At 48.7% G+C, this 72,089-nt stretch overlaps 1 protein-coding gene across 1 annotated transcript; it reads left to right on the top strand.

The window, feature by feature from the left end:
* Positions 1-21,573: 21,573 nt before the first annotated feature.
* Positions 21,574-44,360, top strand: CRLF2 (cytokine receptor like factor 2). Its single transcript, XM_036119259.2, has 8 exons — positions 21,574-21,689; positions 31,401-31,503; positions 33,089-33,252; positions 34,689-34,822; positions 37,383-37,545; positions 38,720-38,825; positions 41,118-41,202; positions 43,282-44,360. The coding sequence occupies exons 1-8, from the start codon at positions 21,608-21,610 to the stop codon at positions 43,555-43,557; spliced, it is 1,113 nt and encodes a 370-aa protein (XP_035975152.2). The 5' UTR covers positions 21,574-21,607; the 3' UTR covers positions 43,558-44,360.
* The last annotated feature ends 27,729 nt before the right edge of the window (positions 44,361-72,089 follow it).

The raw sequence follows: 72,089 nt of genomic DNA on the forward strand, positions 1-72,089 counted from the left end.
ATATATTTATTTAAAATGTCATATATACTTCTGTATATTATATTTTATATATTACATATATGTATATATAATATATGTAATACATATTACATTTTATATATTATATACATATATATTCACATATGTTTATGTAATAGAAAATACACTTCAATATTCATTGTATATAATATATATTTTATATATCACATATATTATGTATTACATATTATGTGTATGTTATATAAATATATACTTTTAAACAATATATAACCAATTATGCATTTATATATTTATTTAATCAATCATATATACTTTTATATACTATATTTCATGTAGTACATATATGTATATATTTTATGTAATATGTAGTATATTATATTTTATATTTAAAACCCCAAACTTAAGTATAATTAGACTCAGATCTTAGTGACTTTGGTCAGTTGAATCCTTTAAGGAATCACTGCACATCAAGTCTCTATTTTAGACCCTCCCAGGTACACAAATGGCAGTTTTTTTTTTAAGATTTTATTTATTTATTTGACAGAGAGAGAGAGAGCACAAGCAGGGGGAGCGGCAGAGGGAGAAGCAGGCTTCCTGCTGAGCAGGGAGCCCGATGCGGGGCTCGATCCCAGGACCCTGGGATCATGACCTGAGCCGAAGGCAGACGCTTAACCGACTGAGCCACCCAGATGCCCCACAAATGACAGTTTTAGCGACCAATTAATCATGGAGCCCATGATTAATTGATTGAATCTGCTTGGATAAAATGCTTCCACATGTGTTTGGTTTTTTTTAACTTTTTTTTGCCATGAAATTTGTCACTCCAACGAGGGCAGGGCTCGAACGTTTCACAAGAGTTTATCTTGAGCAGCTGTGCCTCAGTTCCTGCCCTGGATGTGATTTTGACACCCTTGTTACTCAGAAGAAGACACTCTGGCTTCTAAGTCATCATCCATTGCTCATGGGGCTTCTTCTGACGTACCCCCGTGGGCGGAGGAAGATAAGTCCTCGGGCAGATTGCACTTTGATTTCTCAGCACCTCTCCTTTGGCTGAGCCGGGTCTCAGACTTAGGCGGTGCGCACAGAGGGGTCTTGCAGGAAGGCTCCCAAGGCTCTCAGCAGCCATCTGAAACCCTTCCTTGCTTCTGTGGTTTCTAGCCCGTCAGCCTTGGAGAGTCTGCACCGACTTTGATGCTTCCAGCAGTTTCATCTCCTGCACCTGTGCCCTCGGGGTCTCTCCACCTAGTACCCCTTCCCTCTTCAGTGTCTTTGTCTGTTGATCTGGAAAGGACAGTCCTGCAAAGTGTTTTCTGGACCTGAGGAGAGCCACGTGGCCCCTGGTGCATTTACCACCCAGAGAACCCCATTCTTTCCTTAGACATCCCTTTTCCCACTAGCCTGGGGGATCCTGGCAAGCTGGGTCTCCATTGCCTTTGTATCCACAGAGCCCAGCAAACGGCCCAAGGTGATGCTCCATGCTTCTGGAGAGCCCAGCAAGTGTCCCAAGGTGATGCTCCATGCTTCTGGAGAGCCCAGCAAGTGTCCCAAGGTGATGCTCCATGCTTCTGGAGAGCCCAGCAAGTGTCCCAAGGTGATGCTCCATGCTTCTGAAGGGCCCAGCAAGTGTCCCAAGGTGATGCTCCATGTTTCTGGAGAGCCCAGGAAATGGCCCAAGGTGATGCTCCATGCTTCTAGAGAGGGACAGGGAGAGAACAGACAGAAAACTGTAAAGGGTGCAGCAGGGTAGGGGCCCTTGGGGTCCTTGGGGTCCACTTCCAGGCCACGCCTTTAGCCCACATGAGTGAATCTTTAATAACAAACCACCTGGCACTCTGACATGCAGGTGAGGCCAAGCCGGTGTGGTTTCAATGGGTTGGGAGAGTCTTCAGAATCTGGTGTGTACCCGCAGGCACAAGGAAGAACATACGCTACGGAGCATCTCGAAACAGAATCTGGGAGAAGCCCTCTCTCTGTCTACTGAAAACCACCAGATTGTAACATTACCTGGGTCAAGTGGTTTTAACACATATCTTCTGCGTAGCCATGGACGCAGGCACCCAGCTCCTGGGCTGGGTCAGCACCAGCTACTGAGCCAAAGGAAGGAAGTCGCTGGGGTGTCCTGGTTAAAGACAAAGCAGGTTCCCTGGAGGGGGTTGAAGAGTATCCCCCCAAATTCATGTCCACCTGGCACCTCAGAATGGGACCTTATTTGGAAATAGGGTCTTTGCAGATGTGATGAAGTGAAGGCTCTGAGATGAGCTCATCCTGGATCAGGTGGCCCTAAATCCAAGGACAGGTGTCCTTGTAAGAGACAGAAGAGGAGTCACGGACACAGAGTAGAAACCACATGAAGATGGAGGAAGGAATGGGAGGGACGTGGCCACAAGCCCAGGGACGCCTGGAGCCCCAGAAGCTGGAAGAGGCAGGAAGGACCCTCCTCTGGAGCCTCTGGAGGGAGCAAAGCCCTGCCCTGCCTGGATCTCAGCGGTCCTGCCCTGCCTAGATCTCAGCAGTGTTGTGCATCTTGGGCAGATGTCCCAGCCTGGGGAGGAAACCCTCTCTTCCATCCGCATCCAGGGAGAGACAGATGAAGCGGCATCCTGGACAAGAGATGAATAGGTGTGGGAGATGCAGGTGAAGTCCTGAGGCCCTGAGACACCAGGCCTTCCTGCGTAGCCTCCTTTGTCCCTGCTGATCCAGGCTGGGGGGCAAAGTGCCTGAATCGCCTTAGTCATCGTCACCAACGCATCTGGCATCCACAAAGCCAAGTAGATTGTGGAGACCACGCTTATCCCTTCAATGTGCACGTCTCCCCAGGGACACATCCTGCCCCTCAATTTCTTCTCCTGTAGTTTCACCTTCCAGGTGGGATTGAGGTTTTGCGGGGAGAGAAGTGACGTCTCCGGCATGTTTCTAAAGCCGGGTTCATGACGAGCACACAGCAGGGAAATCGGTGGCCCGTTCCTTCTCTACATTCTCGGAACTTCAGTGGATTTAATGATTGTTCTCCCATAATAATGGTAAATAATAAAAAATTAGAAAAACCATTAAGGTCGGTGGATGTAAGTAGGATCTGTTCTGGAAAAAGCAAGTCCCTTCCTTCTCTTCTGCCATATTTTAGAAAGGAACCGAAAAGTCTAAGCGCAAGCAAGAAGAGTAAGGAAATAAATCCACAAATGGGGAAATCCAGTTAAAATGATGTCGAAAGTAGTTTGGAACGAAGAAAGATGGGTGGCAGAGCACACATTCCCTGCCCAGTGCAGGGATGAGGACAGGTCAGAAAACTGAAACAGAACCAAATTCTGTCATTCACAGTCCATGGCGACACTTAACGGAGAAGGTGATATCATTCCTTCCAGCTGAAGGTTAAAGCAGGACCCAGGTGACATTGATGCTTCTTGAGGGTTTTCTCCCGCTGTCCATTTCCTGCAAGATGGAAAAGCACATCGCAGCCTGTCCCATCATCCCATGGACCCTAAGGGTGGCTCTCCAGGAGGGACGGCCCTGGGAACCCAGCTCAGCCTGTCCCGTCCCCTGGACCTTCCATGTGGTCCTCCAGGAGGGACGGCCCTGGGCCCCCAGCTCAGCCTGTCCTCTCCCCTGGGCCCTCCCTGTGGTCCTGCAGGAGTGATGGCTCTAGGGACCGAGCTCAGCCTGTCCTCTCCCCGGGACCCTCCCTGTGGTCCTGCAGGAGCGATGGTCCTAGGGACCCAACTCAGCCTGTCCTCTACCCTGGACCCTCCCTGTGGTCCTGCAGGAGCGATGGCCCTGGGAACCCAGCTCAGCCTGTCCCGTCCCCTGGACTCTCCCTGTGGTCCTCCAGGAGCGATGGCCCTAGGGACCCAACTCAGCCTGTCCTCTCCCCTGGACCCTCCCTGTGGTCCTGCAGGAGCGATGGCCCTGGGAACCCAGCTCAGCCTGTCCCGTCCCCTGGACCTTCCATGTGGTCCTCCAGGAGGGACGGCCCTGGGGACCCAGCTCAGCCTGTCCTGTCCCCTGGACCTTCCATGTGGTCCTCCAGGAGGGACGGCCCTGGGGACCCAGCTCAGCCTGTCCTCTCCCCTGGACCCTCCCTGTGGTCCTCCAGGAACGATGGCCTTAGGGACCCACCTCCGCCTGTCCCATCCCCTGGACCCTCCCTGTGGTCCTCCAGGAAGGATGGCCCTGGGAATCCAGCTCAGCCTGTCCCATCCCCTGGACCCTCCCTGTGGTCCTCCAGGAGCGATGGCCCTGGGGACCCAGCTCAGCCTGTCCCGTCACTCTAGACCGCAGATCTCCCCATAACCCTCCTGGGGGACAGCTGGGACAGTGCACAGGTGCCCCCGTCCACCCCTGAGGCTCATCATAAGCTCCTGCGTCCCTGTCCCTCAGCTTCTACTGGCCTCTGGTCAGCTCCTCCACCTGCTCACTTGCAGAACTCCTGACCCCCTCCTCACCGTGGGGTCTCCGGGATGTAGGGACAGGCCTGCCACACTCACTCTTTCTCCCCCCTCACCCTCCTCCGATTTAAGCTTTCAATTTTTGTTTTGAATCCCAGCTGAGCTGCCCCAGATTTTCAGAGGCAGCTACTGACCCCTAGTGACCAAAAGTTCCCATCAAAGGCAAAGGCAGGGTGGCGGGTCTTGCTCGGCGGTTTCCTGAGCTCCCTGTCCAGGATGACAAGGGTCTTTTCTGCCCCTGAGGACACAGAATCAGCAGGTGGACGACACTCTAGGGTCCTTCGGTGGCTGGACACGGATAGTAACCCCGCCAAAATTCGTATCGAAATCCTAAGCCCTGGTACCTGAGAAGCGTGACCCTATTTGGAAATAGGGTTTTTGCCGATGTCATTAGGGAAGAGGACATCATCAGGGTGGCCCTTCATCCAGTTGGACGGGGTTCCTTATAAGAAGACAGAATTTCAGGCACACACTGCATCTGTCAGGCTGTGTCTTCAGAATATCACGGAGAACCCAAACATCTCCTGATCCACCAAAAAAACCCACACACGCGCAAAAAACCCCGAGGTTCCCTCTGCACCCCTCAAATCAAAGGTGGGCAGCTCAGACCCCAGGGCGACCTCCCTGATTTCTCCCCTCCAAACTTTCCTTTTGCTGCCCTCCCGAATTGGAAAGTTTCCCCTCATTTGGGGAGCAGTGTTTTGCATCTTTCGGAATATTTCTGTCTCACTGTTGAGAGCCTCATTCCACATTTAGGGTGTTCTGTGCCCCCGAGAGGCAGTAAACGCTGGAAAGAAACAAATGTGAAAAGGTTGAGATGACTGAATGCTGGATCCCTAAGTTTGTGGGGGAGAAGTTGAACACCACCAAGCCCTCCCCAAAATTTTTTGGGTTCAGGTTCTGGGAGATGAGAACTCTCCCCGGAGTCTTAGGAAATCTTCCTGAGACTCTTTGTTTGAAGTGCCCGCGGGTGAAAGACGAGCGGGTACTCGTCCGTTTCTTTATTTAACCTAAATAGCTGGATTTAAGGCAAAATGCCATCAGGACAAACTTTTTTTTTTTTTTTTCCCAGGGAACTCTGCTGCCACCTGATGGCCATACTTTGTGTTCACGGACAAGGGGCGTCAGGAAGCTGAGACGTTGACGCGTCAGTTTGGGGATTTTAGTACTTTTCAGGTAATAACAAATGACCCCAGATTGGGGGCTTAAAGAGGCTGGAACTCATCCTTTTCCAGCTCTGGATCTGAGTATTAGATCCAGGTGGGGCAGGACCACGGAGATCCAGGCGGGGCAGGGTCGTGCTCCTTCCCGAGGCTCCAGGGGAGGGTCCTTCCTGCCTCTTCCAGCTTCTGGGGCTCCAGGCGTCCCTGGGCTCATGGCCACGTCCCTCCCGTCTCTTCCTGCATCCTCACGTGGCTTGTCCTCTGGTCTGCGTCTCCTCTTCTGTCTCTTGTAAAGATACCTGTCATTGGATTTAGGGCCACCCGATGACCTCATCTTAACTCGATCACATCTCCAAATAAGAGCGCATTCCCAGGTATCCAGGGCTCGAATTTCGGCACTTCATTTTGGGGGACAGGACCTACGTGCTTCTTCTCCCTGCTGCCTGGGCATGTCCTGAGTTCCAGACCCTTTGCCGTCGGGTACTGGACAAGACTCAGGAGGACCTGTCCGTGCAGAGAGCTCGCTAACCTGCCGCCAGGGACCGGGGCCGTCCACCTTGTCTTCAGGGCGTTGCTTCGGTTTGGAACTTTTGGTCACTAGGGGTCAGTAGCTCTCTCTCTCTCTCTCTCTTTCTCTCTCTCTGAAAACCTGGTCAGTCCAGGCGAGCTGGGCTCGTCGGACGCGGTCGTGGTGGACGGGGCATCTTGCCCGCAACAGTTGTGACGTCCTGTGACTCAGGGACCCGTCCTTGGGAAAGGACGGCACAGGTGCCCCATCAGGAGGGCCAGGGATGGAACCAGCCTGCCGGGATTTGGAGATCTGGGATGCCTCCCCCTGCGCCAGCCCGAGCGACCCCTGGGACGGCACGTGTCCCGCCGGACCGGGAGGGTTTCTGAGGACGCTCGCGGTGCCCAGGGGATGTCCTGTGAGGCGAGCCCACAGAGACACGGTGTGTGGCCCTTCTCTGTCCTCGGGGTCCGACCTTCAGCCCGAGGCCTCCCGGCTCACGAGGCTGGGGTGTTTGTCACCACCCGAGGACCCGAGACCAAATGCACATAAAGCTGTTTTTCTTCCCCACCCCTAGTACTTGCAGAGCTGGTTCTGCAAGCCTTTTTTTTTCTCCTAATAAATCGGAGATTAGCATCCTTATCTCCCTGGGTTATCTCCCAGCGGAAATCACCCCTAAGCCCTACGCCTTTGCTGTGCTCTTGTTCCTAAAAAATCTTCACGAGCAGAGATTAGCGGGATGCACTGAGGTGCCCTTTGAGAAAACAGCCCGGCTTCGAGCCCCGGGCTGGGGTCCACGCCCCGCCGTCTGCACGTACCCCAGCCCTGTCTGGGGGGAGTTTCCTCACCCAGGGTTTCGCGGGGCGGGGGCCCTCAGGCCACATTCGCACACCCATTGGCGAGGGCGATCACCCCCCTTTCCTGCGGTGTGGGCTGTGTTCCCACCCTTTTACTGTTTTTCAAATTTGCCACAGCAGGAGGAACCCTGAAAACTACCATTTTTGTCACATCAACCTTTGTATGGAGGACGTTTTGTTTTCCAGGATTCTCGCACGTGGCTGCCCGCCCCGCACCGCCGGGTCTCTCACAAAGCTGCTTGCGAGTTACCCCATATGCCTGAGGGTCCCCAGGCGCATCCCAGATTTCCATCATTCACCCTGAGATCCCCCACCCCAAATGTCCATCACTTTCCCCCAAGAACCCCACTTATTCCGAATTTGCACCATTCACCTGAGACCCCTTAGAATCACCTCAAACTTCCATAACTCACCCCAGAGACCCACAGGTTCACCTCAAATGTCCATCACTCACCCTGAGGCCCCCAAATCATCCCAAATTTCCATCACTCATCCTGAGACCCCCAGCATCACCCTAAAGTTCCATAACTCACCCCAGAGACCCACAGGTTCACCCCAAATGTCCATCACTCACCCTGAGGCCCCCCAAATCACCCCAAATTTCCAGGACTCATCTGGAGACCCCCAGAATCACCCTAAAGTTCCATAACTCACCCCAGAGACCCACAGGTTCACCCCAAATGTCCATCACTCACCCTGAGGCCCCCCAAATCACCCCAAATTTCCAGGACTCATCTGGAGACCCCCAGAATCACCCTAAACTTCCATAACTCACCCCAGAGACCCACGGGTTCACCCCAAATGTCCATCACTCACCCTGAGGCCCCCCAAATCATCCCAAATTTCCATCGCTCACTCCCAAAGCCTCCCATTCACCCCAAATTTCTGCTGGGGATGAAAAATGTTCTTCTATCCAATGTTTTTCTAGCTGAAGAATCAAATAGGACACAGATCAGCGGAAAAATTCGAACAGAAGTTTAATAATGTGGGCCTATGGGAGAGACCCCGGAAGACAGACCCGCGTGAGCCCCCCCTCCCCCCCAAGTGGCCGCGGCCACCACGCTGGGTGTCACCTCCAGCTGAGGACAAAGGCGGATGGTGGGGGGTGTTGGGGAAGCTTGGTGTGGGGCGAGGTCCTCCTGCAGAGGTGAGTCCTGGCCGCCCTCCAGGAGGAGAAGTTCTTGGGTTTACACCCCTCCCCCACTTCCTCCTCCCCAGAGGGAGACCCCCTCACAAATGCAGATTTCCTTATCAATGCAAATTAAAAATCAGGACTCCGGATCATCGATGTGACAAAGATGCAGATCTCAGGGAGGTAAAACTGGTTCCCCTGCATTTCCATTACTCATTACCCTCAGCCCACTTCAGAAACCTCCAGACTCACCCCGAATTTCCATCACTCTCCCCACACATCCCGGAGACCCCAGACCCACCCCAAATTTCCATCCCTCACCCCTGAGACTCCCAGGCTCACCTCGAATTTCTATCACTTCCCCCAGAGACCCAGGAGACCCCAGACTCACCCCAAATTTCCATCCCCCACCTCAGACAACCCCGAGATCCCAGGCTCATCCTGAATTTCCATCACTCACCTTAGAGACCTGAGACTCACCCTGAATTTCCATCCCTCGCCCCAGAGACTCCCAGGCTCACCTCAAATTTCATCACTCACCCCAGAGACCCCAGACCCATGTTGAATTTCCATCACTCACCCCAGAGACCCCAGGCTCACCCTAAATCTTTCTCCCTTGCCCCAGAAAGCTCTAACTCACCACAAATTTCCATCACTCACTCCAGAGATCCCAGAGTCACCCAGAATTCCATTACTCACCTCCAGAGATGCCCACACTCACCCCAAATCTCCTTCCCCACAGAGCCCAGAAACCTCTAACTCACCCCGAATTTCTATCATTCACCCCAGAGATCCCAGACCCACCCTGAATTCCACCACTCACCCAAGAGACCCCCAGGCTCACCCCAAATCTGTTTCTCACCCCAGAAAGCTCTAACTCACCCCAAATTTACATCACTCACCCCAGAGACCCTCCAGACTCACCCAAAATTTCCATCTCTCACTGCAGAAAATTCCAAACCTGAATTTCCATCCCTCACCTCAGACACCCCAGGCTCACCCCAAATTTCTATCACTCACCCCAGAGATGCCCACTCACCCCAAATCTCCTTCCCCACAGAGCCCAGAAACCTCTAAGTCACCCCAAATTTCCACCCCTCACCCCAGAGCTGTCCAGACTCACCCCAGATCGCCTTCCCTCATGCAGACTCCACGTGATATTGCAAAATTCTCCTAAAGCCACAGACATGGAGTTAGGGGTGCTGCAGGGAATGACTGCTAGTGGAAAAACAAAACCATATTCTCTGCAAGCTGCTGTTGTCAAAACTGAAGTCAGAGACCACCACCGAAGACCCCGAATATCTGGGAAGAAGGGGACATGTGCTCAGCGGTTTCCCCATCCATCTCAGAACCCTATAGGCCCTCACTTTTCCAAAGGGGGTCCTTGGACCAGCAGCGTCAACATCGCCTGGGGGCAGGTGAAAGGCAGAGCCCACCGGGGTCCGCGTCCCGGAACCCACATTTTACCCAGAGCCTCCCGACCACCTGATTCACATGCACATCAGAGCCCGAGTAGATCTGCGGGATCCGTCTTCACCCCAAATCAGGTTCCAGTGGAGAAGTCCCTTCTTGCCATGCCCTGCTCGGAGTTCCTTGGAAAGCATCTTTTTGTTCCTATCTGCTTTGAAACCAGCGCACAGAGCAGATTCCCGAGTCCTACACACGGTTGTTGACACGGGCTGGCGGATTATGAATACGGGGTTGCGTCCGTCTGGGGCTGCTCTGTGGGATTTTGCCATCCTGCCCCGGGGGGCGCAGTGAAATCCCACAGAGTGGCTCTACCAAACCTTGGAGAATGTCCAATACTGCTTTGCCTCGCACATTAAAAATAATAAGAACAGGCGTTGTCCGAGTTAAGGAATCTGGGAATAACTTTGCCCTCAGGTAATTTTTACAACCTTCCTAGATAGTTAACCTCGCCGAATAATGGGAGCTTCGGGATTCCCGGCTCTGCTCGGCGCCTGAGTGCACCTGGGCTGGTGGCTGGGAGGAGATTGCAAGAGGCTTGCAGGGGCCTGGGGTTTGCAAACACGCTCAGGACCAAGTCCAGGAGGGCCGAGCTCGGGAGGAGAAGGGACAACCACCCAGGGATTCCAAGCCAGGAGAGCAAAAACTTCACAAAATCCTTTTCCGAGCCGGTAGATTAAGCTCCGGTGTTGTTCTCAGGGTGAAGAAGCCGGTTCTAATAAGCCAACCTTGGGGCGGAGTGGGGTGGACTGGTGGTGGTGGTGGGGGGGAGTTTTCTTGGGTAAAAAATACAAAAGCAAATATTTACTTGGAATGGGGGGGGGGGGGAAAGCAAGAATGGGACATTTAGAGAAGCTGACAGATGTCACAAAACAACCCAGCATCCAGGAAAGGGGTTTGAGACTTTGGGGGATTTGCTGCTTGGCACGGCTCCATTATGCCTTTCCATAGACTGGCCTCTGGTTGCGTTGTCCCCATCTGCACACACTCTTCCGGAACCTGTGCCCCAAGACACGTACACTGTGGGATGTCACCCCTGGACTCTGGCCTTTCCGTCGTGTCCCAGACTCAGGACCGTGACTAATGGGGACACTCATGCCATCCACGTGGCCGGTGACCTTTGAGCTCCATGTAGGCTTGATATGTCCCCAAAAGACTGCACCCAATGCATCCCCAGCCCAGATCGCCTGAAAGCCCATCCCAAAGGGCCCTTGGCCACACCAGACACACAAGGAGAAGTTGGGCAGAGGGCATGTGGCAGTGAAAACACATCATGGCGAAATGGGGTGGAATGTCTTATTTTGGCCAATTTTACTAAAAGTAGGACCATGTGAAGTCACTGCCAGGCCCATCCCAAGAGGCCACGATGCATATGCTTCCAGGCAAATGCACCTACCTCTCTCCTCGGGAGTGACTTTAAGAAGGTGTAGTGGGTCTTCCCATTGCCGGTGGCTCTCCTTCCAATGTTTGGTCCTCCGCCCAAAAGAAAACCCTCTTCCCATTTTGGGGGAAGAACATGTATGTTAGAAATTCATTCATTTTCAGTTGTGATAAAATACATAGCATACAATTTACCATGTTCACCATTTTTAGTTGCACAGCTCAGTGGCATCAGACACATTCACACTTTTGTGCAGCCATTTCCACCATCCACCTCCAGAACTTTTCATCTTCCCAAATTGAAGCTCTGTCCCCATGAAACTCTATCTCTCCATCTCCAGCCCCAGCCCCTGGCCCCACCATCTACTCTCTGTCTCTGTGGAAGGAACTCCTCTGGGGATCCCGTGTATGTGGAATCACACAGGATTTGTCCTTCTGTGTCTGGCTCATGTCCTCAAGCTCCATCCACGTCATAGCAGGTGCAGAACGTCCTTCCTTTTCAAGGCTGCGTCATATTCCACTGTGTGCTTGGACCACGTTCTGTTTATCCATGAATCCGTGAATGAACATTTATGTTGCTTTGTGGATAGTGCTGCCATGAACACGGGCTGCAAATATCTCTCAGAGTCCCCAGTTTCAATTTTGGGGAGGTCCACAGCTAGACACGGTCTTACTGGATCTTCTCATGAAAGAGAACTCGCCTTTGACTCAATGGGCTATTTTAAACCTCATCGGAGGTCAACTCTCTCCTGTCCACATGCTAAGAGGGGTGTGCAGATCCCAACCCAGGTGGCGCAGCATGGGTCATGTGCACCGCGTCCTGCATGTATTTTGCTGATGGCACCTCCGTGATTCTCCTGCATGAGTGAATCATGTTGGCCAACATCTTCAGTTGGCTAATTTGGGGCATCAATCTCTCCATCCCATGAGGGCACGTTGCCCGCTGGTAAGACATCCTTAGGCGGTCAGCCCTGCTTTCCCCAAGCTGCTTGTCACCCCGGCGTGGGTGAGCATCTTTAGATTTTGTGACATTGCTGGATTTGTTGAACCAATAGCTTCCACGTGATGGATGGTTTCGTTCCCCAAAGAGTAGTCATGAAACACCTAAAACTCCCCCAAGGAAGGAAGTCATTGGTTTCTCTCATCTTCCTCTAGAACGTTTCCATGGCAAATCCCATGGTTGAAAATTCATTTGCTAATGAGCATCTCCACTTTAAGGTGAAGATTTTCTGAAAACTCCACCCAAGACGGCTTAACCCGCCATGGCCTTTGAAGTTCTCTAGAAGGAGGAAGGACAAGGAAAACAACAGCTAGGACCCGATAAGACATCTCCATGTGCTTGAAGCTAAGTGCTAACATTCCTGGGATGTCGATACCCTGTCACCTCCACTGTTATGTGAGAGGAAACTGAGGCAGATACAGACAAAGTGGTTTGATCTGTGTCACTCAGACACCATGAGGAAAGCAGGAGTTCAGAAAATCAACTGTGTGTATATACATACATATATACATGTGTATATATGTGTGTGTGTATATATATATATATATTTAAGGAATTGGTTCATGCGGTTGTGGGTCTGGCAAGTCCGAAATCTCTAGGGTAATCTGGCAGGCTGGAAACTCAGGCAGGATTTCTGTTTGGCAGCCTTGAGGCAGCATTAATTTCTGTATCTAGAAACCTCCATTTTTACAACTGAGACCTTCACCTGATTGGATGGAGGCCCACCCACTATATAGAAGGTGATCCACCTAAATTCTACTGGTAGTAGATGTCAGCCATACCTATGATCAATATGCTCCTACAACCACTGGCCCCTGACCCCACTCTGTGTGTCCTGCCCTGTGCCCATGTAGGCCAGCATCTGCCCCTCACATCAGGGGACACTTGGCAAAGTCTGGGACACTTTTAGTTGTCACAACTGTGGGGCGCTATTGGCATGTGGTGGGTGAAGACCAGAGATGCTGCTCAGCATCCTACAGTGCACAGAATGCCCCATATCAGAGACATCCAGCCACAGATGTTGGTCGTGCTGAGGCTGAGAAGTCCTGGCTTAGCATGAGAGATTCTGTCTGCCTGTCTATCTATCTATCTATCTATCTACCTATCTATCATCCATCCATCCAACCATCAATCGACCCATCCATCCATCTGTCCATCCATCCATCCAACCATCTATCCATCCATCCATCCATCCATGCATGCATGCATCCATCCATCCATGTACCCATCTATTCATCCATCCATCATATCTATCTATCCATCCATTATCTATCATCCATCCACCCATCCATCCATCCACCTACCCATGTATCCATCCATTCATCATATCCATCCATTATATCTATCTATTATCTATCTATTTATCCATTCATCCATCCATCCACCTACCCATGTATCCATCCATTCATCATATCCATCCATTATATCTATTATCTGTCTATTTATCCATTCATCCATCCATCATATCTATTATTTATCTATCTATCATCTATCTATCTATATTTTCCTTTTTAATATATTTTTTAATGTATTTTCTATCTACAGATGTTTATAGCAGCTTTATTCATAATTGCCAAGACTTGGAAGCAACCACGGTGTCCTTCAGCAGGTGGATGGATAAACAAACTGTGGCCTATCCAAACAATGGAATATTATTCCGCGCTAAAGAGAAATGAGCTTTCAAGCCATGAAAAGACATGGAGGAACTTTAAATGCACATCACTAAGTGAAAGAAGCCAATCTGTAAAGTCTCCATCCTGTATGATTCCAACTCCAGGGCATTCTGGAAAAGACAAAACCATGGAGACAGTAAAAAGATCAGTGGTCACCAGGAGTTTGGTGGGGGGAGAGATGAGCGGGTGGAGCACAGAGGGTTTTTAGGGCAGTGAAGACATACTATATGATACTATAATGAAGGATCCATGTCATTGCACATTTGTCAAAACCCAAAGAATGGGCACTGCCAAGAGAGAACCCTAATATAAACTATTAACTGTTCAGTTAATAATAATGACTCAATGTATTAATCACATCACATTAACAGTTCATTGATAAAAGTCAATGTATTAATGATAATGTATCACTTATCGGCTCATCCACTCTAATAAATGTAGCATACGAATGTAAGATCTTAACAATAGGGGAAATATGTGTGTGAGCATATGGAAACTCCCTGTACTTTCCACTCGAATTTGCCATAAACCTAAAACCACTCTAAAAATAATTTTTTGAAAAGCCACCTCTGCAGGGTCCCTCCCCACGCCTTCCTCTTGTCCTCATGAATCTTCTGGACTTGTGACCACAGTGTCTGCATATCACCCGTAGGAGTTTCTCCTGCGACTTACAACATAGGGAACAGATTCTATCTGGAGAGCATGAGAGCATGTGACCAGGGAACAAGGAACAACATCGACCTAAGTATTTCCTTATTATGATTCTGAACTATGTCTGTTGAGGGGTTTCACAGTTTTGTCTGGGACTTGACCTTTTGAAAAAGATCATGGGGTCAGCACCCGCCCAATTGGGTGTTGGGATGAAATAGGGGAGGGGGCCGGGCACTGGGGAGCTGGCCAGAGTGTGGTTCTTGACTTGGGTTCTGCTTGCCGTGGTATTCTCCATCTGCAAAGGTCCATCCAGCTGTTCCCTTAGGATATGGGTGTTTTTTTTGTAGGCATTTGATACTTGAGTACAACTTTATCTTTTTCTTTTTTAATGATGGATATGAAATTCTCATCTCAAAAGAAAAGTGCCATTTTACTTTATTTATTTATTTTTTACATATATTTTTTAATTTTTATTTTAAGTAGGTTCCACATCCAACATGGGGCTTGAACTCATGACCCTGAGATCAACAGTCACATGCTCTATTGACTGAGCCAGCCAGGTGCCCTCAAACATGCACCATTTTAAGGTGTATGATCCAGTGGATTTTAGTGCATTCCCGATGTCCAACCACTACTTGTCCCTAAACATGTTCATCTTCGGGCTCCAGGGTGGCTCAGTTGGGTGTCTGTCTTCGGCTCAGGTCATGATCTTGGCGTTCCAGGGTCAAGTGCCACATCAGACTCCTTGCTCAGCTGGGAGTCTGCTTCTCCCTCGCCTTTCCCCCTGCTCATGCTCTCTCTCTCTCTCTCTCTCTCAAATAAATAAAATCTTAAAAAAATAAACATGTTCATCTTCCCAAGAGGAGAACCTTTCCCCATCAGCTGTCACTCCCCATCTACCTCCCCACTGGTACACCCACTGGTTACCAACTTCCACCCCATTCATCTACTTTCTGTCTCTGTGGATTTGCCTGTTCTGGGCATTGCATATCAATGGGATCACACACGATGTGACTTTCTGTGTGTGGCTTCTCTCCCTGAGCATGTTTTTAAGGTTCATCCACATGGTACCAGGCGTTAGAGCTTCATTCCTTTCTATGACAAAGTTACCATTTTGTAGAGAACTCCATTCTTGACAAATTGGGGATCTCTTCCCAAGACACCAGACTGGGTCCAGGTCCCCTCAGACTGTCTCATTCATCCTATGTCCCACCATAAACAACCCATTCCTTAGGGAATACACAAAATGTCTTACAAGGATGGAGTGTGGAGCCAACCAGCAATGCCTGGGATGTGAGATGCTGGCCTAGCCCCATCTTTGGCATGGTTCTGTCAATGCAGGAATATTTGGTGCCCTGGGAAGAGCATGGACCAAGCAAGTACCATCAGGGACTCTTGAGACCAGGCCTGGCCCTGACGACCCTTTGTTGTATGACTGTTCAGCCATATGAATGAAGTCTACAGGAGCTGGGCCGCCATCTTGAATTTGAGGGCACATTGACAAGAGGGAGACCAGGCTGCTGGAGGATCTGGGAGCTCATGAAAGAATGAAACTTCTTTAGCCTGGAAAGCAGGATTGTATTTTCATCCCCAGTTGTCTGAGAACGGGGGGAAGCAGGTGCCTTTTCTGTCCATTGCAGCCATTCAGAAATGGAATGAGCTGTTCTGCCCATAACAAGCTTGTCGGCCTGTTGAAGTCTTAGGATGATGCCTGTGTGAGTTTCCTGGGGATGCCGTAACAAAGTAAGTGCACAGGTGGCTTACAAGAACAGAAATGTACTGCATCGCAGTTCTTTTTTTTTTTTTTTTTTTAAGATTTTATTCATTTATTTGTCAGAGAGAGAGAAAGAGAGAGAGAGCACAAGCAGGTTGAGTGGCAGGCAGGGGGAGAAGCAGATTCTCTGCTGAGCAGGGAGCCCGATGCGGAACTCGATCCCAGGACCCTGAGATCATGACCTGAGCCGAAGGCAGACACTTAAGCGACCGAGCCACCCAGGTGTCCCTGCATTACAGTTCTTGAGGCCGTAAGTCCAACATCAGTGTGTTGGCAGGGTGGGTTCTTTCTGAGGGCTGTGAGGGCAAATCACTTCCGTGCGCTCCCTTCTAGTTCTGGGATGCTCAGCTGTTCCATAGCTTGCAGACAGCTGCCTTCTCCCTCTGTCTTCTCATGGTCTTCCTCTGGACATGTCTGTCTGTGTTTCCAAGTTCCCCTTTTTATGAGGACACAAGTCATATTGGATTAGAGCCCACTCAAATTCTCTCATCTAACTCAATTAACTGAAAAGACACTACTTCCAATTAAGGTCATAGTCATAGGTACTTGGGGTTAGGATTTCAACATCTTTTTTGAGGAGGAAAGTCAACCCATTTCAACATCTTTCAGGCATCTTCCAAAACCAGGAGTGGATGATTCTTTCATGATTTCACCCACCCACCCAACCATGCATCCATGGATTTATTCATTCACTTATCCATCATCCATCAATCTATCCATCCATCTATCCACCCATTATCCATGCATCCATTATCCATCCCTCCACCCATTCACCCTTCCATTCATCCTTTTATTCATCCATCCATCCATCTATCCGTTTGTCCATCCATCCATCCATCCATCCATCCACTCATCCATCCATTCATCTGTCTACTCATCCATCCATCCATTCATCCTTTTATTCATCCATCCATCCATCTATCCGTTTGTCCATCCATCCATCCATCCATCCACTCATCCATCCATTAATCTGTCTACTCATCCATCCATCCATTCATCCACCCATATACTGATTCATGCATCCATTTATTCCCTCTATCAACTTTTAGGGTCATATACTTTCTGTGTATTGGACACAGGGTAGACACCATGTTCCCGGGAGGTGTAGACCCAGAGTGACAGAGCCCTACCATGTTAAGTCGTCATCACATCCTTTATTTATTTAGGCCTCCACTTAGCTAGTGTCTCACTTGTAATTTTGTTTATGAGACTTTATCACATCACAAATGAAAAAGTTTTCCTTAGTCCAACTGTATTTCCTTCATCTAGGAAAGGTCTGGAGAACTGGTTTAGTTCTCCCACAATTGCCCAGGATGTTGATCGGCAACTTGACCCCGTCCTGGTACTTCTGTGAGAAGCAAGGCTGGGTTGGGTTGGGGGTGAGTGGGGTGGAGCTGGGGAAGACAGGATATTGGGATGGAGGACAAAAGCAACAGCTCTTGTTCAACTTTTCATTTTGAGGACTCTCTTGTGTTTTTAGAGAATGTTATTCAGCAGAGGCACAATATTGTAATTATGTGGCCCAGAAAAACCATGCAGTTAAGGAGTTTCGTTTTCTTTGTCTTGTGATGTCAGCATTGTATGCAGGTCCATGCTCCATGCTGATAGCCTGTGCTGGCCAGTCCTCGGAGAAGAGAGGGGAAAAGACATAACTGTAACATAAGCACATGTGGACAAGGCTCCCTTCTTCCAGGTCAAGACGTATGCAGGCCCGTGTCCATGCATGCACCCTCCGAAGCCAACACCCCCTCCACTCTAGAAGGTTCTGGATTGAACCCTGTGCCCATGCTCATCTTCCAATCTCTACCAAAACAAATTCAATAATGAAAGGGGCTTTTCACATCGTCCTGTAGTATAAAAACCCTGCTGTCCTATATGCCTCCCTCCTAGTGCAGTCCCCTCTTGCTGGGGTGGGGAAATGCTTCTCTTATGTAATGTTACGTAAACTTGGGCGGGCTTTTGCTCAGAGATGAATCTGATAGCTTAACCGCGTTGATCACGACTTTCAGCTGCACCTAGGCCTTTTCACGATTACATCTAGCGTGTTGGGCAGATTAGAAATAAAGCCAGCCAGAGTCAAGATAAGAGATCATCTCACCATGTACATTCTGACACAGTTAAATACAGCAGGAGCTTGACATGAAAAGCTAGTGGAGGCTTAACCATTTCTAGAGCAAATTGTCATTTCCATGAATACTTCTTATCTTGAGTTGATGTAAGAATTAAATGTCTCTTTTAGAAATAACACTAAAGCTTATTAAAAACATGACCATAGAACAATCAAAATGAGTGTGAATTCTTCACAGCAACTCTCAAAGAGAGGTGAAATCCTGTCTCTCTCCTCTTGAATCTGGGCTGGCCCCTCACTTGCTTTGGCCAATGGAAGGTGGTGGAAATGACAGGTGTGCCATCCAGAACATTCCATCCAATCAAGTCTTCTAGTTGGTGAAGGTCAAGCTCTTGGCTGATAGTCAGCTCAGCTGCCAGGGGTATGAATGGGCCATCTAGAATATTCCATCCTATCAAGTCTTCCAGTTGGAAGGTCCCACTCAAGCTCTTGGCTGATAGCTCAGCTGCCAGGGGTATGAATGGGCCATCTAGAACATTCTATCCTCTCTAGAGCTCCAGCCAACACCAAGTAGAGCAGTTGAGTCCTGTCAACCCTCAGAATCAGGAGACATAACAACAGCTTGATGTTCATTTAGGCTACTACATTTTAGCATGATTTGTTCCCTTATAGATAACCAAAATAGATGAGCAAAATAACACCTATAGGCAGGATAAGTAGAAATGAATACATGAAAGAAATAAGAGAAACATTCTTCATAGAGAAGCAGTGACATTTTTAGCTACATTCAAACCAATGGCTTACAACCCCATCTGTTTTTTTTTTTTTTCTTGGTTCCTGACTCATCGCACATGTCTGGCATTGTGAAATACGAACAACACAATATCGGTTTATGGTTTTGAGCAGAGATGATGAACAAAGGTTGTAGAAGGCATGGTTATGTGTCATCTTCGTGAGAGATGATGATAGCTTTCACAACTCACATGGAATGTGCTTCCACATCCAAAAGGGAGTACAGTGCTTGCTGCCCATTTTCTCCTGAATTCCCCTACTTATTTTCTTCCCAAGTGAAAGGGCAGGGCCAGAGAATGTCAGAGATTCAGTGGCAGTTCATCAAGATGGTCCAACTCCAGTGATAATGCTTTTTCCACCCGTCAGCCTTCTTGGAGCCGTAATATTCAGTGTGTGCAGCAGTAAGATATGGCAGGGACTGTCTCATGGTTTATGAGGAAGTATTGGAGAACATCATGTATTCCACATTTCTCCTAGTGCTTCTAGGTACATCCAAAGGACAAACACTCTTTTTCATGTCATAGACTCCATTAGCTGTGATAATCCATTTTTGGGAACTACACGTTTCTCTTTCCATAAAGTTCGAATCTCACCAAATCACCATTCCTAAGTCACAGAAGAGCCAAAGCAACGCTTGGCCGTTTTCTCAAATTGGCCTGCCCCGTGATTTCTTTTCAAGTTATCTGCCTGCATTTCTCCCTTTTATATGTGAACATCCTGAAATGAAGTTTCCAGAGGGCAAGACCCCCTCGGAAAAGAGGTAGAAAGTCCAGCTTCCCTAGGGCAGCAGGGAGGTTGGGTGGATGGGAGTTAAGGAGATGATACTCACCCTCCAAGGGGGCACTTGTCTGGAGACATTTGGGTGTCATGACTTGGGGATGCTATTCTCATCTGGTGGGTGGAGACCAGGGATGCTGCTCAACACCCTACATTGCAGATTATCTATCTATCTATCTATCTATCTATCTATCTATCTATCTATCTATCATCTATCTATCTATCATCTATCTATCATCATCTATGTATCGATCATCTATGTATGTATGTTTGTATGTATCTATCCATCCATCCATCCATCTATCCATCCATCCATCTTATCTATCTATCTATCTATCATCTATCAATCTATCTATCAATCATCTATCATCATCATCTATGTGTCAATCATCTATATATGTATGTTTGTATGTATCTATCCATCATCCATCATCCATCCATCCGTCCATCCATCTTATCTATCTACCTATCTATCAATCAATCATTTATCTATCTATCTATCTATCTATCTATCTATCTATCATCTATCAGCTATCACACCAAGGTATCCACATCCTAATCCCCATGTGGTAAACAGAACAATGTCCCCCAAAAACGTCCACATTCAAATCCCTCGAATCTATGAATATGCTACCTTACAAGGCAAAAGTGCTTTTGCAGATGTGATTAAGAATCCGGAGATGCAGAGGATCCAACTGGATTACCCAGGTGGGCACAGGGCCCTCATTTATATGAGAGAGGCAGAAGGGTCAGTGTCAGAGAAGGAGCTGTGACCTTGGACACAGAAGTTGGAGGGATGTGGGTCTAGGAGTCAAGGAATGTAGGCAGCTTCTAGCAGCTGGGAGGTAAAGAAATCCGACTCTTCTCTAGAAATCCCAGCAGGAATGCTGGCCTGTCACCACCATGATTTTAGCCCAGGGAGACCTGTTTGGACTTCTGGTCTTCAGGATGCTCAGGGTAGAAGGATTGCTGGTCAGGGGCCAGGAAGACCTGAGTCAGCCTGCATTTAATAAGTGATTGGAAGCCACTCAGCTCATGCTCAGCTTCCCAGAAACACAGTTTTCATTCTAAAACGAAGTTATTCCTGTTTTTTTTTGTTGTGGTTGCTGTTTTTTTTTGCCTATGTCCTTTTGCTCACAGATTCCGTGAGTGTCTGTAAAAGTGCTTTGTACCTATGGACTGTTTTTACCAGTACAGTAATCACTGTTCGTATTATTTTTAAAAGATTTTTTTTAATTTAAAAAATTTAAAATTTAAATTAAAAAAATTAAGAAAAAAATTTTTAAGTAATCTCTACTCCCAAACGTGGGGCTGGAACTCATGACCCTGAGACCAAGAGTCACATGCTTCACGGACTGAGCCAGCCAAGCATTCCTCTCTGATTTTTTTTTTTTATTGAGAGCCCTGGGCACCCACTCCCGGGAGTGCATTTGAAGGCAGAAGCAGCGGACAGAAATTGGCCACAGGTGGTCAGTCCGAGCTTTGCACTCTCGAGCAACACGCACTGACCAGTCTCCTCATTAACATCCTGAAAACAATGATTCTTCATTTGAATTCTGGAAGTCACCAGTGTGAACCTTATGGACCCCATAAGGCTGCAGATAGGAGAGGGTGTCCAATGTCCTTGCCTCTGGATGACCTGCCACGCTGGCCGTCCACAGAGTGCCTGCAGGACCTCACTCTCCCCACGAGCCTCCTGACCAGCCAGAACGCTTTCCAGCCCAGCTCCTCGTCAGCAGCGTGTAGGCAATAGTGATCTTGCTTTTTTGTCGTGGTTTTTTTTTTTTCTCTCTTTTAAACAAGAGTCATCGTTTTAAGTAAAGATTGACTCTGTTTCCCGTTGTCATTTCCTTGTTTCTGTTCCACTCTTTAAAAACAGGGTAACCACTGTAGATCAGGCATGAAAGCACAGACCTTCTGCTCACCCCATCGTGTCTCTCTGCAAGCATGAAGACAGCGTTTCTGCCCTGGGCATCTGCAGCGCTCTTCCTGCTGGCCGTCGTGAGCATTTCAGGGCACTCGGCACCGGGTAAGTGATGCTTGCAGATGTAGGGACTTGTGTGCATAAAATGTCCTTTATTTTTTCCTTCCTTCCTTCTTTCCTTCCTTCCTTCCTTCATCTTCGTGTGTTTCTCTTTTTTCTCTTTTGCAACTGTAGTTATTTTTTGTTTCCTTTTGGTTGTTGTTGTTGTTGTTGTTTTTTTGTAACAGTAACAAGGAGCGCACACAGATTCCCGAGTCTCTGCAAACCCGAGTTTGCCTCTTTGCAGAAGGCTCGTGATGGATTGCGTTTGAATGCGTTCTGTTCGAATGCACAAAAAATAAATAAGTAAATAAAAGAGCTCAATGTCTGCTGCGTTGAGATTCTGGGTGGCTTCCCCGTCCTTTCCACCTTCCAAGAGCTCGAAGGCGTTTTGTTTAAGTGAATATGGATCTGTTGGTGATGAGCTCGTGTTACCTCCGGGAAAGGTGAGGGCGTCCCTCCACCCGCGCCATGGGCTTCAGAGCCGTCCATCTGTGGGGTCATCCTTGAAACCCATGGTGGTGCCTCCTGAGAGGGATCTCAGCTCTCACCTCGCTGTGTGGTCTCGGGGCCTGTTCCTGGGCTTTTTTCCAAACACGACCGCCCGGCTGCGTGCTCCTGGGATATGTTTGCTAACACGGTGCTAGCTGGCGAGAGAAGGCAGATGGGACGGTGGGAGAGATCCAGCTGCAGTGGGCATGGTGGGGCACGTCTTGCGCCCGACACGAGGTGCGATTGGATTTTCTGGCGTGGGGGTGGCTCAGACGGGAGCAGGGGATGGCAGTTTAGGGACCTGTAGTCTGTGAAGTGTCTCCTTGCATCACTGCATGTTCATCCTAGTGTTTCTGAGCTGGCTTCTTGCCTCCTGGGTTTGCAAGGCTCCGTAGACACCCCACCCCACCCCCCATTGACCATAGTGTCGTGATGGCACATTGGGGTTCCAGCGGACACCGCAAAGGCGTCCGAGGGAGCCTGCGTGGGGGCCTCCCCAGGCTGGGGCTGCATTGGCTCTAACCCGATTCCCAAACTCTGTGCCACACCCATTGGTCCATTGTCACATGCTCAGATCAGACCCTCCACGCGCCAGACATCGAAGCAGACCCATGACACCTTGCACCGGCATTTTACCTCCCGTGGACCCGCAACGGCTCCCAGGTGGCTTCCGGACATCGGGGTCGCCCTCCCTGACACCCCAGACTCGGACTTACATTCAGAAAAGGACAGTGTAGGCCAGTTCTGGGTTCTGACCTGCGAGCAGGTGCGTGTAAGCACCGTCCGTAGACAGAGGTGCCCAACACACTCCCAGACCCTTTCTCGTCACTTTTATTTTATTTCACTTTATTTATTTTTTTATCTATTTAAATTCGATTAGCCAACGTACAGCTTTCTAGTAACTTTTTAGAAAACACCGGAGCTTGTTTGGTTTGTGAACAGTGTTTGTGGTTTGCTTGCTTTTCTTTTCAATCGAGTTGCCTTCCCCCCGCCCGAGTCATTATAGGGCATAAAAGCCTTGGAAACTGAGTAGAGGAAACCGGGTCCCACAGGGGCACAGCCTTAGGAAAGCTCCCCCCACTGGTCCTGTGCCCCCCCCGGGCGTCCCCATCGAACCCACTGGGACGTCCCGTTCCCATGGGTCATAGCCGCCCATGGCAGGAGTCGGGATCCCACAGACGTGGAGGGAGGCTGCTCTGAAGCTGAACGTTTGAGACATATAGACTCACTGTGGCTTTGAGATCGCATTTCTATCAGAGGCAGATTTAGCTTTCCGACCGGGTGTCAGGAGGATGCACGTTAGCCCAGAAGGCGCCCATGAACTCACAGAGGGCCCGTGCAGATTTGGGAACGGTGAGGTGTCTGCAGTTAAGTACAGGTGCTCACCCCACATGCAGCAGAGCCTCGGGCGTGGGTTAGGGTGGGAGGCGTGAGAGGAGTGGAAGGCGAGCGCTGTCTGACCATTTCTGGTGCCCCTGATGGTGTTGCTGGGGGGCACGTCTCCAGGTCTGGGGGTCCGGGGTTGTCTGGACGGTGCAGTGTGAGTAGACAAGGAACCGCCTTGCAGGTGGGCAACGTCGAGGTGGGACACAGACTGGGCATCGGGCTGCCTCTGCACCAGGGAAGTGGGGGGAGCCTGGCTCTCATCCCCTCTCCGTGCTGCTGATGCGGCATGAGCCTTGCGGGGAGTCCCGAGGTCAAGTCTTCCCATGAATACAAGGGGGCCGAGACACTTCAGATACGGCTATTAACACACATCTACCTGCCTTTTCACACCAAGCATGGTGTATTTTAAGAGCATAGATGCTTACAATTACTGTCCTTATATCCATGTATGCAATGTGCCCTCCCGTTGTGGGTTCAGCTGGGACCCCTCCAATCTTCAAGTCCTAACCCCCGGAACCTCCCCACGGGACCTTATTTGGAAATGGGGTCTTGGTGGATGTAGGGGCAGCCAGCTGTTAGCAGCGTCCCCGTCACGGGCGGGAGAGATCTATAAGCGGGGAGATGTGCATGCATAATGCAGACCTGTGTGCCCGGGTCACAGCCAGTGTGGACGACCAGAGGAACAAGGGGAGCCCGAGGCGGGTCGGGTGGATGGGAAGGACGTGGCCGACAGGCATGAGCTGGATTCCCCAGGGGGTCCAGGTGGGGATGGGCCTGGAGGATGGCACCCCCATGTAGCTGGCTTTGCATTTGACTTGACTAACTGTCGCCAGCAGGTCAGCTGCACCGTAAATGAAGAAGGAGGGAGGGAGAAAGAGAGAGAAAGAGAGTCCAAAGCAAACAATTAATAATGCTCACCTTACCAGAATTACTGCAGAGTTTAACCGGACGTCACTCTGATATCACGGAGACCCGGCCGGCACCGGGCAGGGCTGGGCGGTGCTGTGTTTTCGGCCAACCTCCTTCCAGCCGACGAACCCCCGGGGGGCACGGACGTGGGGCTTCCCATCCTTTCAAGGACCTGCCTGTATTTGGGGATCTTACTTCGCCGCTTCTCGAGCTCTGTGTCCTCGCATTTAGGACAGATAGGAACGATTCAGACTCTCCCACCTGACTAATGCCGTGGGTCCCTGTCGTCTTTGTACTTGTCTTTGTGTTTGCTACCTCGAGGCAGGAAGCAACCCCCAGGGAAAGGGGACGTGACTGAGGATTTTACAGGACGTTGTCTAGCTTGGGCATTCCGTGGCTTCCCTCCCAACACAATCCACTGCTTTGATCGGGCCTCGCATACTAACCCCAGAAATACCCAACACTATTTAGGCGCAGAGTCCCTTGGTGACAGCCAAACACCCCCTAGCAAATTCGTGTGGTTCACGAATCATCTTTTCTGTCTCTCTCTCTCTGTATAGTTAGCTGAGACCCGGATACTACACCTGGGAGGGAGATTGTCAGTGTTTCAGCGATGCACCTGCAGGAGGCAGACCCACCATTTGCAAATGCACTGGGCTCCAGATCTCCTGCAGCTCTGGGAAGGTTATGGGATCAGAGGCAACTTTGCGAAAGATCTGTTGGGTCCTTGACATGGGGGAGCTGTTGGCAATAGCAGGTTCCAATTGCCAGACCTTTGTGTGTGGGGGGGACCCTGCTCATCAGTGTTGGTGGAAAAGGTCTCCATCAAGGGAAAAATCCACGGGAGCTGGGGTGGGGCGACATGTTTTTTTGTTGTTGTTTTTTTTGTTTTTTGTTTTGTAAGCAGCTCTTCTAGGATATAATTTGTCCATTTAAAGCGTACAATTCAACGCTTTTTAGTAGATTCATAGATATATGCAATGAGTTTTAGAACATTTCCATCATCCCAAAAGGAAACTCTATACCCGTGAATCCATCCCTCCCCCATCCCGATCCCATTCCCAGCCCCCTGACAACCGCTAACCTGCTTTCTGTGTCCGTGGATTTCCCTCTTCCGGACATTCCATATCCATGGTGTCATCACAATATGGGACCATTTTTTTCTGTGGCGTCTGTCACTCAGCCGCGTGTTTTCATACTTCAGCTGTGTTCTAGGGCAAGTGGATTCTTTATTCCTTCTGATGGCTGAATGATACCCCGTCCTATGGATGGACCACAGTGTGTTTGTCCAAACACACGACTTTTATAATTTGCCCCAGGGGCGCTTGGGTGGCTCATCCCGTTGAGTATCCCACTCTCCGTGACCACTCAGGTCGTGATCTCAGGGTTGTGAGATCGAGCCCCGGGTCGGGCTTTGTGCCCGGCGCAGAGTCTTCTTGAAGACTCTCTCTCCTTCTGCTCCTCCTCTGTGCATGCTCACGCTCTCACTCTTCAAAATAAATAAATACATCTTAAAAAAAAAAAAAGGAAGAAAGAATTTTGCCCAGCGAGCCCCAGACTGGAATGCCTGTGTGATCGGCATCAACACAAAGCAGTGAAATTCATTTGAACCATCCCTTGGGGCAGATGTTCCCAAGTCTAGAGCATAAGCAATGACTTTAAGAAGTATGGTAAAATTATGTGGTTTGATATAATTTTTTACAAAATTATGTTGCTTATTCTTTTTAAAAAAGTCATGGTAAACTATATATAGAATGTTCCCTCTTAATCTTTCTTAAATGTACAGGTCAGTGACATTAACTACATTCACAGTGTTGTGTAACCAACTCCACCACGCATTTCTAGAACTTTCTCATCTTCCAAAACTGAAACTCTGTCCCCATGAAACACTGACTCCCATGCCCTCCCCATCCCTTGGCTCCACCATCTAGTGCATGTGGGGCTCTCCACAAAAGTGGGGATTTTGAAAAGAAGTGAACTATTGATGAAGTCTGGCAATCAGTGTCCTAAGGCTCTTTCTCTTCCTCCTTCTCTTTCCGTACAGACAGCTTCTATTACTAGGACTTCCTTTGTTACAGGTTCTCTGGTACAATTTGCAGTTTTAAACCTTTGCCTCTCAATACAACCAAATAAATTCATCATATCTAGTAAAATCGACATGTGCTTTCAAGCAACAGCTGTAGGAAAAAAGCACAGTTCTGGTGTCCCCGTGTTCCTTTTTGTTGAGGAGCGTATATTCAAAGATGGGGGCCCTGAGATCCCACGAGTAAGATGCCATCACTCAGTGGAAATGGTGCCACCAGCATTGCTAATAACGGATAGACCCGTGGCCCAGGAGCGTGGCTAGTTCCTAGAGAGATGGGGGTGCTCCTGACTCTGCTGTGGAAATTTAACAAGAAACAAAATTGCTTGCCAACCCAGAAGCCTCATCCACAAAGGTGGCAGAGAGAGAAAAACCACTTTATTATTAAATAAGCATTTAACCAGAATGCAATACGCATCACACAAAATGCGCTAAAGAGATCTACAAAGACAAGGGATCTGCAAACACAGAAACTCTTTTTTAGAGCTCGTAGGCACCACCCATGACGCACATATTCTGCGGATAAACAGTAACTAGTCTTTGAGTGGGAGACCCCTCAGCACCCTTTGTCACACAAAGTTCTCCCTAATTTCACCTGTAATTGGAGGGACCGTCTGTTAGCTAATTGGTTTTATTGAATGGAAAAATAAACTCCTATCTTTACAATAAGATGTCTGTTATAACTTGGAGCCAGACTTACCATCACACAGAAATTGGGAGATGGAGCATCACATTCCTTGGTATTTGCATTTCAAAGAGTTGGTTTTTCAGGCCCTTGAGAAAGATATCCCTGAGTCCTAAATCTGGCAACAAGTGTATTAACTTTTAAAAAGATTTGCATGTATGTCAAAGAGATGGTGGGGCTCCTGGATGGCTCAGTTGGTTAAGCAACTGCCTTTGGCTCAGGTCATGATCCTGGAGTCCCAGGATCAAGTCCCATATCGGGCTCCCTGCTCAGCAGGGAGTCTGCTTCTCCCTCTGACCCTCCTCCCTCTCATGCTCTCTCTCTATCTCATTCTCTCTCAAATAAATAAATAAAATCTTTGAAAAAAAAAAGATGGAGAAAGATCTTATAAGTTTCCTAAAGTAAATTCTCCAAGAAAGGGAGGGGAAGCATGTCTTCCTTTTTAATTTTATTTTATTTTATTTATTTATTTTTTTAAGATTTACTTATTTATTTTAGAGAGAGAGAGCACGAGCTGGAGGGGCAGAGGGGGAGGGAGAGAGAATCTCAGGCAGACTCCATGCTGAGGTGTAGAGCTTGACATGGGGCTCCATCGCATGACCCTGAGATCATGACCTGAGTCAAAATCAAGAGTCAGACACTTAACCGAGCGCACCACCTAGGCGCCCCTTATTTTATTCTTTAAAAAGATTATTTATTTTTTTAAGTAATCTGAAGACCCAGGGTGGGGTCGAACTCCCAACCCCAAGATCAAGAGTCGCACGTCCTACCGACCGAGTCAGCCAGGCGCCCCTTTTATTTTTAACAGGAAGAATTAAGTCTTTTATTTGTTTTATTTTTTAAAAAGATTATTTATTTATTTATTTGAAAAAGAGAAGGGGAGAGAGAGAGAGAGCACGTGTGAGGGGGGGAGGGGCAGAGGGAGAAGCAGACTCCCCGCTGAGCAGGGAGCCCGACACAGGTTTCAATCCCAAGACCCTGAGATCACGACCTGTGCCGAAGGCAAATGCTTAACCTACTAAGCCACCTAGGTGCCCCAAATGTTTTATTTTTAAACTTGATTTGCCCGCCCCGCATCGGGCTCCCTGCTCCGCGGGAAGCCTGCTTCTCCCTCTCCCACTCCCCCTGCTTGTATTCCCTCTCTCGCTGTGTCTCTCTCTGTCAAATAAATAAATAAAATCTTTAAAAAAAAAAAAAATAAAAAAAAAAAAATAAACTTGATTTGCCCTTACAAGGTACAGGGCAGAGCAGGGGTGAGGACCAAATGTGGAAGCAAAAGTTCCCTTTCTATTTTGCAAACCACACCCAAGCCCTTACAAATGGATTAACATCTTAGACCTGCTTTCATGCCCGACTGAAGAATCCACTTCAAGAGTGACACGGTGCTACATGAAAACGTTTTGTAGGATCAGCGGGATGCCTTCCATGCTTTCCTCCTCCTCCTCAGAGAAGTCTTGCCCACGCCCCAGGGGTGAAAACCCCAGTCACGTCCCTCACCTAGACTCGCCAGGGATGTCTGAATCCATTCTGGGCAGTTAGTAAAGAAGCACCAGAGACACGGTGACTTCCCTTTCTCTCCCCTTTTCAAGTCTGACCAAGCTGCGTCCTGTCCCTGCAGCTGACTCATCATGTGGGGGAGATAGTGAACCACAAGAACATTTCTTCTTTCCTGCAGGTGCCCTGGGGCATCTGGCTTTATCCATTAGGTATTTTCCACAGACAGAGGTCCAAAGATCTGTCATAATGTTTGCCGAGGACAGGGGTGTACACTCCCCTCCCTTTCAGAGGCTGGAAGGCGTTCACCATAAGAGATGGACACAAGCTCTGCTTCTGAAGGTCAGGGATTTCCAGAAGCTAGGATGTCCTTCCTGACGTCTCTTCTCTCTATTTCTGGAACCAGTGGATCAAGGTTGAGATCATCTATTTTGTGATCAGTTACGTCAAGAACAATGGTCAGCATAGAACAGAAGTATTCTGTACACCTCGGGCATTAGAAAGTCTCCCTTAAAAACTCAAAGAACACTTACATCCTTCATTCTACCTTTGATTTTCAGAAGTTGGGATAGACCCAGAGTCTCATAATGTTGGTTTTTTTTTAAGATTTTATTTATTTATTTGAGATTGAGAGTGAGGAGAGGAGCAGAGGGAGAGGAAGAAGGAGACTCCATGCTGAGCACAGAGCCTGACACAGGGCTCGATCTCACCACCCCAAGATCACAACCTGAGCCAAAACCAAGAGCTGGTTGCTCAACTGACAGAGCCATCCAGGCGCCCTACCAGAGTCCCATAATGGGATTTTTCACAGAGAGTTCAACTTCTTTATTTGCTGCCAATTCAGCACATCTTTCCTGAACATTTTCTATGTGTTGAGCACAGGGCTGGGCATGGTAGGTGACATGGGAGTGTCAACCAGATTGGAAAAAGGATATGAGACTAAACATGGTTGAGAACAGCACCGAGAGGACTCGTTGGGGTCTCAACGAATTGCAGTCAGATTGCCAAAATACAGGAAACTGAGAGACAAAATATACAGATGGACAATGGCCAAACAATCTAGGAAAACAGAACTCTGATTCACAGCCTATGGTAACATGCCCAGGAAACCTGCCCCTCGAGTTAATATCTGACAATTTCCCTAATTTTTATCCCAGCTTCCAACTTTGAACCAACCACAAAAAAACAATTTTGCTCGTCTAACCAATCCCATCAGACACCCTGCTTCCAGTAAACCACCCGAAGCTCCCCCTGTGCCAACGGCCTCCATCAGGACAAACTTGAGCCTCCACACCCCACCCAAGCCCCCACCCGGCTATGAGGCTCTCCCGCTCCTCTGTCGGCCTTTGGTGTCCGCCAAGTGCAAGTGATGGTGCTCAACTCCCTGGTACAGCAAGCTTTGAATAGATGTCTTCTGCTTGTTTTCATTTGGGTGGCCATTGTTCATTTCCACAGTGTAGACAGTCATTGGCCAATTGCATGAGAATATTGGTTGGAGATCTTGAGAAACCACATAAGGGAAATACAAGATTGGGTTTGGATTCCTGAGAGGCCATTATGGGAGAGCATGGTTAATTCTAAACCTTGAAGTGGGATGTGACCCCATGAATGTTCAGCAGGCCAAGCCATCCAGCCCAGAGACCTCACAGGGGATGCTGAGCAAACAGAGCTAGGGCTAGAACCTGTATTTGCCTCCTGCTTGATGGGTAGGGGAAATGAATGCAGCACTGAATGTGAAGTGTGAGTTCCTGGCCCGGGGATTTGCAGAGCCTCCTTCTCAGCATTTGTGGACATATATATGTTCACCTTCCTCTCACCCACAACCTGCTAGGTGCTAGAAATATGTCCATTGATCCATCCATCCATCCATCCATCCATCCATTATCTATCTACCTACCTACCTATCCATGCATCCATCATCTATTATCTATCTATCTATCTATCTATTACCTATCTATCATCTATTATCTCTCTCTCTCTCTCATCTATCTACCTATTCTGATACTTCCACTTCTAACTCAACACCACTGAGTTCATTCTAGTCTTCCATATTCCCAAAATTGTTACCCCCTTCTCTGACAGTTAGAAACTTGCCTCTTGTTACCCACAGTATCACAGCATATTTGCTCAATCCTAGAATACACCCATTAACTACTTTCACAATGACTAACCCAGACATCTGTGAAAATCAAAAAAGTACCCAAGCTTAAGCCACTTGAAAAGCAAAGACCAAAGGAGTCATTTGTCTGTGAGCTTTTTCTCAAACTGTCATGTGTGGTGTTCTGAATAAGACAATGAGTTTGGTGGATGGCGGACAGTGTCTAATGCCCCCCATGTGTGCCCACAAAGATGATGTCATCAGACACACTGTCGATACTCAATAGCTGCTCTTCATACTAATTAATGGTCATTATCTCTTGCAAACGTAAGAAGAAAAGCAGCTGTAATCTTGCTGCTGACTTATGCCTCTGTCCTGAGCAACCTTTATATATCCTGGGGCTCTTACTGACATAATTAATGTCTGGCTTGTTGGTGAAAATCTTGATTTTCTCTGTCCCTTTAAAGCATTCTATTATTCTTGTGACAGAAGTGCTGATGTCCTTTGACAAATTTCCAACTGCTTTCAGCTTTGTCTCAAAAAATCCTCTATTTGTCTCTTTTTACCCAGAAGGAGCATTGCGGCTTCAGATTATCAACTTTAATTTTGAAGCTGTGCAGGTTACATGGAATGCAAGCAAATTCTCTGGGACAAATTTGACTTTCCTCTACAAGTAAGTGCCCTCAGGAAGGGAACACCATGCCCTGGGCTCAAATATTTCTTCCTCTGAGACACTGGCAATTGGGAGGTCCAGGTAGTGAAAGTGTGAAGAATCAGAACGTGCAAGTGTGAATGTGTGTGTTCTGTTTAGGCCTGAGCCCTCGCCACAACCACAACCACAGATCCCCAAACCTCCTAACCAACTGATGATTGAGTCACACTCAAAACCACCTAGATTCTTACCAAGACATCCACAGGTGTTTGTTCATCCGGGACCATTTGCAATGTCTTAACAGATACCTTTAACTGGAGCCCTGTTCCCTTGAAACATGCTATTGCAGCCATGGCAAAAGTTAACCTTCTGAGACTTTTTATGCCACCTTACCCGTAACCACCTTCCAAAAATATTTCTCTCTATCACGGGCTTTTTTTGTCTTACACACTCAAGGACATGAGTATTAATGTGGGAGGAAAGGATTCTCCAATTAATTTAGTCTCTATTCTGTGAATGGGAGATGTGTGATGTGAGATTGATTCTTTGCAGTTTGATAGCATACGAGACAAATGGAAAGGTGTACACAAGAGGGACATTTTAAGGTGAATTGGCCAGGAAAATAAGCCTAAAATAAAAGTGCTGGATTTTCTAGGTGGTCACACAGGTAAGTCACTTGAGCATCAGTTTCTTCATTATAAAGGACGTAATTCTGGATCAAGTCACTGCTTGGATTTGAGGACTTAAGGACAGAGCTTAAACTGGTCTCAACTGAGCACCATGTTTTTTCTTAATATTGTAGGAAGCCCCAGAGAGATCGCCAAACTTGGTACATCCTAATTAAAGTGCCCCCTCAAATCAGCGGCATGGTTACTCTGCAAGTCAAACTGTACTTGTATTAGTTTTCTGGGGTGGCCATAACAAAGTACCACAAACTGAGCAGCTTAGAACAACAGAAATTCATCCTCCCCTAGTTCTAGATACCAGAAGTCTGAGATCCATGGGGGGCAGGGCTGCTGAGATCCAGGCAGGGCAGCGTTGCTGAGGTCCAGGCAGGGCAGGATTGTGCTCCTTCCAAAGGCTCGAGGGGAAGGTTCTTCCTACCTCTTCCAGCTTCTGGGCTCCAGGCATCCCTGGACTTGTGGCTGTGTCCCTGCTGTCTCTACCTCCATCTTCCCATGGCTTCTCCTCTGTGCCTGTGTCTTGTCTTGTGTCTCTTATAGGGATGCTATCATTGGATTTAGGACCCACTATAATGCAAGATGATCTTATCTTGATATCTTTCTTTTAATCTGTCAAAACTGTATTTCCAAATAAGGTCCCATTCACAGATTCCAGTGATTAATACATGAACATGCCTTTTGGAAAACCACAATTCAACCCACTACAGGGGACATTCAAGGAGCTTAACCTTTTGAAAGAAGGGATACTTTTCTGTTTGGACAGTTCTTGCTGTACTTGTAAGAAAGGGTCCTTGAAACAAGTGAAGGGGATCCAGTCTGAGTCTGTGGCAGAGATGTGGAGCAAAGGGAGTGGCCAGTAGATTTGTGAAGATGTTATTTTCAGAGACTCTCTATGGCTGAATGGTTCTCTTGTTTAACCACAGATTAAGCAGTGATAAGACCAGTAGCCAATGCTCCAACTATATTCTTCAACAAAGTCACACTGCTGGATGCCTCCTGGAGGCAAAAAAAGATGAAATTCTGTGCTTTTCCATCAAGAATGAAACACATCTCCTTCTCACCAAATGCCAATGGATCAGCGCTTACTGTAAGTACCAAAAATGAACTCATTGCCAAGTGCGTCTTTCCTACTCCTACTTAGAAAAGACTGGTCTTCTAGAAACTCCATTTTGATACACACACTGGGCAAAGATGTGGCATGGCACTCTGCCTTCCAATAGAGAGAGAGAGAGAAGCACTCTCTCACTCTCAATACGGCCCCATTGGTTTTTCTTAGATGTATTCAGTGTTGGCTGTCTATCTGGGATTACAAAACAGTGTACAAATGAAATGACCACAAACCAGATGGTTTGAAACAACATAAATTAGTCATCTCCCAGCTCTGGAGACCAGAGTCTGAGATCCAGGTGGGGCAGGGCTGCTGAGATCCAGACGGGGCAGGGCCGTGCTCCCTCCAGAGTTCCAGGGGAGGTCCTTCCTGCCTCTTCCAGCTTCTGGAGCTCCAGGCATCCTTGGGCTTGTGGCCATGTCCCTCTTGTCTCTGCATCCATCTTCACGTGGCCTCTTCCCTGTGTCTGTGTCTCTCCTCTTCTGTCTAAGGACACTTGTTCTTGGATTTAGGGCAACCCTAATCCAGGATGACCTCATTCTATTTTGATTATATCTGCAAAGACCTTATTTCCTGATAAGGCCACATTCACAGTACCAGAAGTGAGAACTTGAACATACTTGTTGGTATGTAACTCACAAAAGTGTTCATTTTCTAGAAAGGAGTCCCATATGACATTTTCCATGTTCTGTCTTCATTTTAGTTTGCTGGGGCTACTGCAATGAATTACTACAAAATGCGTGGCTTAAAACAAGATAAATTTGTCTTCCCACAGCTAAGAAGACCCCAGGCATCTGAAATCAAGGTGTGGGCAGGGCTGGTTCCTTCTGGAAGCTCTGGGGGATAATCTGTTCCATGCCTCTCTCTTCACTTCTGGTGACTGCTGGCAACTCTTGGTGTTCCTTAGCTTGTAGACCCATCAGCCCTATCTATACTTCTATCTTCACATGTCCTTCTCCGTCTCTGTGTCTGTGTTTCCTTTTATGAGGACACCAATTATATAGGATCAGAACACACCCTACTCCGGTAAAACCCATCTTTTCTTTAATAATTATACCCTTAATGATCCAAAATGCAGTTATATTCTGAGATATGGGGGCTAGGACTTCAACATTCATCCCATAGGGGTGGGGGTGCACTATTCATCCCATAACAGATACATAGGAATTTTTCACACAATTTCAAAGAGTTCATTCCATGACACACATACAGGTCCTTGGAGTTCTGGTTAAAACCTCTCTTATAGATGTGACAAGGACAAATAACCCCCCAACCCCAATCTAATAAAGTATTAAAGGAAGGATTCATGCAGGCAGAAGAACACGAGTCTAAGCAAACTTACCACTATACTTTTAGAGATGTGGGATCTTTATCTTTCTAGAGGTGATGATCATTTTGTTGCCTCTCCTTCTTAGTGAAACCCAGCTCCCCGAAAGACTTGAACTTCCAGTGGCATCAGGAAGCCATTACGGTGACCTGTTCTGATCTGCCCTACAAGCGTCTCCTCTATGAAATCCAGTACAAGAGTATGTTCGACACTGAGTGGCAAGTGAGTGGGGTGGCATCTTCTCAGGACAAGTATGAGTGAGAATCCCCAAGTGGTAACTGAAAGAAACATAGGGAGACACAGAGACAGATGCTGGTATTTATTTTAAGGGATTGCTTATGGGATTATAGGGACAGGCAGGTCTCAGGCCAGCAGGCTGGAAACCCAGACAGGTTTCCATTATGGTCTTGAGACTTCTCTGGGAAACTTCAGTCTGTCCTTTCAAGGCCTTTGCATTGAATAAAGCTCACTAACCCACGTTATAGAGTGACCTAAAGTTGGCTGATTAAAAACATTAATCATTTCTAGAAAATACCTTTACAGTAACACCTAGGCTGGCACATGATTTAAAAACTGGGCACCACCCCTGGCCAAGTTGACAAATAAAATTCACCATCATCACACCCTGCACCATCCATCCGTCTTTGTATGCCTTTTGAACACATGAGAACCCTTTCTGGTTCTGAGTATATGGGCACAATCTATGGAATAAATTAAAATTATGTGAATATCAATGACCCAGGGACTCACAGTTGTCTCCCAATAATCAAATGACCACCATATAAACAAGGGACTAACTTCCTTGCAAAAGCAGAACTGGAACCAATGGGCAAAATCTGCAGAGAGCAGACGGAATCACTGGAATCATGTACAGTGAGGTGCCCATTCCTGGAGGTGCCCAAAGTCTGAAGTTGGCAGGAAGGGGCTCTCCTAAAGATTAGAGTCTAGCACGGCAAAAGTGGTTAAGCTACCTGGACTATGAGCTCCCTGACAATCCCAGGAGCCAATGATTCCACAATTCTGCAAGTACACCTGTGTCCATCAAGCTCTTCAGACTTGGATAATGAAATCAACCAGAAGCACCATATCTCAGCACCATCCAGGGAGTAGGGGGGAGCTAAGGCAGGGTGAGTAACTGATAACTGAACATCTCAGCCCAGGACAGTCAATATCTGCCATGTTTACAGGTGTTGGGAGGGGCTTCCTTCAACATTCATTCAAGATATACTTATTGAGTATCTACTATGTCCCAAGCACTGAGGACATAATAATAACACCTAGCTAGGGCGACTTGGGTTGGAAGTGATAACACATGAAAAGCATTAAGTAAGTTCATTCTTACTATGGGTAGTCTTACTACTCTCACCACTAGGCTCACAGCTACTACTCACTTACTACCCTTACTCATTATTATTATGGTCACTGGTGTCTGCACCAGGTACATCTGCGGAGACATCAAGGAGATCTGTCATCAGATGGTAATCCCTTCTCTCATGAAGTGTACATTCTGTAGGAGGAGACAAACCCTACGTGGATGCATTGCCCGTGTAACACACCCCAAAATCTGGAAATGGCGCAATAAAGATAAAAATGAGAATACCATTGTAAGGCAGTTGTATGTAACTGAAGCAGGAGGGGACAGGTCAGAAATAGAAAAAAACTGACCTATTGCTGGGTCTAGTAGAATGTAATCACTGAAACGAAATTTGATGAAACTCATCAAAGAAATACAAATTAAAGCAATAGGTGGGTACTTGAGTTCACCTAAAAAGCATGCTAATAATAAAATGTGTTACTGGTCAAGGATGTTGTGCATTAGCAAACTTTAAGAGCTTAGGAGTTGTCCTAGTTCTGGTCTATTCAGTCCCTTTTTAGAAATTGATGCTAAGGAAAGAATTGAAAATGTGGATGAGGTTTTATACACAGAGACATCGATTGAAGCATTATCTAAAATAAATACAAAACATTGAAGGCCACCTGTATGCCATGCACTAGGAAGATAGTCAAATAAATTATTGTACATAGGTATGATAAAATATGTAAGAGTCACCAAAGGCACTTTATTTTTTATTTTTTATTTTTTTTTAAAGATTTTATTTATTTATTTGAGAGAGAGAGAATGAGAGAGAGCACATGAGAGGGGGGAGGGTCAGAGGGAGAAGCAGACTCCCTGCCGAGCAGGGAGCCCGATGCGGGACTCGATCCAGGGACTCCAGGATCATGACCTGAGCCGAAGGCAGTCGTTTAACCAACTGAGCCACCCAGGCGCCCCACCAAAGGCACTTTAATGATAACAGATATTTAGTGATAAAAGCAATGTGTACAGTAAAATATTGTATTATATGACTACTCCTGGAAGGAAAGAAAGAATATCAATTTGTTAATGGTGATTATATCATGGGGCTAGAATAAAGAAGTTTTTATGTTTTTTTTTTTTTTGTCGTGTGTTGATATGTGTGTATGTTTTCTAAAGTTTCCAAAGTAAGCATGAGTGACTTTTGTATTCATACAAAAAATTACTTTTTTTTTAAAGGAGTGCGTTTTCACCAAGTAATTCTTAAAAGCATCTGTGGAGTGTCTGTTATAAAGGATTGTTTGTTCTTGGAGGGGCATCGAGAGATTGTTGCTGCATTTGTTTTTGCTGTTGTTTTTGCTAGGCAGACAGAGGAAGTGGAACGAGAGTGTGAATGCTGAAGAGTAGGAATCTTATGTGACTCCCTGGTACAAAGATAAAGCGTTTAGGTCAAATCACTGATCACCGTGTTTGCTTTTTTTTCTTCAGTCCAAGGAGGGAGAAACCTGTAATGTTACGACAGATGGCTTGGATGCTGAGAAATGTTATTTCTTCCGGGCCAGAGTGAAAACAATGGAGTCCAGCTATGGGCCTGACACATACCCGAGTGACTGGTCAGAGGTGACACACCAGCAGAGGGGGGAGCTGAGAGGTGATGCTTGTTACACGGCAGTGCTACACCTGTGCATGGGCTAGCACCCTGTCTTTTGGGGGAGAGAGGCTTAGGGGCACCTAAAAATGAATGACCTTACCTCCCACTTCAGAGATCAGTTTCAAAGCAATTGTTTCTCTCTCCAGGCTGCCTTCCTCATTGGGCTAATTTTCATTTTTATTTTTATCAACAGCAGCAATAATAATAAGTACTATTTATGAATGTTGTTACAGTGATATAGGCATAGATTATAGATATATAAATAGATGATAGATGACATAGATAAATAGATAATGATAGGTAAATAAATGATAGTTGATAGATTAGAAAAACATAAATGGATGGATAGATACATAGATGATACATAGATAGATAGATATGATAGATAAGTGAATGAATGGATAGATGGCTAGATGATAGAAAGATAGATGGATAGCTAAAATGTTGGCTGGATGAATGGACGGATGGATGAATAGATACATATGGATGGATGGATAGATAGATAGATATAGAATGATGGATGGATGGATAGATAGATAGAAGGATGGATAGATGGATGATGGATGGATGGATGGATAAATGGATAGATGGATGGATAGATGATATGATGGATGGATGTATAGATGTTAGATAGATGGATGGATAGATAGATATGATGGATGGATGGATAGATGTTAGATAGATAGATAGATAGATAGATAGATAGATAGATAGATAGAATGATGGATGGATGGATGGATGGATGGATGAATAAATGGATAGATGGATAGATGGATGGATAGATATGATGGATATATGGATGTATAGATATTAGATAGATGGATGGATAGCTAGATATGATGGATGGATGGATACATGTTAGATAGATAGATAGATGATAGATAGATAGATAGATAGACACACAGAAGACAAATGATAGCCGAAAGCAAGCCTCAGTATCCTCAAACCCCCCTGGCAACTCAGGTACCTGGGAGCGGTGTGTTGGCTCTACCCACCTCCTGCGGTGGCTGCCTGATGTGTGCCTGTCCAGAGACACCGTCTCTCTTTCCAGGATACTTCCCACCGAAATCAAGATTTGCTGATATTGCCATTTATAAAGGAAGAAAATTGGGGAGTTGGACCCTGATTTACTATCATCTTGAAAACTGAAAGCACTCATTCTTTTTTGCTTTAGATTCGTGCCAGGAGAAAAAGCTTTTCCCAAAATTTATTTTAATTTGTGGCACAGTTGCCTTGCTGACCGTGTTCCTTCTTCTTCTGTCTTTATGGAAAGTACAGAGGTAAGGATGACTCTCACCAGTCTTGTCATACACACGGGAGAGAGGGCTTTGGTTGCCATATGTCCACGAAGTGGAAAAGAGAAGGAGAATCATCTGATAGGGTTATTGAGGTGAGCATCAAGTCCCCCACAATGCACACTTCGCCAACAGTGTCTTACAAGAAAATTGAGGAAAATAATGCCAAAAATGCAGAGATACCTGGGGTATTAATTGAGAATATTCTCACAGAGACAGTAGAATATATGAGTGTTAACTCCTACCGGAGGGTTAGCTTGCTTCAAACAGAGACCCTGCTGAGGTGTGTCCACCTACCATGTTAGAGCGACAGGTGCTTAAAACACCTTTCAATTGTCATTGAGACTTATCAAACGGATTTGTTGGGGAAGTGAGAAGAATTGTACCTGGAAGCTCGTCTGCTTTTTAAATCCAGTGACAGATACACCAACACAATATTCTCTGAACCCGCAGACAGCTTCTCAAAAATATCATATTAAATAGTTTTCTTTGCTAACCTTCCCTACAACAACTTAACCACCGCTGTTTCCATCCCTACGTAAACCGACTTGCGTTGCCCAGGCGTCTGGCTGTCAATGATGTGTGAGGGTACTGACGCCCAGGGTAGTGGGCACCATCTTTGTTTCTTAGGATGAGGTTTCCATAGCGACAGCAGGGGTCATGTGTAGAGAAGGATGAAGCACCATCCTGGAGCACTGAGGCTGGGTCTGCGCGAGGGTGAGTTGGACAACTCCACAGGGTCCCCTTGGACCCTGACACAGCACAGAGGTGCTTTGTGTAATTCTTGCAGATTGTCCGTGACTTTTCCAGCCTCATCTCCCCTCTTTTACCAGCTCAAATAGATGCCACCAAAACGGTGTTCTGCTAGGGAGGAGATAAAGCAATCAGATAAGGGTGTCTACCGGTGACAGGCGTGGTGTTTTAAATACAGAGCTGAAATCACCCCCAAGGGAAACTGAGGGGCACGATTCTTGGAAAACACTAACGCTTGCCCTGTCTTCAAGGGAAGCCCCTATTCGCAACGAGAGGTGAAAAGTCAAGTATACTGGGTATCGGTGTCCGAGGGTGGCCATAACAAAGGACCAAAGATGGGGAGGCTCAAGTCACAAGCATTTATTCTCTCCCAGTTCTAGAGGCTGCGAGGCTGAGACCCAGGCGTGGGCAGGGTTGATTTCCCCTGAGGCCTCTCTCCTTGACATGTAGACGCTGTCTTCTCCCCGTGTCCCCTCTCTCTGTGAGCACACGCATCCCTGTAATCGCTCTCTCTTTTCATAAAGACACCAGTCATATCGGATTAGGAGCATAGTAGATTAGAACCTCTTAAGTTCAGTATTTGGGGGCCTGTGAATTAAAGTGACCAAAGACAGATTAACAGGACAAAAGGCATATATTTCTTTATTGTTGTTATAATTTTACGTTCAGGGAGGAGTCCCAGACAGGAAGTGAAAACCCAAAGAGGCCGTTAGTCTGGGGAGCTTTTATGCCACTTTAACGAAGGGTAATGATTGTGGGGAAGTGGCTAGGCAGAGGAAAAGGGGTTCTGAAGCTCTAGGGGGGTAAATTCTGGGAAGGTGACTAGGAAATGTATAGACAAAACTAATAGTAGAGAAAGTTGTCTGTGGAAAGATCTCGGTGATAAAATTTGTTCTCCTCTTCCTGGTAATTGAGAGGGGGCACCTTTAAAATGGAAATTTCCATTGCAAAATGGGAAACTGATGCCTTGTTCTTAGGCAGGTGGGGAAGAACAGAGAGCTCCTTCTCTGTGTCCTCCATCTTAAAAGCCATCAGCCCCAAATAATCAATCGTCCAGGGGGCATATTTTGGGGCAGCGTATCCTGATCACCGCCAGGCCCCTCCCTTAAGACTCATGTAACCTTCATTATTACCACTCGAAAAGCCCAATCTCCAAACACAAATCACAGGGAGGGTTAGGGCTTCAACCTATGAATTTTGTGGGGACACCATTCAGTCCACTGGATTCAGGAAAGGGAAGTAACAGTCCCTGTTACTTACTTACTACAATAGGTATTGTGCAGAAAGATGCTCTGTCCCTGTAATCCCACACTTTCTCAGTGGGACATGTCAGGTGGATGCTGGGAGCAAGGTGCCTGGGGAGTTGAGGGGGGGGAGGGCATGCCTTGAGAATGAAGGAACAGTTCTATCCAGGTGCCACATCCCCGAGGGGCGGACTGTGTCCCCATCCTCGGCCCCTTGCAAGTCCACAGCCTTGCTGCGTGACTCCAGCCTGCCTGACCAGACTCTCCATGTCCATTTCAGAGTTAAGAAGGTCCTAATGCCCATCGTGCCTGATCCCAAATTCACCTTCCCTGGACTCTTTGAATCCCACCAGGGTAACTTCCAGGTAAATGCCATCCTCTTGTGCATGTTCTACAGGATTTCTTTGTCACGCTCTAACACCTCCCTGCTTACTGTGTTTAAAATCAATATGTATTCCAGCTACCTCCTTACGTGCCCGTGAGCCTTTTAGGAACTGAGAGCGGCAGCTTCGTTGTTTTCTCTCAGGGCAGAGAGTGAAGGTCGAGAAAGGGTTTCAAAGGGCGGCTTCTCTTTAAGTCAGCCCCAGAGAGCTGTGCCCTCACGGGATTTTCCAGCCCAATAGCCTTTTCATCTCACCAGGAAGTTGTGTTCTTAATGTGTTCCCCCCTGCAGAGCTGAAAACAGACCAGAAACTTCCGCTTTTAAACAGTTTATAGTCATTATTTCATTCACTTGATAAATGCCTGTGGAGGGCTGCCTATGAGTTGCTGGGAATTGGGGAGAGGGGAGTAGCCCCCACCCCCAGGAGCTCACCAGATGGTGGTGTGGATTTTAGGGGACAATGCATCAGAAGTTTCCTGGTGCTGCCACCAACCAGAGGCTTGAAACAACAGAAATTAATCATCTCCTAGTTCTGGAGACTGGCAGTCTGAGATCCAGGCGGGGCAGGACTGCTGAGATCCAGGTGGGGCAGGACCACTGAGATCCGGGCGGGGCAGGGCTATGCTCCCTCCTGAAGCTCCAGGGGAGGGTCCTTCCTGCCTCTTCCAGCTTCTGGGGCTCTAGGCATCCCTGGGCTGGTGGTCGCGTCCCCGCCCCTTCTCTGTCTGTCTTCACGTGGCTTCTCTATGTGTGTGTCTTCTCTTCTGTCTCTTACAAGGACACCTGTCATTGGATTTAGAGCCAGGATGAGCTCATCTCAGATCCTTCCATCTGCAAAGTTGCTATTTCCAAATAAGTATACATTTATAGGTTCTGGGGGTTAGGATGGACATATCTTTATTTTGGGACGGGTGTGTACCATTCCACCTCCTACAGAGCAAGTTTAATTTCAAAACTACTTAGACATAGAGGAAGGAAGAAAAAAACGGGGGAGATTTTTTTTCCTCTATCCTTTTATGTTCTGTGTTCAGGGCCTGCAAATTAAACAGATGAAAAAGACAGATTAACAGAAGAAAAAAGTTTATTTCCTATGCACATGAGGGTGGAGGAAGATTCGCAGAAAAGAAGTGAAAACCCCAAAGTGGTGGTTAGACCCGGGGGCTCCTGTGCCATTTGAACAAAGCATGATAAAGCTTGGAGAAGTGACAGGGCAGAGGAAAAGGGAGGGTTGGGCCTCTGGGTGGCAGGTGTGATGTGGGAAGGGGACTAGGATGATACCGTAAAGGTTGTCAAGTAAGGTTTGTTATGCAGACTGAAGCCCCCTGGGGTGACCAGGGCTGTCTCTGCAGTTGTAGGGACACCTTAGCAAGTGGAAATCTTTACTAAAGGGAAACTTATGCCCAGGCTTTTGTGCAGAAAGGTGGAAGGCAGAGAGCTCCTCCCACGGTTGTCCTTTTTTAATCACCTTCAGCTCAAAATAATCTTTTGGTCAAAGTGCCTTATGGTGGTGTCCTGATCCTTTTCTAGGAGAAGGGAGAGAGTTAGAACAGAGTTTTCAGGGCAGAAAAAATGAAGAAAGAGATGGGGGAGGCTGGGCAGATGCCAAGGACACTCCCCCTGTTGGCACTGAGTCCCGTAGAGCCCCCCGTCCCAGGTGCATCCCCCCACCAGTGTCGAGGACATCCCCGAGGGGCTTGTTAGAATTGCAGCTTCCGGAGCCCACCTGGACCCGCTGAGTGATCATCCCGCTCACAAGACCCCGGGCGACTTGCAAACACAACCGAGTTTCAGAAGCGCCATGGCAGAAGGCGTGTTCCTTGTCCTAACACGTTTACAGGGCCACAGAGGTTTTGCAAATAGCCTTCGAGGCTGATGATAAAAGGCAGGTCAAAAAAGCACCATGGGGTTAGCTCAGAGGTGTCAGACAAGAACACGAGCGTTTTCCCCTGGGATTGGCGTTCCCACCTGAGGGAGGCTGCCTGGGTCCCAGAGATGCTCGGTCAGGGGGCACCAGCCACGAGGCATTTCCTTGGTTTCAGGATGCAATGTTTCATCCCCGCAGGAGTGGATCAAGGACACCCAGAACGTGGCCCACTTGAATAAGATGGAGGGTGCAGAGCAGGAGTGTGTCCCGGAAGAGACCCTGGTTGTCCACCTGGTCAAGAATGAGGCTGAGACGCCCATCATGACAACCACCCCATTGTGCCCACAGACAGAGGAGGAAGAGGCCTCCGGGGACCCCAGCCAGCTCCCTTGCCGGCCCCTGCAAGGTGGCGAGGTGGTCTGTCTTGGAGGCTTTACGTTTGTGATGAGTGACAACTCATACATCATGTTATGAGGGGATGCAAACTCAAAAGCCAACGTTGGGGTCTATGTTGACGTTATGGGATCAAGGAGGAGCATCTCGGGGACTCAACACCATGGTAAAGGCAACATGAACAATGCCTGTGTCTGGAGGGGCTTGTCACTGAAGACCCCAAACCCGTGCACCCCCTGGGTCAGCTTTCATCCCATGGACATTGCTACTCAAGGGCTCAAAGGCAGATTCACCTTAGATGGGACACAGTGCATTGGAGTGTTTCTTGCTTTCAGCTCACATCTCCTTGTGGCTGATGTTTTCCCATAAATTGTGAGGAAGAAGGACCAGGGTGTCCTGAGACCATCGTCCTCTGTGCACATCACCTGTGCCCCACCCAACATTTCCATTCCCGAGCAGTTTCCCTGCTTTTTTGTACCCAGCAAGCAGAACTTGCTGCTCCTGGGTGGGAAAGGAATCCTGCTTGGTGGATGCCAACCAGCCACCCAGCTTGTGCTCTGAGACAGAAAAACACCCACTTTTCAAGCACAGAGGGGTGGTGGTGGTGGTGGGCGTTTTCTTCAGGAGACTCCGTTTTCTTGGCGTCCACACTCATGGCATTTACTCCAGAGACAGCGAACGTTACAGTGCTATGCACGGTCACTCTAAGCATCTTGCCCTTGAGTGCGGCTCACATTTTATTTTGTGGATGGAAATAAAAGAGACCAAAGAAAGTTGGCTTACGAGTTTTACTAAGAGTTAAGTAGGTTGTTGGTGTTTGTGTAGACAGCGGAGAACACTACCAGTTTTATCCCCTTGGGCTTCAAGTACGGGATGTTCTTAGATTCTTGAGATCGTGGTTCTTCGGGCTGGCACCGGGTGTACCCTCTCCCTCTCCCCTGCCTGCTGCAATAAATAAGTTTGGAGTCCGTGTGTGTGTGTGTGTTGGGGAAATAGAACCTCAAAAAACCTCCCCCTGCCCAGAAAGCCCCTCCACGAAGGTAGAACGGAAAGAAAAGAGTTTTATCACTGAACGTGCAGGAAACCAGAACATAACCTGTCTCACAGGCAACCCGCTAAGAGATTGCAAAGACAGAATCTCGCTGTTTTCATAACCTCAAACCATACAACCCATTCATGTTGTCCAAGGCAATTGCTAGTTTTCTCTGTTCTTTAGGATGGAGGTGCGTTTGCAGTTTGGAGCCAGGTGCAGTGAGGCCTTCCCCTCATGTATTAGGGCCACCATAAGAAATATCCCATATGGGGAGACTTAAACAATAGGTATTCATCTCTCAGTCTGGGGGCTGGGAGTCTGAGATCCAGGCGGGGCTGAGGTTGGATGTGTGAGATCCAGGAGGGGCCGAGGCTGGTTCCCCCTGAGGATTCTCTCCTGGGCTTGTAGACCCCGGGTTCTCCCTCTATCATCACGTGGTCGTCCCTCTGTGCGTATCTCTGTTCTCATCCCCTTTTCTTATAAGGACCCCAGTTCTATGGGATCAGGGCCCACCCTACTGACTTCATTTTACCTTAATTACCTCTTTAAAGACCCAATCTCCAAATAAAGCCTCATTCTGAGGTCCTGGGTTACGGTGTCAACATATGGATTTAGGGGGATGCAATTCAACCCATAACAGCTCCCATTTAATCAAAGGAAGAGGTGAAGTTAAGAAACATAAACCCTGCACCATGAGGGCGACCCAGAGGTGAGGTGCCAGGGAACCTGTGGTTGTCCACCCACACGCATCCTCTATTTCCCGTTCCTGTAATTATCACCATTTTGCACTGGAGAGACGCTCCCAAGACCTGCACCTGCCAAAGCAAGAAACCCGAGAGGTGTGTCTCTGTCACTTGCAGGACAGTCTTCGAGAAGCAGGCGCGTCACTTGCTTATTCGTCAAAAGCATTGTGTTCGTCCTCACCGGGATGGCTTCCCGGGACACCACATTTAGCACCTGCTCACATGGATTTAGCACCTGCTCACATGGGAAGGGAGGGACGCGGACACACGGACCAGAGGCGGGGGACCGTGCATTTTCCAGTGATGCTGAGCAGCCTGTGTTTATGACACGGAAAGCAGGTTTTACGGCTGCCTGTGTTTCATGGGCTGGCGATGCCCTAGCGCACGTTGGCCTGGCATTCGGGGGCTCACGGCTTCCCGCGTTCAAGCGTCACTCCGGCGTGCGGGTGGAGCTGGGTGCAAACAGGACTGTTAAGCAGGTGTGAATCCAGCACTCATGGCACTTATTCTATTAGGGAAAATGAGCTTTACACAAGTCATTATGAACCGTGCGACGCTGGGCAAGGGGGTGTGGGTGGTGGCGTCCGCGTGGAGGACAAGCCTGGCTTCCGGGTTGGGAGGGCCCCCCTTTCAAAGGAACGTGAGTGCAGAAGAGAGTATGGGCTTTCTGCACGTGAGTGCTGGGTCTGCACGTACATGTACACGTACACAGTCACGTCCTCGCCAAGATGCGTGGTCAAGCACTCACTGCTTGGTCGATATCGAGAGCCTCCAGGCGCTGGAGGAAGACCCCAGCTCAGCTCTGCTCCCCACCAACCCCTCTATGTGACAGTAAAGCCCGGGTCCAGTTCTCGGACCCAATTCTGCCCGTTCACAGATGTGCATGGTGCTAAGCACCCCCGTACGGTGAGTTACATGGTTTCAGTGTTACGTGTTAAAAAAAAGAGGAGAGAGAGAGAGAATGGGACAGTAGTTAAAGTGGTAAAAGCAGATTTCGTTCAGGGATGATGCAACAGAGGCTAGGAGACCTTGGTAGAGACCCAGCTCAGCTCTGAATACTGCGTGGGCAAGTGGGGTTCACAGTCAAGGGGCAGGTGGGTTCGTGGATGGAAAATTATCAGGAGGAGCATCAGGGATCGGGGGGATGCTGGCTAAACTGATCCCTCAGGACTCCTGCTGAAGGCAGAGCAGGGTGATCAGGTGTTACCTGGGGGTGGCGGGCAATGAGGAACCCATTCAGATATCCAGGCGACCAGGTATCCAGATGACCACATATTGACATGACCAGATATCCAGGTGAGCAAATATCCAGGTAGGCAGATACCCAGACCAGGTATGCAGGTGACCAGGAATCCAGGTGAGCAGATATTGAGGGTGGTGGAAGATGAAGAACCCAATCAGACATTCAGGTGAGCAGATATCCAGCTGACCAGATATTGGAGGTGACCAGATGTAGGGGGAGATAATCTGTAGAGTGCTATCCCCGTCTTTGTCAATGCTCTGCATGGGTTCCCTGTGGCTACAGTAACAAGTTACCCCAAATAGGTGGCTCAGACAGTGGCTGCAACAGAGGCCCGGGTAGCTGAGGAAGGGTCCTTCGGGGGCATCAGTTTCTGCTGTCCAAGCTCTGGTTTCAGGAAGTTCAGGTGGTACCCCTGGGACATGTCTACACACAGTTCGATGGACAAAGGTGAGTCCGCGGTTGAGGGGCGCTCATGAGGCCCCACTCAGGACTGGTGCTGAGGCCCTAATATTAACTCTCCTAGTGCTGACATCCCTCTGGGCCCTGGACTTAGCCCAGCAGGTGCACACCGCCCCAGGGGACCCTGTGTTCTGCCCTTTGGTGGGCTCTGGTTTTGGGGGGACATGGCCCTTTTCCACCAGGAGGTATGCACGGGGCTCACGGAGCCTGGCGTCATGGAGAGATCCAGGGTTCGGGAGTTAGGACCTTCATTGGGAGTATTGCAGCTTCATCCACATGCCACCCTACTAACTCATCAGACTAGCTCTGCTGCTGGGGGTCCCAGGGACAGACCCTGGGCTCCCCCTCCTTCGGTGCGGACCCCTCCATCCCATAGAATGCCTCCCCAAACCCAGAATTTATAAACCGTCACTGGGTCCCGAAGGCATGCGTTCGGAACAGGGAACCCCCACCTGCACCCCAAGCCCTCGGGTTTGCACATGTCATGCATTCTTGTTCACCCCCGCGGCTCTCCGCACCTCTACTTTGACATGTGTGGGGCGGGCCTGACACTGGGTCTCGCGTGAGGCCTGAGAACCTGTAGCCCAAACGGGCGGATGTTCTCGAGAACGGTCATGAGTCACAGATGCTATCTGTCCCCTTGGTCTGCCTCCCGTTCCCATCTCTGGGGGCCCACCCCCTCCCTGAGCTGTCCCCGCCCCCACACGGTGGTTATTGTGATCCACGGCAGGGATGACAGGTTGAAAGCTGAGGATGGCCCCCTACCCCAGCTGCAACTGAGCACCCCGTGTGCCCCCCGGAGCACTTGAAAAGGAAGAGGGGACGTTTCCACGGGCAAATTGAAGGCGGAAGGAGAGACTACTCTGCAGACAGGGCTGCCCCTCTGTCCACCCGCCTTGAGAATGGCCAGACCTTCAAGGAACGTGAGCAGCCCTGTGGTTTGCTGTCCAGCCCCTGGGCTGTGCTGTGTGACCTCAGGCAGTCTCTGAACCTCTCTGAGCCTTTGCCTCTGGTGTGAAAACCCACAGCCCCTCCTTGAGCGGCCGTAGGGACGAAATGCAAGATGTCCACACAGGGTCGTGGTAGAATTTACTGGTGAAAATCTGTGTTCAGACCAACACATTCGGGCTTAGAAAAGAGAATATTTCCTCTATGTCCCAGGGATGCCGCGGAGTTACTCATAAACCCGACTGGTTGATGTTACGAGGGACGTGGAAACCATTCCATGGAGCACTTACTGCACATCGTCCCGATGGTCTTACATATTGTGCGTTTTGTATCCTGTGCATGTTACTATGTATCACGCACGCTCCGGAATGGGCGCACAATACAATGTGGGACGTTTTCCTGCAACACAGTCTCTGTTGGAGCTCAGCACGCAAGCAAAACCATCCGGAGTCGTAGCTCATCTGCCAAAATTTGCGAGACACACAAAGCTCCGGATTTTCTTACTGACTTTAGAACTGTCGACACAGATCCTCCCGGCAGAAGGTGGAATCACTGCGAAGCCTCAGAAAGAGCACAAAAAACTAGTCTTTCTCTTCTCCTCAAGCATGATGTCGTAAAGATGGGGGGGATCCTCACGCTCTGGGGGCTATGAGGGCACTCCGGCAGCCTGGGGCGTATTGTCCACACTTTGGTGACAATAATGGACAGAGCCTGCAAGGTGATGTTGTCTTGTGAAATAATGAGAAAATACAGTGCACCGTCCCACGATGCCTGTGCTGGGTGTCTATCCGAAGGACACAAAATCCCTAAATCGAAAAGACACCCGCACCCCCGTGCTCACGGACCCCCCGATTCACAGCACCCGAGACAAGGAAGCAATGTAAGTACCCGCGGATGGATGAATGGACAAAGCGGTCCGTGCACATAGAGCATCTTGACTGCAGCTGTTTCGCTTGAGGACACAAATACAAGATGACAGAATTATCATATCCCGTGCTGACTAGGTGCGCGGTGGTTTTTGTTTTGTTTTGTTTGTCTGTTTTTTTGAGCTCCTTTGGGCACATCCTGTGGGTCCTCTGGGAGGACGTGACAAAGCTGGCTGGCTGGGGTTTTGGAGCATCCCGGCCTGGTGGGCAGGAATCTGGGTCTTCTGCACCTGTCCACACTGGCTTCCACGGACATGGCTGTGTTTCCTCCTGGTTCTAGCTGTGGCCCCTGTACTATGGGAGCCCTTGTCCCCGTGGCCGCCCTCCCGTCCTGCTTGCAGCCTCAGGGCTCACCTGGTGCTGACGCAGAGTCGCTTGCTGCATCACGCACAGGGCATCGGTGGACCTCTGGCCCCTGTCCCTCGGCTGGGTTCTGTGCCCGCGCCCCCCGGGGGATGAGGAAACACTGCCCACTATCCACTGTGCTTCTGCGCTTCCTGGGGAGGCTGCTTCTGGCTCCTTGTGCCCCCATTTCTGTCCACCGCACCACACGGAAAGACAGGAGAAAGGCGGGACTGCGGACTCTACCAGCTCACAGCCGGGAAACCAGCAAAGGTCCCCAATGTCAGCTGCCCCAAAGATGACGCCGGCTGCCCAGTGGTCACTGCCAACCCCAAGGACACGAATCCCTACAGTCACAGGAGGAAACCGTGAAGCACCCCCTACATCCGCTTTTCTATGGGGAAGGCACATACCCTTCACTTGTATGTCCATCAGTTAGGGACCCCAAAAATACTTCTTAAAAACCCTAGTGGTGAGAGATCGGAGTTTGACAAAGACACATGAATTAACTGTTGTCATCAGATTTTGGAAGAAGTTCACCACTTATCTGCCGAGCGGTTATTTATAGGGTTCTTACTTAATGGGAGCGTGTCGTGGGTTGGATGGTGTCCCCCCAATTCATGTGTACTCATCTCTGAGTATGGGACCTTATTTGCAAATGGGGTCTTTGCAAATATAAGGAAAGGATCTGAGATGAGCTTATCCTGGATGACGGTGGCCCTAAATCCAATGACAGATGTCCTTGTAAGAGACACAAGAGGAGACACAGACACAGAGGAGAAGCCACATGAGGATGGAGGCAGAGACAGGAGGGACGTGGCCACCAGCCCAGGGACGCCTGGAGCCCCAGAAGCTGGAAGAGGCAGAAAGGAGTCTCCATAAGGAGCACGGTCCTGCCCTGTTAGATCTGCCCCGCCTGGATCTCAGACTCTGCTCTCCAAAGCTGGGGGTGGCCGGATACATTTCTGTGGTCTTGGGCCACCTGGTTTATGTTGCTTTGCTTCAGTCGCCCCCGGGGTGACTCACACACTGATAATACCCCAACCCCAGTGCAACACCTCCATCTTTCCATCTGCACAAATCTTTCTCCGACCGTGAGAAGTACGACTCCCATTATCCCCATTAAACCCGTTCATTAGCTTAAGCCCACAATCCACAGAAAGCAGTTTCAGAAGATGCACGCCTTGCCAGAATTATACTTGTTCAGCATTTCTGTGTGTTCAGAATTCAGCCATAAAAACGTATGCTTAGAAATCCCTCCGGACAAACCGGCCCTCATTTTAATGAAAGTCTCTGTCCATGCTTGGAAGCAGGGATCGGTGTATCCTATTACCCTCGAGATCAGGACTGGTAGATGCTTTCGATGGGCGCTTAAGTTACACGGGAGAAGCAATTAGGATTCTAACAGGGAAAAAAAAAAAAAAAAAAGTCCAGACATTTGCCAGGCATCACGAGGTGCCTCTGGTTATTTTGGAAAAAGACATCGTAAAAATGTCTATGTTTCATTCGCATCTCGCTGCTTTCTACATTCTCACATTTTCTTCAATTAAAAAAAAAAAAATCCCCTAAGATGAGTATCTAACGGCTGCGCATTGTATCTCCGTACGCCTACCAAGAAAACATGAATTTAAGAGGTGCTGAGCCTCATGGCCTGAGACCCTCCAAGTCTTTAGTCAAAATCACTTTCTTTACGAAGTTCTTAGAACCAAAATCCAGTTCAACACGCACGCTTCCACATTCACGTTCGAAAAACCCCAGACCGTGGCGCGCACACTCTTGCAAACTGTTAAATTTTCTAACAAGCGAGCCGGCGAGTTCCTATTCTGTGATTTGCCGAGCAGCCCGGTTTTTCTCCGCTCGGTGTCTGGAACGCCACGGCTGGCGAGATCCAGGAGTCCGTAAAGAGGGCATTTTCAACTTTCCTTTGGCTCCTCGCCTGGAGTTCACATCTGGGTGGTCACCGCCTGCCACGCAGGAAATAGGGGATTTGGGAAACGCGTCTTAGCAAACGTTGAGGACTTTTTAAGGTCGGCATCGTTTGCGTGCACGCCTTTGCATTGGAAACCCTTTGGAGGGAAAGGGTCATAAACAGAGGCTCAGAAGATTGCATGTCTCTTGCGGAGGTGGCCGCGTGATCGCCCGCGGCTGAGGAATTCTGGTCGGTCACACACCTCTCTGGATTCCTTCAAACATAAAACCCGAATGGCGTTGACCGACAACCTACACTGACCTCCCTCCCTCCCCCTGTTCACATCTAAGAGGATATTTTTTATGAACTCACTCACCTTCTACAGGGTTCTTGAGGATCTCAATTCCCCAAAACTGGGGAGACAATGATTCCAATGTGGATTCCTTCCCTTTGCAGAATACACTTCTTGTGTCTTGTTGAAGCAAAGGTTCCCTATCCCATAAGCCATAAGGACTCCTTCCTATTCTCTCCCCCCACCCCCTTGCTGGAAGTTATAGTAATTCCCCATTTGTCTGGATGTGCTTAATCTGCCTAGACCGTTGTGTCTCTCAGTGGTGGGTTAGAGATTGCCTTAGTTAGCTATGACGTGTAACAAAGGAGCACAAACTTAGCAGCCTCACACGACATCCGTTTCGTGGTTCACGTTTCTGGGCACAGGTTGCATGCTGCCGAGCTGGGTTTTCAGCTCACAATCTGTTTGCACACCTGGAATCAAGGTGTCCGTGGGGCTACGTTTCTTCCCAGAATCCACTCCCGAGCTCATTCGGGATGCTCGCAGAATTCACCCCCTTCTCATGCTTTGACTGTCTCTCCCCCTCCCCCTTTTGTCCCCCCTGCACTTTGAAGGGCTCATGTGATGGATTACATCGGGTAAATTCATCTCCGGATCTTGCATGCAGGTAAGTAGGCGCCTTAATTACATCCACAATTTGCTTGATGAACATCACGACATATACATGGGTGTGGCGCCGGGCAAGACGGTCCTAGGGGCCAAAATCATGCTCATCACGAAGATTTAGCCTAACTTGTATTTTTTCTTGATGGATAGCCGCTTGTCCACCATCTACCAAAATATCCATCCTTCCCCGCCACCCCGATGTGTGGTGATGCCGTTTCTGCCATGAACAGAGTCCCCACTTACGTATGGACATTATGTGTCTTTGGTCGATTCTTGCCCCCAACCCTTCATGCTTAAAATCACTCTTTTTTTTAAAGTCAATTTACCTTTTTTTTTAAAAGTAATCTCTATGCCCAACGTGGGGCTCGAACTCACAACCCTGAGATCAAGAGTTGCACTCTCCTCGGACTGAGCCAGCCACGTGCCCCTCACTTGAGCTTTATATATTGATATTCAGTAGGACAAATGCCATCCCCTTTTTTTCTTTTTCTTCTTCAAAAATCTTTGCATCCCTTTTTTCTTTTTCTTCTTCAAAAATCTCTGGGTCCCTTTTTTCTTTTATCTGAGTTCACGCATCATCTCTTCACGTCCCTGAGAGACTCCATTTGGCTTTGACTAGAAACTCATTCAGTGCATCCATCAGTGTCCGCATCTATACACAGCTCACCTTCCTGTTTTTTGTAGATTCCCTTTTCTGTCCTTCTGCAAAAACGTGTATTTTCTCAGCAAAGGATCGACATGCCCTTTGTGAACCTTCTCCCTGGCCCTCACTGCCTGTGTTACCAGGACAGAGAGGATGTCCCAGCATCCAGCTACCAGTTGTCCCCGAGGAGCCCTGCTCCTGGCCGGCCCCTGGACCCACCCGTGCCGCAGGGCCTGGGCCGCTGTGATTGGCCGGCATGGGTCACATGGCCAGCCCTGCATCCCGGAGGATGCTCTGTGGATGCAAGAGCTCCCTGACAGGTGCAAAGAGGGATGCCCACACTACAGATGTCCCTGGATTGATCGCTGTGTCTTTATGGAGGAGGCTCAGAGCTTCCCCGGTGCGGGGCACATCCAGAAGCCAGATCCAACAGTTCTTATCGACATTATGCACCTTAGTCCTCTTCTCGACAAAGTACAAATCGGCCTCTGAAGACCTCCAGTGTTTCAGAGCTGGTTCAGCTTTATTTTACCCACAAGATCCTGTTTTCTGTGACAGCTATGAAAATGAAGGAAACCCCCTTTTCCTTGGGACATACTTGGGGATTTCTTACCACCCCATCCTGTAATTGGACCCTACAAAGGTTTGCAACGTGTCTTTGATCAACAGTAGCTTCGAGGGGTGCCAGGCTGGCTCCATGGGGGGAGCACTTGATTCTTGATGTCGGGGTCGTGAGTTTGAGCCCCATGTTGGGTGTAGAGCTTATATCAATCAATCATCAATCAATCAATCAATACAAACAGTCGCCTCGATAAGTAGTGTATATTACGTTTGCGAGGCGGTTCATATTTATTTTTCAAGTATTTATTAGCTATAGATAGATATGTATGTATATCTACATATATGTATTTGTTTAATATACGGGTTGTGCAGATGTTTGAAATGACGGCATTTATATAATATGATTATCCGATTTGGGCGAAGTAACTCTATTTATGCCGATCCTTGGCCTTGCAGGAATACTCGTTGTCAATGCACACACGTGGGGCTCAGTTTTCCACCTTGGTTTTCTCTTCCACGGGGCGCAAATCTAGAAAGAACGAGTTTGTCTAGAGCTTTCCGAAACATTCAGTGCTTTCTTGCAGTTGCTTACGTAGCTATGCTTCAATCAAGCATTTACATCTTGAATGTATCTGTGATTTCCTTCCTGGGTGTGGCGTAAAGTGAAAATGGATTTTTCCTAAATGCCTGATTCCTCGGGCAGAACGGTCTATCAGATAGCATCTCCCCCCCACAACGGACTTTTGACGCATTCTCTATTATGCAAAATACAATTATGCAAACATACAGAGAGCCCACAGCTGCAGCGAGGGCTGTTCCACGAGGAGAGCTGGGACGCAGCGGGGTAAATCACACCCAAATTCTGGGAAGCTATTTGGCAACATAAATTGGAGAGAGTCCGAAATTAAAAAAAAAAAATTAACAGACATACTTATCTCAGTGGTCCCACCCCACCTGGATCTCAGTGGTCCTGCCCCGCCTGGATCTCAGTGGTCCTGCCCCGCCTGGATCTCAGGGGTCTGGTCTCCAGAGCTGGGGGAGAATGTTGTTACAAGCCCCCCAGTTTAGGGTCCTTTGTTATGATCACCCCAGGAAATCAAGTCAGCAGCTGTGCAGGATGCTCTAAATGACAATGGTGTCCCCAGGGTCTCCCCCCCACCTGTCTCTTATCCCTCACATGCAGGAAAACAAGAGCCCCTGTCTGAGCCCCGACCCAGCCTGCCCCTTTGAGGTGGGACCCTGACTTTCAAAGGGAAATAGAAGAAGAGCACCCACACCTTATGACAGTGTGAGGCCAGAACCACCCCAAGCCATATGGAGAAATCTTTCGGGTCAACAGGCAGAGCCCTACCCAGGCTTGGCAGCCACTGGTCCGTGGTGAGGGAAGAAGTGACAAAGATGGGCCACGTATGCCACACTGCCCACACCGAATCCAGGCTCCCCACTGCTAATGTTTATAGGCTCTCATGAGCAGTTCTGATTCCAATAAAGCTCCATCACAGAGCATCCTTCTGTCTCAGGGACATTCTTAACATGTTAGTCACACCCCAAGACAGGTGGGTGCATGGAGCAGAGGAAATGTTTGGGACAATGCTCCAAAATCTAGTCTCCAGGAGCAGTCGATGTTCCAAGTGGTTCTCAAGAGGAATTTCTACATGCAATGATAGTTCTATAGCGAGGTTTGAACTGTACCATAGGAAAAACATGTCCCATACACTTTTAAGTTCTGTGCCTGAGGGCTGTCAATTAAACCGAGAACATGCATTTCCAAGAGGAAAAATAAAAAGAGTTGATTTATCCATTTGGTGTGCATACACACAGGAGAGTTCAGTGATGAGTATAGGGGGTGAAAAAAAATTCTCTTCCCATTCTGGCTTCTCTGGGTAGGGTCCTGAAAATGACATTGGCTACAGAGAGATCAACAAGAGAAACACAAGCAGAAGTTTATTAACATCGCATCACACTTACACGCGAGAGTACCGAGAGATGAGTAACTCTGAGGGGTGGTTAGAAGGGGCTTATTTACTTTTTCAGGCTAAACAAAGGCAAAGGGATTTTGGGTTCCTGTTCTACGGAAGCAAGTTATGGGAAAGTGACCAGGATAGTATGGTGAACAAGGGTGTTTCGTGGTTTTTGTTCTGCGGATATAAGTCAGCACCTCCTCCATTGATAAGAGTTGTTATGAGGGGGTCCTCTTCCAGCTGTGGGACAGGGAGACATCTCTACAAGGGGACATTTCACTTATAAATGTGAATTTTCTTTACAGAAACAAGTGCCCCGTTCCTAGAGCGTCTCCTGCTTCTGCTGGTTCTCAGTGACCTTTAGTTTAAAATAATCCACATTTTGGGAGTGCGGTGTTGGGGTCCCCGTCATGAGTAGCTGAAGGGATGGTTAGAATCAGGGGCATCTATACCCTCCTAACAGGTGGGGACAGTCTGGGGGTGGGGAGAAAAAGCCGTTACAGGAGCACAAATGGCTTTTTGGAACCATCAACGAGTTTTCTGAGAACAAACAGCAGATAAGAAAGTGCAATGATGTTGGTCTAGACAGATATGAGTGGTCTTTGTATCTCCTGCAGGGCCAAAACTGCCCTGGACAAGGGGTTTGGGTGGGTTTTACTGCTTTCTGCCTTCTGGGGCAGAGAGCAGGCCAGAAGAGGAATTTATGGAGCTCTGCTTCCCAGGAGTTGCGGGTTTGTGTCGGGTGAGGGAAGCTCCCTGGAGAAGGCTTCTTTCTGCCTCTGGTCGACGCTCAAACACCTTCAGCTCAAAATAATCTCAACACCAGCTCCAGGTCCCCACGGGGCACAAAGACACAGGAAGGGGGACAAGAGGGAAGCCAGCCAGTAGGGTGCGAAATATGTGAATTCTGCATGGGTCGGGGGAAACGTATTCAGGGGTTTCTTTTGAAAAGCCACCAGCACAAACCTTTCTGTGGAATGCTGTTTTCTTTCGTCTGCAGGAAAGCAGGGTCGCGTGACCCTTGGCGCCAGGGGAGGGGGAGGGACGGCCTGACTTCCCGCCTGGCGGGGCTTCAGTGAGCACCAGCCTGAAGCCTGGAGGGGAACAGAGGGGACATAGGATCCCAAACCAAAAAGGCTCATTTCTCTCCAGGGTACATGAGACAGGGGTACCAAAACTATGGTGAACCATCCCCCGAATAAAGAAACACAAGTCCTCCCATAACAAAATGATCTGGTAGCATTAAGAAATATATGGCCCAGTTATGCTAAAACCATGCCAAATCGTCCCCCAAATACAAAAAAAGCTAATTCTGCCAATAACAAAGTGATCGGATAACATTAAAAAAATATATGGGACAATTGCACTAAAATTATGCCAATTGTCCCCCAAATAAAAAAAAAGATAATTCTGCCCATAACAAAATGATCAGATAACATTAAAAAATATATATATATGTATATTTATCCCATATATATATAGGACAGTTGCGCTAAAACTATGTGAAATTGTCACCCAATTAAAAAAAAGATAATTCTGCCAATAACAAAATGATCGGATAACACTAAAATATATATGACAATTATAGTAAAACTATGCCAAATAGTCCCCCAATTAAAAAAAAAGATAATTCTGCCAATAACAGAATGATCGGATAACACTAAAATATATATGACAATTATACTAAAACTATGCCAAATAGTCCCCCAATTAAAAAAAAAGATAATTCTGCCAATAACAAAATGATCAGATAACATTAAAAAAATATATGGGACAGTTGTGCTAAAATTATGCCAAATTGTTCCCCAAATAAAAAGAAAGATAATTCTGCCCATAACAAAATGACCGGATAACATCAAAAATAATATATATATATATATATCCGATATATATAGAGGACAGTTGCACTAAAGGTGAACACATTTATGCGTGGTCACTATTACAAAACAGGGGAAAATGGGATCCCTAAAAAAAAAAAGTTTTGAAAATTTAAACAGCCTCTTAATAGGGGAAGGGGAGGGCATGTGGGGTTTTTTTTGGGGAGAACAGGGGATTTTAGGGACCATGACCTGTCTCCTTGGAAGAACAGACGGGAGGTGTGACGGTTTGTGACTGAGTCTGTCTGGCTGTGGGGTCCACGTCCATGTCCTCTGCTTTGACCAGCGTCCATCTTCCTGGCTGAGGACGCCCCACGAGGACATTGATGACAATTGGTTCCCTTTTGGGGGAAACGGGAGGCAGGTAAGATCAGAGAGAAAGTCTGTCTTGCACCTGCTGGTTTCAAGTACCTGCAGCTCAAAATAATCAATCCCTGCAGACACCGAGCCACGTGCAAACAACCACAGGAAAAATCTCCGTGAGAGTAAACGCAGCATCCTCAGCTTCTGCTCGGAAGATCGACTGCCCGGGTGCAGCCCTGGGAAGACCCAGTTTTAGGACAGGTCAGGGCACAGCCCTGGGGTCCCTCATGGATGTCAAGGTGGGAAGGGTGTTTCTGATTTCTGATGCCCCAGGGGAACAAGCAAGAGTGGAATGTCCCCGTGCAGAGACCCTCGGGCTCAGATCAGGGATGATGCTACTCTGCACGTCACCGTGCTCATTTTAAAATGTCATTGTGGGGTACCTCACTGGCTCAGTCTGGAGAGCATCCGACTCTTGATCTTGGGGTCATGAGGTCGAGCCCCACCTTGGGCATATATATATTACTTAAACAAATAAAACTTAAAAAAAGTTAAAAGATGATTGTGGGCCACCCACCCACCCCCCTCACCCCATATCATTAGAGGTGATTTGGGATTGTTGAAAAACTTTGGGGGGATCCTCAGTCTACAGTTAGAGACAAGGTCTGAAAGATAAAGTGATGTGCTTAAAAAATACCTTTTATTTTGAGATAATGTCTAACTTTCAGAAAAGTTGCAAGAATAATATAAGAACTCACACACATTACTCAAATTTACGAATTGGTGTACATTTTGTCATATTATAGTGTGTGTGTGTGTAATGCCTTTCAGCCCTCAAAGGGGGAAATCACTGAGAAAAGAAAGCATTTTACCCTTTTTAACTATATGCCACAGTTCTATATATATTATATAAACATATACTATACACAGGGTGGGGGTGATTTGGAAAAATGTCAAAAAAACCTCCTTGAGGGGGGATAATAATAAAAAAAAGTTTATTTACAGAAAGGGGAAAATATTTGCAAACCATATATCTGATCCGGGATTAGTAGCCAAAATACATGAAGAACTTATACAACTGAACACTAAAAATACAAATAAGCCCATTGAAAAATGGGCAGAAGACATGTATAGACTTTTTTTTTTTCAAAAAAGACATACAAATCAGTAGCCAACACGTGAAAAGATGCTCCACGTCATTTGGCATCAGGGAAATACCAGTCAAAACCACAATGAGATATCACCTCACACCATTCAGGATGGCTAAAATTAACAAGTCAGGAAATGACAGATGTTGGCGGGGATGCGGAGAAAGGGGAGCCCTCCTACACTGTTGGTGGGAATGCAAGCTGGTGCAGCCACTCTGGAAAACAGTATGGAGGTTCCTCAAAAAGTTGAAAATAGAGCTACCCTATGACCCAGCAATTGCACTACTGGGTATTTACCCCAAAGATACAAATGTAGGGATCCAAAGGGGCACCAGCACCCCGATGTTTATAACAGCAATGTCCACAATAGCCAAACTGTGGAAGGAGCCGAGATGCCCTTCAACAGATGAATGGATAAAGAAGATGTGGTCCATATATACAATGGAATATTACTCAGCCATCAGAAGGGATGAATACCCAACTTTTACATCAACATGGATGGGACTGAAGGAGATTATGCTAAGTGAAGTAAGTCCAATTCGGCAAGAGCTCACTTTTACGTGGAATCCAAAATAGTCAAACTCACAGAAGCAGAGAGTGGACACGCGGTCTCTAGGTGCTGGAGATGCAGAAATGTGGAGATGTGGGTCAGAGCCATGTGCTTCCAGTGATAAGATGAACGAGTCCAGGCATGGGGACCATAGTCAGCAAAGCTGGGTTGTGAGCCTCAAAGTTGCCAAGACACTAGATCTGAAACGTTGTCAGCACAAAATTTAAAAAAAGAAGCAGGTAATTATGGGAGGTGATGAATGTGTTGGGCAACCTCACCGTCGTCTGCCTTTTGCACCATACAAATGCACCAGCTTATCACTTTATACATCCTAAACTCACAGAGTCACCTGTTAATCATATCTCAATAAAGCAGGAAGGAAAGGGCAAAAAAAAAAAAAAAAAAAAAAAAAGTCGAGAAACAGCTATCAAAGGTATTTTTTTCCCCCGAGTCTTTGAAGGGGAAAGTGCCTTTCCAGCTAACACATCAACAGCTCTTTATACTAAGATTGAGGTTTTCCAATGACATAATCAATCAAAATTTCCAAATTGTGAAATTCAACGTTGATGGAATGCCGCAGGCCTTCTTGAAATGTGACCAATTGTCCTGATAATGTGGTTTCTGACATTTCTGACATGGCCAATGAGTGTCTGAAAAGATGCTCGTCATCCTTCATCGTCAGGGAAATGCACACCAAACCCACAGTGAGATCCCACTTCACTCCCATTAATGGCTACGATATATTTATATAAAAAGTAGCACGTGATGGCAAGAGGGTGCAGAAAATAAATAAAATAAATAAACTAAATAAATTAAATAAAATAAGTCAAAAAATGCAATTGCTGTATGACCCAGGGAGCCCACGTCCGGGTATTTATCTGAAAGAAAAATGGAAAGCAGAGTCTACAAGTCATTTCCACACCCACGTTCACGGCAGCATTTTTTCATAGTCGTGAGGAGATTGGACCATCCACGTGTTCCCTGACTGCCAGGAGCAAGCTTCAAGGAGTTGTGGTGCCCGCCTCCAGTAGAAGACTCTCCAGCTTTCTCCAAGGAGGAGACCCTGCGGTTGTCGACCGCGTGCGTGCACCTGAACCCCATGATGGGACATGACACAAGCCAGTCTCAGAAGAGCACATCCTCATACTGACATCTTCCTTAAAAACGATTCAGACCAGTTGTTCAGTTATTTTTGTCTATTTCTGCTATTGTGATGCTAATTACCGGTTGTGATACTGAACTGAAGGGTGGGTTTCCAAATCCGGATTCACCCCCATAGTGGGACTACGCCCTCAAACCTTACAGACTCAGAAGTCAGATTTTACCTCAATTGCCAAAGCCAAGCAATCCCTGAAGGTCAACTCACGTTAGCCTGACTCACACAGACCTGAAGTACACACCTCAGGGGAAATCGATCGGTTCATGCAGACGGATAGCTCATCCTGGCACGGAAGGGTTTTCTCTGTCCCGATGCCGAGCGACAGAGACACCCGACCAATGGCCAAAGTCATGTGGTGGGTATGCCGTTAAGATTTAGGGATTTGCCTGCGCTCCCTGGTGATGGGAGGGGAGTGCCGAGTGATAGTTTGTGCTCACATCTCCTGCTCTGGGGCCTTCCTGTCGATGCCATAGTCCATGGTGGTCAATGTGGGCTGCACGCTCCCATCACGGGGACGGCCTCCTGTGGGCAGGAGGTCTGCACCTGCCCAGGAGCAGCCCCAGGTGCCAGTGTTCAGGACGATGGCCAAGATCCATCCATGTCCATTCCCTGTGCCCCCCAGTGTGCACACCACCTTCCTCCAGGCAGGCCATCAGATTTCACCGACTTACGGATACCCATACTCCCTGACACCACCAGTGCAAGCTTGCAGGCATCCGCACACTCACACGTCCCTTTGGAGAGAAATGCCAAGGATCCGGGAGGAGGCGAGCTTGGCTTTCCAATGATCCCAATGGGGCCACCCGGATTCTCACTTCTGGGATGCCCCTCCTGCACGGTGGCCCGGCACCAGCATCCCAGGGACCCCTTCCTCCATGTATGCAAGGAGTGGGGGACCCAGTCACCGTGGCCCCTACCCCAGGCTCAAACCTTGGCTTTCATTTGTGTCTGGGGAGGCAGACGTTCGGGGAGGAAGAGGGAAAAAACACGAGCAAAGATGAACAGGGGGTGGCGAGGTTGGATGCAGCCACTCTATTATCTTTCCCTCCATTAATATTGCCAGGGAGGAAAAACTTTTCCTATACCCTCTTAGGTTCTGTCCTTGGGGCATGCAAATTAAGCTGACAAAAGCCAGATTAGTAAGAGAATAAAACAGATTTAGTTACACACATATGCACAGGAGTTCACAGGAAAATCTGACTTGAGGAGGCAGTTAGAATTTTGGGTTTATGTACCATGTTAATATGGAATGAGGAGGGGCAGAGGGCATCTAGGAGAACAAATGACTCCTTAAAAGGGGGAGAGAAAGGGCAAACAGCTACTTCGAAAGATGAATGGGTCCTTCGGATAATAAGTAGGAGATATGATATTTGTATAACAGTGTCGTCTGCATGTGGTGCTGACACCTCATCTCCCAGAATAGATTAGAGCTTCCCCAGGGAGTGGGTTTATGGCACTTGCATTGCTGGGGGAGGCCCTGCTTTCAGGTTGGTGAGGAATTTCAGAAACTCAGATGCTTTCAGCACAAAATAATTTATACACCACAGTGGCTCATTCCGGACTCCTTCACTATCAATACCGTAATGCATGTTAGGCATTGATTAATAACTATATTATCATTATATACACATTAATATCGATTCTTCAATTCTACCTGCAACCCTCAGCTTTTGAAAGATGGCGGCAACAGCTCATTCTGGGCATTGTCATCCTCATGGACGTGCTCGCCCTCCCCAGGGACAGACGTGTCCCCGTGAAACTGAGCAAGCGCGTCCCAGCACCGGCAGGCTCCACATCTGGGGGACGTCCTGTGTCCCAGTGCATGGCACAGGGGGAAGGGAGCAGAGAACATCTGCTATCCCAACATATGCTCGTTGGTGTCCGGTGGAATTTGAACACGGCCCATGTGACACCATACCTTCGTGAGACCCCGATTCCCACCCCCACCGCCCAGGATCTGGGGACCACAGCTGGGCACATGAATCTCCATCAGGTGGGGACTGCGCTGGGCGTTCCTGAATCAGGCCCTGCGTCCTCACCTCTTTCTAATTTATTCTCCCGTTTCCTGACCCCTCTCCCCACTCCCAGCCCTCACTCCTGGGAGGGGAGGAGTTGTCTCTCCATCCTGGTCCCAGATGTGGGGCTCTGCACCAGCCCTCCTCCTGGACCCCTGACCCCAAGGGTGCCTGCGAGTACAGTCATTGTTTCCTTAGCCCTTTCTACCTAAGTGCATAGGATGAAATATTTTTAATCCTATTTACTTCTACCTCAATGCATAAGATTAAGACACCTTCCGTTCTGGTCTTCATTTTCTACCTAACTGCATAGAACGACATATATTTAATTTTAGCATTTATTCCTATCTCGTGTATAGATCCGATACATTTTGTCGTACTGTTTGTTTCTACCGAAGGTTGTAAGGATGGATACGTTGTATCCTGCTCTTCATTTGTCCCTAGATGCATAAGGTTACATATATTTTATGCTACTATTTCCACAGCCAGGTAGCTGTATCCGCAAAAAATGTCCTTTTGCAAAGTCAGGGGAAGGTAATTTCTCCAGAGATGGCATAGCACATGGCCAGAGGCTTTGCAGGTAGAGATTTGGCTCGCTGGCGCAGGGGCGTGGTGCTTCCGGGCCTGGAAGTGGGCAGAAGATACGGAGGAAGGTGCTCAGGCACTTTTGGTGACTGCACAGTGGGAACTAGATCTGTGTCTCCGTTCCCCTGTGCATAGAAAAAAAAATTTATCAACTGGTCCCCTGAATAGAGGAAAAAAATACCTTCTAATGGCAGAGACTGATTTTTATTTTATTTTTTGCTAGAGCTCATAAGTATCACCCCAGCTTGCTTCTCTCCCTTTAAAATCCGGCTGTCTTTGAAAAAAAGCACACTTTTGTGGAAAACGGCCAGCAAAGAAAGTTGCATGCGTCAAGGCGTTATCCATAATTCTGCAACCAGCCTCCGTAAGCCTTGCTCAGTACGGCCTCACGGGCCTTGAGGAGCGTCCGTCTCCAAGAGCAGGATCCCGTGTAGGCAGGAAGGAGAGACGGAAGGCGCCCATTCATCATGAACCCCGAAGAAGCCTGTGCTGCGATCCCGTCAGGCCTGTGACATCCACGCACACATACACGGAGGCATCCCACCCGGGGCGTGTTTACCCCGTGGCCGTCTGAGCAGGCAGGCTGGCGACCTGTTCCATGCAAGCTGTCAAGGCTGCAGGTCAACGTGGCCTGATGTGTGATGCCTGAGACGGGGGCCAGTATTTAGGAGCACCCGGCAACGGGCTGGAAAACCCACATCGCCTCCTTGCAAACGGGCACGCCGGCTCGTACACAGCTTCTCTCCGTGCGGACAAGGAGCCCGTCTTCAGCACGAGCAGTTAGGAGAATTCCATTCCCGGTCGCCAGGCCTGTTTATCCTGGAGCGCTGGCCAGACGGACGGGCAGGAGCCCTTTCCTGTTGATCTGGGGCAGGAACACTGCACCGTGAACACGTACAAGACGCAGAAAACAGTCCACGGCGCTTTGCAGGAGGTGCGGACGCACAGCGAGCATGAGGGAACACGCAGCGTGTGGGGGGTCTCGGGTGCTCCTGGAACCCGGTGGCAATGCTTTTGGTTTTTCCCGTGAGCTTCACCATTGACTCCAGCAGCAGGACACGGATCAGAGCTGGTTCCTTGCCGCCCGGCCACCTGCGCCACGCTCCCCGCACGCCACTGGGGGGCAGCAGGTGTCCACGGCTTCTCGGAGAGTTCCCTGATTCCGGTGACACATGCAGGAAACACTGCGAGCCGCGGAGGGCCCCTCCCTCGCCACACAGCTCAGACCCCCGGACTCAGTGGCCTGAACAAAAGACCACAGACAGAACACCACGTGATTGGTATCCATCCCACACTCACTCACGTCTCTTCCACGTGGCAGAGTCCCCTTCAGGGCGTCCCTTTCCTGGTGGCAAACAACGTGGGGACCCCGGGCTGGACCAGCCACGTCCCAAAATAGGAATAGTGGGCGGGAGGGAGGGGCTGTATCTGGAGGAAAAGTGACAGGACGGAGCTGGATGATGCCCTGCGTGTTTTGGGGTCACTCGCCGGGGTTGGCTCTGGCTCGTGGGTCAAGCAGGCTTTGCGCCCAGCTTGTGGGAAGCAGGATGCAATTAGGGGGTGGCAGCACCCCACTCACCACCCCCTCAATCGTGCAGACGGCCCCGGAGCTCAGCAGCCGCCTGACTCTGTGCAGATGGACCCACACCGCCTTCCGCTGCCTGTGCCCTCTGTGACCCCTCCCCACTGCCCCCCAAGCCCTTCTGCAGGATGGGCAGGCTCCCCATGCTCCCAGCAGCTGGTGGGTGGGCAGCTCAGCTCCCCCTGGACAACCCCCGTGTGCACGGGACCCGAGTCCACCACCAGTGGGAGCTGCAATCAGGAAGCACAATTTCCCACAGCCGAGGGTCCTCCTGGCCCGAGGCACGCATGTTGCATGCATCGTTTTGCAAGTGTGATTGAAATGGGGTCCCTTTGGGGGGGACGGCAGTCGGCTCGGAGGCGACAGGAACAGCTAAGAGGCTTCATCAGAGCGTGGGTTCCTGTCCCTGCCGCTCGGGGGTGGGGGGCCGTCTGTGACATCCTCTTCTGCCCGCGGAAGCCAACGCACAATCAGAAACTGCGGAGACGCACTCGACCCAGAACTGCGATGACCCAGCCTAACAGAACTTTCCAAGAAACGGAGAATTTGCAATGGGGTGAAGTCTCCCCAAACCCATTCTCAAAAATCACGTAAAAACCCAACGCCCCCCGCGTCTGCAAGCTGCCATCATCCCAAACCTCCCCGTTTTTTTGTTGGAAAACACCCAGTGCTGGATGACGCGCTGTTTACCCACATGGTCAGGGCGAAGTGGACCCGCTGTGGCCCCCATTCTGAAATTCGGGGCCCAGCGCGACTTACCCGATGCGGGCGACACTCATCAAGGGTCGGACTCCGGAGGTGGGATTTGTGGTTCTATAATTTCGTGAACGCCCAAACCGGGTTCAGTGAGGACGCAGGTGGTGATGGTTCTGAGGTCCCCATGGACGCCTTTCGGGGAGAGTGATGTGTGGGCGATTTTGACCATGCTCCTCTCTCTGTCCTGCGATTTGGGCCACTTGCCCATGTCCTCAGCACATGCAGACCCAGCGCCTGGGTGGGCGTGAGACAACGCGGGGAGCTGGGCGTGCGGGGCCGCGGCAGGACCCGGGAGCAGGCAGGTGCTTGGGTCACGGGGATCCTGCTGCCGACACGGGGACCCTTTTTCTCCAGATAATAGGGCTTTGTGGAAATAGGAACCAGAGTAAGCAGGACACCTCCAGCCCGGTGAACGTGCGTCCGGCTTTTCCACCCAGACAGCGCCCGAGCTGAGCGCTCCCGCCGAAGCGCTTCAAAAGGCCCAAGTTCGCACAGGAAGAGGGGTGGTTTGTATTATTCGTAAGTAAGATTTTATTGCGTCCCGAGGGCAGCATTAATGTAGGGGTGGTTTGTTCTATGGGGAGCGATATTACCCGGAAAGCCAATGAAAAAGAAAAGAACCAAGTGAGGGCATTCAACCTTCTTTCTTTCTTTTAAACGGTGGTAAAATACATAGAGCGTAAAATTTAGCATCTGCAAAGTGTGTGGTATGTATCATCAACCATATTCACATAATTCTGCAAACACCATCAGCATCTACCCCGTGGGAGCGTGGACACTTCGTCATCCCACACTGAAGCTCCGTGCCTGCTAAATGACTTTTGTAATCTTTAAGTTTTATTTATTTTTTAGAACTGTTTTAAAAAAGTCTTTCCATGAAACAATTTCAATATATATATTTAAAGGATGGAGACATATATCTGGGAAGGAAAATTTCCCGGGGAATGTTAGTGGTTGGTTTTGGTTTAAATGTGTTAAGTTTGATAATCTAGTTTAAACGACATGCGGGGGCACCTGGGTGGGTCCATCCATGAAGCATCTGCCTTCGGCTTAGGTTATAATCCTGGGGTCCTGGGATGGAGTCCCGTTTCGGGCTCCCTGCTCTGCGGGAAGCCTGCTTCTCCCTCTTCTGCTCCCTGTCCACCTGCTTGTGCTCTCTCTCTCTCTCCGTGTCAAATAAATAAAATCTCTAAAAAAATAAAATGTGTCTAAAATATGCCAAGAAAGATGTGGGCAGCGGTGCAGCCTTCCTGAGTGGGAGGCATTGGGGGTCGGTGCAGAGATTGGAGTTTTGAACGGACGAACCTCATCCCTATGAGGACGCTCGTCACGCCTTCCGATGGCCTCGCAGACTGGCTCCCATTTGTTCCGTCTGGAATCGTCCATCACGGTTCAAGGGGCGGCGGCCCGGCGGTTCTGTGGGCCGAGCACCCTTCACGCGGGATGGCAGCAGGGAAGAAGCCAGTGCGCGGGCGGGCGTGGGAGAGTCTGTGCTGTGCACCTGTGCACCCTCTCTGGTCCTGTCCCACGGGTAAAGTGCATGCAGGGCTCACCCTGGGTTTGCAGGATGGGCAGCCCTGGTGCACTGGGAACAGTGGGAGGGAACAGAGACGGGGAACACAGAGTGCATGCAGGATGCTGTCAGGCTAGCCTGCGGGAGAGGCTCCCCTGGATGGATTGAAAAGGTGTCAACGGGTGGGTGGGAGCGGCGGGTGCACGCGTCCCATGAATTGATTCTTGGTGTGCATGCATTCGGCCGCTGTGATGGGGAAGATTTGCAGGCAGGGAGCATGTCAAGGGGGCAGGACACTCGTGTCCCAGCCCCCGGAGCTCCAAGCCTTGCACCCGGGAAAGAACAAGGCTCTGTTGGGGGGGGGGGGCTGGCTCAATTCAGCGTCCGTGCTGAGCAAACACCTACACTCACCATCCGCCCGGCCGGCGGCCCCCTCCAGGGGGTTAGAAAGAGAACCTACTCATGTACAGCCGGCGGGGTGTGTCCTCCCTCCCTCTTCCTCAAAGCCACAGAAACCCTTTGAGGGGCCCCCGCCCTGCCCCGGTCGCCTGCACAAGCCCCCACTGTTGCCAGTCTCAGCACCCAGAGCAGGACCAGCCCGGACCTGCCCACGGCAGATGGCCAAGCTTCATAATTCACAACTTGACCACCAAGGTGAGAAGCCAGGGACGGCATGCGCTAAATAGATTATTGTTGGGGGAGAAAATAAATAAAGGAAGTGTTCTATGGTGAGCTAAAAAAAAAAAAAAAAAAGGAAAGTTTGGAGAATACGAGTAAAAAGGAAGCTTTCTTTCGCGAGGCTTTGGTCAGACTTGATGTGCACACAAATCGCGGTAGATGGGCTGTCTGTTAAGTGGGGAATTCATTGTCCCCTGGCCCCCGGGTGTAGGGATCGTGTTGGGGGGACAAGAATTATTTCCCAGATGGTGACCGGGAGGCAGAGGTGGAGTCTGTCCACTGTGGTGGAGAGACCAGCCACGTGGTCGTGTTTTCTCCGTGCGGAAACCTCATTTTGGACCCAGGAGTGAGGAGAGAAACCTGCGGTTCCTCGCCCCGGGGTTTTGCAGGCTGTAGGACATTCAGGGTTTCAGAATATGACTGCTGGATGAACATTTTTGCAGGACCAGGGAGATAGCAGGGTGGGTTGAGCTGTCTGCTCCCACACCAGAGAAGGCTCTGGAAGAGGGGTTCTCAGCTGGGGGTGATCAGACCTCCAGGGACACTTGGCAAAACCTGGACATGTTCTTGGCTGTCATGGCTGGTGAGGGGAGGATCCTACTTGGGTGTGGTGGGCGGAGACCAGAGACGCTGTTCCACATCCTCCAGTGCTCAGGATGCCCTATATCGGAGAGGGGATCTAGCCTCAGATGTTAGCAGTACTGAGGCTGAGACACCCTAACCTAGCATGAGAGATGGTCTGTCTATCTATCTACTATCTATCTACTATCTATCTATCTATCTATCTATCCATCCATCCACCCACCATCCATCGATCCATCCACCATCCATCCATTCATCCATCCACCCACCATCCATATCTATCCATCTATTTATCATCTATCCATCCATCCATCATATCTATCATCTATCTATATATCCATCCATCCATCCATCATATCTATTTATCCATCTATCTACCTATTCACCCATCTATCTATCCACCCATCCACCCATCTATCGATTGACCCATCCATCCATCCATTGATCTACCCACCCATCCATCTATCCATCCATCCATCTATCCATCCATCATATCTATCCATCTATCATCTATCCATCCATTCATCCATCCACCCATCCATCCATCCATCCATCATATCTATACATCCATCCTCATATCTATCTATCTATCTATCTATCTATCTATCTATCCATCCATCCACCATCCATTCACCTATCAATTGACCCATCCATCCGCCCATCCAACCATCATATCTGTCTATCTATCTATTTATCTATCCATCCACTAGCCATTCATCTCTCAATTGACCCATCCATCCACCCATCCATCCATCATATCTGTCTGTCCCTCTATCTATCTATCTATCTATCTATCTATCTACCTATCTATCTATCTACCTACCTAGATAGTGGTTCGAGACTAGGGATGACTCTGCCTCTAGGGAACATTGCACAATGTTGGCAGACAGTTTTCGTAGTCCTCACTGAAGGTAGGAACATCCTTCTGGCATGTGGCAGCTGGAGCCTAGAGATGCCACTCAACATCCTACAACACACAACACCCCCCCCACAAGTGTTGAACCCCAAATGCCAACATCGCTGATGGGGAGACAGTCTAGTTTGGTTTGAGCGTGTCTGAGCCATGAGCACTTGTGTGTGAGGGGACATGGTTCTCTTTGTGTGGCCGTGGCTGTGACATTCAGTCCAGAAGTGATTTTTGTTTAGAACACAACCATCCCCATTTCCAGTAAAATCCAGGTTTGCTTTTCTTAACTGATCATGATTGTCACCTGAATGTGAATTCCACCTGCCATAGGTATCCCCGTTGCTACGTGGATCCCTGTAATGTAGATTGTGGCACCATGCGGTAGACTGAATTACGTCCTCAAAGATGTGTATGTCCTAATCTGTGGGTGGTGCACAGGGAATAATGGCCCCAAAGCATCCACGTCATGATCCCCAAGTGGTAGATGGAACAATGTCCCCAAAGATGACCACATCCTGATCCCCAGGTGGTGGATAGAACAATGTCCCCAAAGATGACTACATCCTGATCCGCACGTGGTGGACAGAATAATGTCCCCAGAGATGCCCACATCCCAATCCCTGCATGGTGGATGTAATAAAATCCCCAAACATGTCCACATCCCGATCCCCACATGGTGGACAGACAATGGTCCCAAAGATGTCCATATTCCTACCCCCTCCTGGTGGAGAGAATAACGTCCCCACAGGTATCCATGTCCTGATCCCCACGTGGTGGACAGAACAATGGCCCCAAAGATGCCCACAATCTGTGTCAGACTTCTAAAGCACTTCAAAGTTTAGAGCGACATCCACATGCTTTTGGAGAACGGTGGCTAAGTTTTCTTACAAATGCAAACACAGGTAAAACAGAACCCGTCCCATGAAAGAACCAGAATCATTGTAAAATACTGCGAGGGAACAGTCTCACGATTTCATGCACTTTTTTCCAGTTCATGGCTGCTGAATGTGATGGTTAATGTGTCCATTTGCCTGGCCGTGGGATGCCTAGATATTTGGCTCAGGATTGTTTCTGGATGTGTCCGTGGGGCCATTTCTGGATGTGATTGGCATTTGAATCAGTGCAGCTGGTGAAGCAGACTGGCCTCTTAATCTGCTGTGTGGGCCTGGTCTAATCAGTTGAAGGGGAAATCACTCCCAGAGTGTGGGTGGGCCTGGTCTAATCAGTTGAAAGGAAAGTCATTCCCAGAGTGCGGATGGGCCTGGTCTAATCAGTTGAAGGGGAAGTCGCTCCCCGATTGTGGTCTGGCCAGAGGCAATGGGTTTCCCAGGTGGCCTCAGACCCAGCAGAGGGCTTTGTGGACAGACTCACCATCATTTAATCAGCATCCTGTTTTACGAGCAGTTGAGACTAAGCACGTAGCAAGAGGGTTCGTATGCATGGACAGTTTATGGCCGCATCGAAATTTTGCTCATGAGGAAGAAGGTCCCCTCGTGCTTGATTGCGGATGTCCCCCCCGTGGACACAAAGAAAGACCGTCTTCCAGGAACCCCATCTCCCCGGCCCACGGCGGCCCATCAGGCCAGAGAACACACTGCTTTGCCCAATCCCCAAACACTGGATCGTTTCCCGCCCTCCGCATCTGTCGGAATAAACACGAGGTTTCCCGTTTTCTGCCTCAAAAAAATTTTTTTTTAAAACAACTTCATTGCGTTCCCTCCCCCGTCATCCTTTTAGGGAACGTCACATTGTTCACCTGTCCCTCTGTCTTCATCTGTTTTCTCCGGGATGAATCTTTTATTATAGAGATGGCGCTAGGCTATAAATAGTCATCCTAGCAGGTGCAGCCCCCCCTCCCCCGACCTCGGCGAGGACTGCAACCCAGCGCCATGATAGTGCATTTCAATGATTACTAACTCAATTATCTGGGCTGTCCCGGACCTGAATTACTCCCCGAGGACTAATTTCCTGTGTGTCGAATATGTTTATGGTACTTAAAATCGGGGGAAGTTCCTGTGCTTTTAATAAAAATCTCCTCCACACCTGTTCATCACTGTAACTCACGTCTCTCGAACGCCCCAGTTGTCAGGGGCTCATGGAATAACGTGGGTTTCCAGGAGACATCCGGTTCGGGATGCCCTGGGTCTGTATTGCTTCTTCCTCCAAGAAGGCAATGGGTGCCCCGCACTGTCCCAAGGACATGTGGACGGGCAGTGGGCAGGGGTCTATGGGTGGAGCCCGGCGGTCCCCCCTTGGTCACATGAAACACCTATTCCCTCCCTGGGTCTGAGCCCTGGCTCCCTCCGGTCCTCAAGGGCTGGGGGCCCTTTCAAGAATCAGGTGGGGGCCACATTCATGTCATAAGAGCAAGGCCACTGTTGGGGGTTGAATGGTGGCCCCCCAAACACGTGTCCACGCAGAACCCATGAATGGCACTCTGCCTGGCTGATGGATCCTTACCAATTGTGTTTGGTGCTTTGGTGGAAACCATCGTCGTTCTCAATGGGGTCAGGGGAGATGGGCGGTGGGCCCCCACGCTTTCCCCCGGGAGTTCACATTGCACGAAGATGCTTTTGATGTGGGAAGAGACGGTTTTCAAGCTCTCCTTCCTGGTACAATCCCATACCCCCCCACCCCCAAGGGCTTCCCGAGGTAAAAATCATTGCCATCGTAATGACGTGTCTGCTCACCCGGGTCCCCTGCCTGCACCATCCTACCAGCTCCCCGTTTGCAGAAGGCCCAACCTAAGTGAGGGTCTCTGGGGACACCGGGGCTCAAGGATCCAGGCGTTTCTGCAAAGACAGGGCATCCTACAAGCTGGCCTCCTGGTCCTGAGCAGTTTGGTGGCTCTCCGGACCATCGAGACCAGGGGCAAGGTCCCCACTGCTGATGTTCGCCAGGGCACTCTCTGAGGGACGTGCGTCTGCAGGCCCTGATTTAAAAGCCGCAGAGCAGAGCGACTCAGCACTGGTACTGGCTTGAGTAACACGTCTCACCGCATTTTATCTGCTCCGTGACGGTACCGATTCCCCCGCTGACTTAGGAAGATTTGCTTGAACGGGTTTTAAGGCACGTGGTGTAAGTCTCAGCTAAATACGGAACCGTGGATTAACTCAACTGTGCATCCCTGAGCTCAGCCGATTTGTCATCTTGCTCGACGTGAGGCCCAGCAAAGCTTGGCCATGGGAATCTTTGAAACTATACGGCTGGCTCCGATTTGGGGTGCACGGAA

Source organism: Halichoerus grypus, chromosome X, assembly GCF_964656455.1.
Source record: "Halichoerus grypus chromosome X, mHalGry1.hap1.1, whole genome shotgun sequence".
Taxonomy (NCBI): domain Eukaryota; kingdom Metazoa; phylum Chordata; class Mammalia; order Carnivora; family Phocidae; genus Halichoerus; species Halichoerus grypus.

Bases quoted from the DNA above. Each gene is read 5' to 3' on its own strand.
- CRLF2 (XM_036119259.2), top strand. From the start codon at position 21,608: ATGAAGACAGCGTTTCTGCCCTGGGCATCTGCAGCGCTCTTCCTGCTG. The intron at 34,823-37,382 runs GTGAGTGGGGTG...TTTTTTCTTCAG, and splicing joins TGTTCGACACTGAGTGGCAA to TCCAAGGAGGGAGAAACCTG. The intron at 37,546-38,719 runs GTGATGCTTGTT...TTTTTGCTTTAG, and splicing joins GCAGAGGGGGGAGCTGAGAG to ATTCGTGCCAGGAGAAAAAG.